This window comes from Lissotriton helveticus, chromosome 9, assembly GCF_964261635.1.
Source record: "Lissotriton helveticus chromosome 9, aLisHel1.1, whole genome shotgun sequence".
Taxonomy (NCBI): domain Eukaryota; kingdom Metazoa; phylum Chordata; class Amphibia; order Caudata; family Salamandridae; genus Lissotriton; species Lissotriton helveticus.
In genome coordinates, this window is record NC_136070.1 from 319,491,740 (window position 1) to 319,563,828 (window position 72,089).

General features: G+C 41.6%; 1 long non-coding RNA gene across 1 annotated transcript; it reads left to right on the forward strand.

Moving 5' to 3' along the window:
- The first annotated feature begins 32,927 nt into the window (after positions 1 to 32,927).
- LOC144782736 (uncharacterized) lies at positions 32,928 to 34,227 on the forward strand. Its single transcript, XR_013601233.1, has 5 exons — positions 32,928 to 33,087; positions 33,199 to 33,255; positions 33,344 to 33,461; positions 33,940 to 34,053; positions 34,141 to 34,227. It is a non-coding gene; the product is annotated as an uncharacterized LOC144782736 (long non-coding RNA).
- Positions 34,228 to 72,089: the final 37,862 nt, after the last annotated feature.

Genomic DNA, 72,089 nt, shown 5'->3' on the forward strand with positions numbered 1-72,089 from the left:
CCAAAAGAAATAGAGCTTGCCAGAGTGCTAAACATTCTAGCAATTTTTTTTGAAAGGGAAGGTAGTTCTGAAAAGAACTTTTTTTTTATATTTTTGTTGTTTTATATTTTTTTTTAATTTTTTGAACATTTTTTGTTTTTTTTGTATTTTTTGAACAATTTTATATTTTTTTTGGTTTTTTTGGGGGGGGGGGAAACAACAAAAAACAGGCGTTGAAAAGGGCTCAACAGGAGCAAAAAAAAATTACTGGGGGCGGTTAGGGCAATCATGGTGTTCATACGCCAGGTTGAGTGCATTGATGCTCATGTTGCCACAAGCTAATAATGCACGACAGTGCATACATAAGTGAATCATGTGCCCAAAATTTTCTTGAATATTTGGCACAGTTTCCCGTGCCTCTTCTGGTGTTAGAGAAATCGGTATTGTTGGTCTGGCCACAGGAGTTGGTCTTGGATTGTCCTGCATATCCCTTATTTCCGCCCGGCTGTAATTTAGTGGATGCTTCCTTGTCATGTGCCTGTGCATTGTGTGATTTCCATAGCTATATGTTTTGTCCGTCCCTCTGGACAATTGTTCTTTGCATATGCGGCAGGTGACATACCTCGCATTGACTTTTTTTTGGCCAGGAGGGATCGAATAAAACTGCCAGATGAAACTGGCTTTCTTTCTGGAAACCCGGGGCAACTCTTCTAAGAACTGTGGTTCTTCTCCCTCCTCATCCATTTCTTCATCTTCCTCCTCAGTGTTGGTAATGACCTGGGGAGGTGGTCCTCTCTTCCCATGAGGAGGTGGAGGTGGTGGTGGGGGTGCACCAGCTGAAGCAACCAATGAAGCCATTTTCCAACAAGCAAAATAGGTCTTCCTCTCACAATGATGAAAGTCAGAGTGAGGAAAGAAGGAGGGGTTTTCATCATTTGGGAAAAACAATACTTCTCAACCAATGAAAAGTGTTATTTTTAGGTCACCTGACCTAGCCTTACATCATTATGAAACCAAAAGTGAAATGAACCAATGAAAAGTTTTATTAACAAGTCACATGACCTCTCACGCTCATGTTACGCGCTGCGGAACGCGCCCCGGTTAGCTTCCGGGTTTGCTGAGCTTCGCGCCTCGGTCCGCGCCCCGGGACACTTCCGGGTGCGCTAACGCGGTACGTCACAAGACGCATTACGCGGCAACGCGATACGTCGCGCTTTCGCGACGCGCCCCGGTTAGCTTCCGGGTCGCTGAGCTTCGCGCCTCGGTCCGCGCCCCGGGGCACTTCCGGGTGCGCTAACGCAGTACGTCATAAGACGCATTACGCGGCAACGCGATACCGTCACTAAGTTGATTTTTTACCGGTTCGCGGACCGGGTCGCGGCATCAAATTGAGCTAACGGGAAGCTTCCCGGTTCGCGGACCGGGAGCGAAACAAAAAAAATATTTAAAAAAAATTATTAATAAACATATAAAATATATTTTTGGATTTAAATAAGAATACATTTTACAGCTTTTGATATTTGCTATTAAAAAACCATTGAAATTCACTGAAAAAACCATAGGTTATAAACCATATATAGTTAGGAATTTGCATTTACAAAACCTTGAAAATTCACTGAAAAAACCATAGGTTAGAGACCATATATAGCTAGCTGGACATTTTATTGACATAAAACCAATGAAATTCCATATATAGTTAGTTGCACTAACTATATATCGCGCACCCGCAATCCACTGCTGATGATGTCACATATTACATCATTCATGACATGGTCAGTGACATCACTGATGACATCACTGATGACATCTCAAATGACATCACTGATGACATCACTGATGACATCTCAAATGACATATTAGTGAATAATTGTGTGTTTTTTTATATTGGTGTACAGTTTGCCATGCCCATCCAGGGCTTTATTTTGCACTCAAGTTGTGTTGCATTATTATTTGTGACATTCAAAGATGGCGCTTATTTTCATGCTGTTTCCTTACCCGCCCCATAGGCTAGTCCTATGTCTATGATTTTGACCCGGATGCGGGAACATATGGTGGACGCCTCTGCCGGTTCGGTAAACTTCGAGGAAGGTTCCGACCGAAACGCGTCAGTGTGCTGTGTTACAAATAAATTTGTGTAATTACACCCCTGTGAGTGCTTCCTTCGTCCTGCGGATGATTGCCGCGTTGGGAGGCTGAGCGGTACTGGTTTTGCGAGTGCACCCTCGCAACGGGAGCACCCGCCTGGGAGTGCGACGCTTTGGTGCTTTTAGAGCTTCAATGGATGTTCGCGTGGCACCGTGAGCAGCGAGCAAGATGCATTGGGACTAGCGGAGTCGGTGTGTCAAGATTTCCCGACGCTGCCTTGGAATCCCGGTAAGACGCGAGGCTTAGCGTTCTTACGCATTGACTTTTCTTGCAACTGCACACAAGGCGAGGGGGCGGGGACATTATCACAGTCCCACACAGCAGTAACATGTTTTGTGAGTCGGAGCGGCATGAGGCGGCTAGCAACATGTTCAAAGGCAAAGACAATAAGGACAAGCGCAAATCCACACGGAATATGGAAAGTAATCCTAAGAATGATGACGTGACCATGAAATGCAAAACGCTTGAAAGGCTGTATGAGCGAGAAATTCGCAAGTGGTGGGAGGGCACATCGTTACAAAGTTACATCGATGTGAACCGCGTCCCACGTGGTCTTAGGATTTATACAGTACCGGCGTACGAGTCTCCGGATCCTCTGCTCCTTGATGCCTGGGCAGAGCACACCGCGGAGTCCTGTAAAGGAAGCCTGAGACTGTTAGTCAAATTCGCGTGGAGCGATAGGGATAAGGCGCTTGTGGACATAAAAGCAATGGAGGAGGATTTATCCAAAGAAGAAGACCAAGTAAAAATAACAGAACTTAAGGATCAAATGAAAACGCGATTGAAGGCGTATGAAGAGAAAATTAAGCTGCGGAAGGAGAGCAAATTCGATAGGGATGAAGAAGACTATGCCCTTGGTAGGGTGCTAACATTCGCAAAAAAATACGATGCACCCCGTAAGGAATTACTTAAAAAAACGTCATCTGCCCCTGCAACTCAATTGGAGGTGCCTGTCACTTCTGAATCATCAGCTGCAGAGAATGGATCCTCAGAAGATGAGTTAGCGGGACGCCTGCGTTCTGGGCGTGTCCGTACTCCTTTTCGCGAGGAATTCAAATTAATCCGGCAGACCAGGCGAGGTGGGGGAGCAGGCAAACCCCCGGAAAAAGGAGCTGCAGGAAAACAAGGCGGGGGCAAAGGAGGCGCAAAAAGATCGACCTCACCACCGATGACACGCAGTCGGAGGGGGTTCAACAGACGGAAGTAATTCTGGAAGAAAGTCACACGATTGTAAATCTCACGGATAAAATCCTGACAGCAGCTGAGGAGTCTGTGTTACTGTTAGGTTTGAACTTTTGTCCGCGGAAACATCTCGAATTTGCACAGACTCGGATCGATCTCTATAAGTTTACCCGCAAGCTTAAACTCCACAAGTATTTTAAGACCAAAGTACAATCTACAATTCAAAAGAAGACAACTAGGGAACCGTTGTCCACTGACATTCTTGCCACCAGAGATCTTGATACAATTATGGCACTGGAGGATTTATTTGATGGGAGAGAGGGTTATACTGAGTTGAGTGAGTCACAACAAGTCCAAGTAACAGGAGTGACACAAGTAGGTGAACCAACGCCCTTCAAACCAGTGTCAAGTTTCAACCCCCAATTAACTTATGATGCCATCGATGTCTTTTCCGATGCGGTCATAAAAGACCTGACTACATTTCGTAGGAAACTTCATTTCAGGAAGACTGGGGAGGTGGGTAATTTCTCAAGTGTACAAAATTTGGCCCTTAAATCTTTAAGCCAGGATAAGAACATAATATATAAACCTGCAGATAAGGGCGGGAACATTGTTCTGCAAACCAAGGAGAATTACAACAAGGAAGCAATCAGACAATTGGATTGTAAATCCACATACCAGAGAATAACCACTAAAGAATACCAGACCAGTGTGAATGATTATCATACACTTATCAGTAAATGGCACAATGACAGTTTCCTTGAAATGGAAGAATACATGTTCCTGCGACGCCTCAATCCGATTATACCGACATTTTACCACCTCCCCAAGGTGCACAAGAACCCTACTGCACCCCCGGGGAGACCAATTGTCGCTTCGCAGGGGAGTCTTACGGAACATTTATCTATGTTTGTGGACTATTTCTTATTACCTTTTGTTCTGTCTTTGAAATCACATATTCGAGACACCTCTGATTTTTTGGAGAAAGTGAAACTTATTGAGTGGAAAGAGGGCTACACCTTAATGGTGTTAGATATAACAAGCCTATACACCTCCATTAAGCATGCAGATGGCCTGGTGGCCATTAAGTATTATCTGGACCAGAGACCATTGAAATTTAGGAAGCATAGCCAAATGCTACTGGAATTTGTTCAGTTTTGCCTCACGAATAACATTTTTCTTTTTCAGACTGAATTGTTTCGTCAGCTGTCTGGGACAGCGATGGGTACCTGCTTCGCCCCCAGCTACGCGAACTTGTTCGTGGGCTGGTGGGAGGAGCAGGTAGCCTGGGGGGCAGATAATGCACTCTGGTCTCAAAACTTAATCAGTTGGTATCGTTTCATTGACGATCTGTTTATCGTCTGGGACGGTACAATTGAGAGTGCCAAACAATACATGGGGAGGTTGAATGACAACAGTGTTCACCTTGAATTTTCAGGGGAAGTGAGCAAAATCTCTGTGAACTACCTAGACGTGACTGTTTACGTTGAGGGCGGGACACTAAAGAGCAAACTCTTCAGAAAACCAACTGCGGGCAACAGTGTTTTGAGAGCGACCAGTAGCCACCCTGACAGTCTAATTAAAAGTATCCCCTATGGGGAATTATTGAGGATAAAACGAAACTGCACTGAAGATCATGAATTCCAATTAGCTGCCACAGAGTGTGTTGCGCGCTTCAGGAGGAGGGGGTATGGTGACCAAATCCTGGAGGACGCGTTTAAGAGAGCTAATTCCACTGAGAGGAACGATTTGTTCAAGAGCAAAAAGCCCACTAAGAGTGATGGGAAATTCAGGCTTATTACCACCTTTTCACAAGATGCCGCTTTTCTCAAAAAAACCATTAAGAAAAGTTGGCATATTTTGCAGACTGACCAGCTCATTAAAAATGATCTTCCCACCAACCCCCAGATAACCTTCCGCAAGGCACGTTCTATCAAGAACGATTTAGTTCAGAGTCACTTAGTTGAGTCCCCTAAAGTCACTGCCTTTGGTGAAATCTGTGGTTTTTCCCCTTGTGGGAAGTGCAAGGCGTGCAAATTTAGTAGAAGAGTCAGGTCGTACACTATCCCTCATACAGGGATTCAACGTAGGATAAGCAAGTTTATAACCTGCTCTACATCATACTGCGTTTATTGTCTCACCTGTCCGTGTGGACTTAGGTATATAGGCAGTACTGTTAATCCCCTGAAGATGCGCATTTTAGAGCACATGCGCGCCATTGCGAATTTCGATGAGGCGTACCCGGTGGCACGCCACTTCGATAAAGTACATAAGCGCAACAGGGATCTCCTGAGCTTCTTTGGACTTGACCATGTACCAGTGAACCCAAGAGGAGGAGACAGGCTTGTTCGACTCCGTAGATTGGAATCACGGTACATAATTGACCTCCAAACTAAGATGCCCCTAGGGATGAATATACATGAGGAATTATCATCACATCTGGGGGAATGAGGGTACAGTGTAAATAGTAGGGTGGCACTACTGTGTCTCTCTTTTTGATTATGCATATTGGATTTTCTTTATGTTTAGGATGAAATTTATGTATTCACCTAGGATCTACTGACTATGCATTATTTACACTGTGATGAGCTGACCTGTGGATTTATTTATGAGAAATGTTATGAATTATCTCTCTCTCTTTTTTACTTGGAACTAGAAGTGTATTGAATTTTCATTTCTTGACATTATCACTTTGATATTTTTGATTGAGTCCCACTCAATTGTCTTTGCCTTGGTCATGATTGTTAGGAGTGTGGGTCCTGTTGGATCTACACTGCACTATTCGCCCATCTAGGGCTTGATCGATGGAGCATAAACTTATGTACTTAAAGTGTGCGGGGTGTAGGAGTGTATACAGCATGCGTTGGAAGGACTATTATATTTATAACAATTTTTTCCTTCCTTATGTTATATTGTTTATTAATTCAACTTTATTCACTATATTTGAATAATATTAGTGAATAATTGTGTGTTTTTTTATATTGGTGTACAGTTTGCCATGCCCATCCAGGGCTTTATTTTGCACTCAAGTTGTGTTGCATTATTATTTGTGACATTCAAAGATGGCGCTTATTTTCATGCTGTTTCCTTACCCGCCCCATAGGCTAGTCCTATGTCTATGATTTTGACCCGGATGCGGGAACATATGGTGGACGCCTCTGCCGGTTCGGTAAACTTCGAGGAAGGTTCCGACCGAAACGCGTCAGTGTGCTGTGTTACAAATAAATTTGTGTAATTACACCCCTGTGAGTGCTTCCTTCGTCCTGCGGATGATTGCCGCGTTGGGAGGCTGAGCGGTACTGGTTTTGCGAGTGCACCCTCGCAACGGGAGCACCCGCCTGGGAGTGCGACGCTTTGGTGCTTTTAGAGCTTCAATATATATATATATATATATATATATATATATATATATATATATTCACTGAAAAAACCATAGGTTATAGACCATATATAGTTAGGAATTAGCATTTACAAAACCTTGAAAATTCACTGAAAAAACCATAGGTTATAGACCACATATAGTTAGAAATTAGCATTTACAAAACCTTATTTTACTCACACAAAACCATTGAAATTCGCATATATAGTTAGTTGCACTAACTATATATCGCGCACCCGCAATCCACTGCTGATCATGTCACATAATACATCATTCATGACATGGTCAGTGATATCACTGATGACATCACTGATGACATCACTGATGACATCACTGATGACATCTCAAATGACATCACTGATGACATCACTGATGACATCTCAAAAGACATCACTGATGTCATCACTGATGACATCTCATTTGACATTACTGATCACATCACTGATGACATCATTCATGTGATAATACGATGAACCTCTTCAGACTCTAATATAACCTTAGATACACTCAGTGTAAACAGACACTCACAGACTGTCACTCATCCATGGAGTTACTCACACACCTAGTCAGTCATGCAAAGAATCAATCACACCTCCATTTCCTCAACTATACAGTTATACACACCTTACTTATTCAAACATATACTAACCCATATTTACTCTCTTATACAATCCCTGATACAAGTTCACAATGATCCATACAGCCACTCACACATTCACTGGCTCTTATGCACAGTTATTTATATATGTCAACTCTCACATGTACTGTGTTTTACATATGTACTTACTTTGACATGTAGCACTGAGATATCCATTCACTCACCAATACACTCATGCACACAGTCAACCGCCCATACAGCTGTTTCCACATGCACTTTTGAACCCATACATCTAGTGAATCAACTGCTCACACATCTATGCACAGAGTCATACACCTCCCAGCCACCCACACACACACTCAGTCTCCCATACAAATACTTGGGCAACCAATCAATAACCCATATAGTTACTCATATAGCTACTGATCAACACATGTAGCAGTTTACAGAACAACAGACATAATGATGCACAAATTAAGACAGTTTAGTCACTCCAGAAACAGGGAAAGGGGTATCACAGATATTTTGAGTTAGGGGTCGTGGCCGAGGGTGGGCTCCAAACCTAAATAAATCCTAATCCCAAGCAGATGGCACCTCTGTTACCCCAAGTCCATTAAAGGTTAGACAATGAGCAACTGCAGCCAATGGGTGGTCATCTATAAGTTTTCAAGGTGTACTGAGTCGGACAGTTACTGATCTATGGGCAGTCAATTTGGTGTCCAAATGGGATCACATGGAGTTTGCATACCTGCTTCAGACTATTTTCTACCAACACCTAACGACTTGAGAAGATATCAGGCTATGTTAAAAGGGGCGCAGGCCCTATTAGGAAAGAATGCCATTTGTTTGGTCCCAGCCCAGGAACAGAACAGAGGATTCTACTCCATCCTCTTTTTGGTGCAAAAACCCTTAGCCGACCTTTGCCCCATCTTTCCAGTTCCTCAGAGGTATCTTTGGTTCATAGTGGGCCTCCCGCTTTTTTAATTCCAAGTACTTCCATTTGGACTAATGTCGATTCCATGAGGTGTTCCATAGTTTTTGGCTTAGTTGGTGGGTATTCTTCATTCTTGTGGTATTCATGCGTATCCATATCTTGATGACTGGTTAATCAAGTCTCCTACTTTGTCTAAGTTGGAGAAATAGGTGCAGAAAATGTTCAAACATCTTCAAGATTATGGGTTTAGCCACAATACCGAGAAGTCTCACCTACAACCAGTTCAGCCACTACAGTTCATCTGGGCCGTTTTTTGTATGTACAAAGGGGAAGCACTCCTCTCTCACAATAGAGACCAAAGACTGGTTTCTCATCTGCAGGGCTTATTACGACAACCTCAGGCCGCAGCAAGGCTTTGGCCTGCGAGTCAGAGGGAGCTGGCTTCGGCTTTATCTATAATCCCCTGGAGCTGCCTTCATCTGTATCCTTTGATGCATTGTGTGCGTCCCATTGGAATCCTCTCTCTCAGAATTATGAGCTTCTGATTTCTGTCACACTACAAATTCGGCAGGATCTCCATTGACGGTTCTATCCAGTAAATCTGGCCAGAGGATATGATTTGTGTCAGTCCACACCTACTGTGATATCTACAGATGCCAGCAAACTGGGGTGGGTGACAATGTTGAGGTCCTACAGAGCTCAGAACAGGTAGACAAGGCAGGATGCTCAGTCTTCCTCCAATTAGAGAGAGTTAGGCTTGGGTAACGTTTCTTTCTCAGATCCATCATCAGGCTGTATGCATTCAATCAGACAACCAAGTAGTGGTGCCAATCAATTGCCAGGGGGTAATGGTTCTTTCACACTATCCCGTTTGCAGGGAGACTTGTACAAGGGCAAAGTGCAATCTCCAGTCTCTCAAAGTAGTATTTCTTCCGGTTAGAGAGAATAAGCCTGCAGATCGGCTGAGCAGGAAATTCCCCTCTGCAGTATCAATCTGATTGTTACACACAGTCTTTCAGGAAATCTGTCTCAGGTTCAGACAACTATGGGTGGATATATTTGTGACCAATGACAATGCTCTGCTGCCTCACTTCGGCTTTCTGGTTCCAAGAAGGGAAGCCTGAGCAATAGACACATCATTCTCAGTGAGGTGGCCTTAGAGTGCACTTTATTGTTTTCCACTGATCCCTTTGATTACTCAGGTGTTACAAAAGATTTGAGAGGATCAAGCCCAGGTCCTCTTGGTTGTAATAAAGTTAGTTCGGGCCCATGGTTCCAAGTATTGATATAACTGGTTATGTCCTAACCATGGTTTTTCCTCTACAGCCATTGCTATTGAGTCAATCACAGTTGTCTACATCACCGCTCACACATCTGAATCTGGGGGTTTGGCAGCTGAATGTGAAATCTTGTTAGCTAAAGGATGTTCTTTGGAAGCAGCAAATACTCTTCAGTATTACCATAGGCCTGCTACACAAAGTCTTAAAGTCAGCAGTGGCAGAATTTTGAGAGAAGGCGCCTAGGAAAAGGCATGCAGGCTTCTCTGTGTGATCCTGTTAGGATGTTGGATTTGATGCAGGGTGGTTTTAGATTAGGGTTGACAGTTCCCACTACCCGTGCTCAGTGAGCAGAAATTCAGGCTTTTAGGGGTGAAGTTAAGATAGGGGTGGCCTGTTAGCTTCATGCCTATTAAGGAGCTTTTTCCTACAACATCCTTCTGTACATTTCCCTGTTCTCCTTCAGATCTTCCTATTGTTCTGCAAGCTCACACTATCCCCCTGTTTGACCAATTACAAACGCAGATCTCAAGTTATTAACACAAAAAGGGTTTTAATTCACCATATGTTCAGGGCATTGGATAGAAGAACGTAGTGCATTACTTTCAGTTTCCCTTTTTATTCGTATTTTTCCATATAAGGTGGTCCTACATTCACATGCCTTTATTTTTGCCTAAGTTCCCATCATCCTTTCATTGCTGCCAGTATATTGCCCTTTCTGTGCTTTTTCTGGAGCCCTCCTCAGTGGAGGAAGAGGCTCTTCATACACTACATTTGCAAATGGCACTTTCTATTTATTTAGTCAGAACAGCTACATTTAGAAAGGTAGATGCTCTATTTGTCACCTTTTATTTACCTAATAGGAGTTCCTATCCTTCTACATAAACCCTGTCTAGATGGATCAAGTCTACCATAGCTTTGTGTTATGAACTGTCTCAAACTCCCTTCCATCTGTGATTGAAGGTAGATGGACTAGTGGGTTGTTAGCCTCTTGGTGTGAAAGGGCCTTTTCGAGAGACATTTGCTGTGCTGCTATGTTGTAAAGCTGTCACACTTTCCTTTCTCATTACAGTGTTCAGTTGGGAGAAGGATTTTCTTTTTGAGGATTGTGTCTCATCAGCTGTTTCAGACATGTGAATTACCGCAGTGTTGTTAATAATTACTTTTATTAAAGAGTTTGGTTTGCATCTTCATTTGCTCTCTTGGTATTGTTTTGATAATCAATCCACTTCTGCTTGGGCATTCTCTCAGGGAGGGACCTGGCTTGGCAATTCGGGCTGGACTGTTCCCATGGGGCACGGGGTCAAGATTGATTTGCATATGGCTGGGTTCAAACTGGAAAGGCATGGTGAGCAAAAAAACGATGGATTTAGGCCCAGATCTCTGTACTGAGGTGAATGTATGACATTGTTCTGCATTCTGTCTATCGCCTGTTGTTTTTGCATTTGTCACCCCGAGTGGGACGGGTATGCTCAGACGTGAGTCCCATGCTCTCCATGCCACTGGAATCAAGCTATCCAGGCTGATGAGGGCTGAAAGCCCGAAACCGGTCCTTGGATGCTTGTGTCCAGTCCAGGGAGGACCTGGCTTGGCAATTCGGGCTGGACTGTTCCCATGGGGCACAGGGTCAAGACTGATTTGCATATGGCTGGGTTCAAACTGGAAAGGCATGGTGAGCAAAAAAACGATGGATTTAGGCCCAGATCTCTGTACTGGGGTGAATGTATGACATTGTTCTGCATTCTGTCCATCGCCTGTTGTTTTTGCATTTGTCACCCCGAGTGGGACGAGTATGCTCAGACGTGAGTCCCGTGCTCTCCATGCCACTGGAATCAAGCTATCCAGGCTGATGAGGGCTGAAAGCCTGAAACCGGTCCTTGGATGCTTGTTTCCAGTCCAGGGAGGACCTGGCTTGGCAATTTGGGCTAGACTGTTCCCATGGGGCACAGGGTCAAGACTGATTTGCATATGGCTGGGTTCAAACTGGAAAGGCATGGTGAGCAAAAAACAATGGATTTAGGCCCAGATCTCTGTACTGAGGTGAATGTATGACATTGTTCTGCATTCTGTCCATCGCCTGTTGTTTTTGCATTTGTCACCACGAGTGGGACGGGTATGCTCAGACGTGAGTCCCGTGCTCTCCATGCCACTGGAATCAAGCTATCCAGGCTGATGAGGGCTGAAAGCCCGAAACCGGTCCTTGGATGCTTGTTTCCAGTCCAGGGAGGACCTGGCTTGGCAATTCGGGCTGGACTGTTCCCATGGGGCACAGGGTCAAGACTGATTTGCATATGACTGGGTTCAAACTGGAAAGGCATGGTGAGCAAAAAAACGATGGATTTAGGCCCAGATCTCTGTACTGGGGTGAATGTATGACATTGTTCTGCATTCTGTCTATCGCCTGTTGTTTTTGCATTTGTCACCCCGAGTGGGACGGGTATGCTCAGACGTGAGTCCCGTGCTCTCCATGCCACTGGAATCAAGCTATCCAGGCTGATGAGGGCTGAAAGCCCGAAACCGGTCCTTGGATGCTTGTGTCCAGTCCAGGGAGGACCTGGCTTAGCAATTCAGGCTGGACTGTTCCATGGGGCACAGGGTCAAGACTGATTTCATTCATTCATTCATTCATTAAATTCTTTATTTCGGCTAATATGCCATAAAAGATAGTGCATACATTACATTGCATTTCATTAATAGTTAAAAACATATTATCACTTGAATACATAAAACACAAAATATAAAATACAATACAAGTTGGATGGTAATTTGAGCAGAAACATGCATTCATAAGGGGATAAAAATGGGCCATACAGTTACAATTGTTGCCCTACTTTTTTCCTTTGATAAAAGATAGAGAGCAAAAATCTACTAACACTGAATGTTATTTGTTGAGATGTATTTGTTAGTAGGATTCTTAGAGCCTGAGAGCATGACCTCAAGCCCAAAAGTAAGCATATTGGTTTAATCCACCTCCTTCTAGCTTGAGCATATAAGGGGCAGAAAAAAAGGATATGCTGTTCATTTTCGGTCTGGTTTTGGTCACACATTGGGCAGAGTTCGTCCATTTCTGGGGATGCTATGTCGCGATTTCTAGCCCAACGTGCCAGAGTAGTTTTGATCAATAGATTACCATAACGAAACTTTAAAAATAAAGTTTTGGCAAGTGGCGGCTCAATCTCATACATAAACATCTCATAAAGCGGTTCATCCTTAAAGTTTAGGAACTTTGCAACCAGGGTACCACTGGTTGCAATATTTACAGTCCTACTTAACATAAAACTCCAAAAGGCTCTTTTAAGGATTAATTTGGGATTAGCAGGTAATTGCTCAGGATTCTCCCAAAAATGTTTCAATCCTATATTATTCAACCATATCTTGATGTGCCTTAGCCATGGAGTGGTACTCTGGCTGTCAAGAATCATAATTTCTTTTAACCCATCTCGGTAATCTTGGAGTTCGGGTACCTGCCATAGTCTCACCCACAGCATTAGAGGTCGAATCAAAACTTGGTGATCAGTCCTTTTGAGGTTTAAATCGAGCTCCAGGGGAACTAACGGGGTGCCTCTAGGGACCCTTACCAAACTACGCATAAAATTGTTATCTAAGATACTAAAGGATTCCCTGGACCCGGGACCCCATATTTCAGCACCATAAAGTACAGATGCTTGAACCTTAAATTTAAATAATTCCATCACTGGGGATACCGCTTTACTAGTGCTCTTACTTTGCTCCCTAAGTATTGGTTTGACATTTTGCTTGTAGGTTAATTTACTTTTGTCAATTTGGGCTTTCCAAGTAAAGTTTGAATCCAAAGTCACCCCTAAATAAGAGAAATGTGGCACTGATTCAAGCGTGACTCCTTTGAGTGTTAGACAGCCCTTATCTGGTTTAATAGGATTTAGGGCCATACATTTGGTCTTCTTGCCATTGATCTCCAATCCCTTTTGGCTGCAATATTCATCAAAGGTATTTAATAATGTCTGCAACCCGTTTTTTGTTTGGGAGATTAGGATGGTATCATCGGCAAATAGCAGGGATGTCACCTTTTCACCATTCAATTTTGGAGAATCATTTTTACATCTCTCTAAGGAAGAGGGGATGTCGTTTACAAAAATGGAAAATAGCGTCGGGGCCAGGACACAACCCTGGCGTACTCCTCTTTCAATGGGTATTTTTTGAGTTAATTCGCCATTTGGTCCCCATCTGACTCTCGCGAAGTTCCCATTATGTAACTCTTTTATCAGGGCGACAAGATTTGATGGCAAGCCTGCTGCACTCAAGGTAGCCCATAGGAGACTGCGCGGCACCAAATCGAATGCAGCCCTTAAATCTACAAAGGCTACATATAAATGGCACCTCTTAATCACTACGTACTTCCAGTAGAGGCAGCAAAATCTAAAAATTTGGTCTATTGTACTGACCTTGGATCTAAAACCGGCTTGGAATTTGGTTAAAAAGGATTTTTCATCTAGCCAATTACTCACTCGTATTAAAATGTGTCGTGAGTATATTTTCTGTAAAATGTCCATTAGACTTATTGGCCGATAATTACATGGGTCCATCCTATCTCCTTTTTTAAAAATTAAAACAATTTCTGCTCCCTTCCAACTTTCTGGAAATTCTAAAGTGCAAGAAAATGTATTGCACAAGTAATTAATATAAGGTGCCCACACTTCAAGGTTGTGCTTGTACAAATCCCCTGGGATTTTATCCAAACCTGGAGCTTTCCCGGATTTAATTTGAGATATTGCCAGCTCTGTTTCTCCTATAGTGAAAACCAGATGTTCAGTTGGGGATACAGGATTTTCTACACTAATGTTCATGTGTGGATCATCGTATTTTTTATATAAGTTCGTAAAATGTGTGACCCATGTTAGCTCATCCAAGAAAACATCTTTGGTTACCCTACCTACGTGATTCCCATTAGCAACCAGCCTCCAAAAGGCCACATTATCACGTGACTTGGCGGCTAGCAGCAATTCAGCCCATTTATCTTCCTCCCAAGCTATCTTTGCAGCCCTTTGGACAGACTTGTAAGCGCTCCTTGCTTTTTGTACGTCTATTGGGAATTTGGTCTTAATTGCCAATAGTAATTCCTTCTTTGACTCTCTACAGAGTCTGTCATACCATGGCTTACTATGGGACAGATTCTGAGTCTTCTGCTTGGTTTTTTTAGGCATCTTAGTAACTAATAACTTCAGATCAGCAAAACAATTTTGGTGGATTTGGAGAAATGAAGTGATACCATCTTTATCGCCTGTTCTTTCCAAGTATGGACCAAAGGTAACTGCCAAGAGCGAGTATATTTCACTTAAAATATCACTGTGATCCAATATAAATGGCCATTTTAGGGACCTTCTATTATTACTGATATGGATCTCCCCGGATTAGCAGCTTCATCTTCCTCAGATGTAGAATGTTGGACCATGTCATTCAACAGATGGGCATCCAGCGTCAGGTTTAAGGGAAAATGATCACTTTCATACCGTTCCATTACTTTGAGGTCTATTAGATGAGGCCAAAGGGGAGTAGAGGCGATCACAAAATCAAGATTGCTTTTATAATTATTCCTAGTGAATGTTGGTTTTTTTAGGCTGTCGGAGGGTAACCGTCCGTTACATGCCCTAAGGGAGTGTTCCGTACATAGATTAATAAGTTGTAAGCCCAAAGTTGTACATTTAACCTGTTTTACATTCTCCAGGATGGGGATTTTGTTTGCTTGGTCTTCATCATCAAAGATTTCACTAAGGCCCAAGACTGGCTCAAAATTACAATTTAAATCGCCAGCCAAGATGACGAAGTCCTCCCTAGGATCCAATCTACTCAAAAAACAATCTAAATTGGCAATGGTCGGTGATTCTTTTGAGGAGGGTGAAGGCCTATTATAAACATTTATAAGAAATACATTCTTCCCATTGCAAGCTGTAATCTTTAAGGCCAGTATATCTACAGAGTTAGTGGTTATCTCCTCAATATTTGCCCTTATATTTATTTTCACCCATATCAAGAGTCCCCCTGACGGCCTACCACTTCTAGAGGGTATCGCACCAATCCCAAAAGTCTTGTAACCTACCCTATGCGGTGTCTCTACAGCCCAAGTTTCCTGAAGGAGGCAGAAGTCACAGGACTCTATAAAGGTGGCCCACTCCGGATCCCTTAAGTTTTTATCAACTCCGGCTATATTCCAGCAGATCATTTTTATCGGAATTTCACGGGTGACTAGTCCTTCAGGAAAAGTCCTAGGCGTCACTGCCTGAGGATTTGGGATGACAACGTGTGGTAGAGTAACATTTCCATTTTCAGTTTCGCCCACACAGAAGGGAGCTGTATTAACCAATACATCATTCACATCATCAAAAGACACAGTATTAGCCAATGCATTCTGAGTGATAATACTCACATCGTTACCATTCAGTATATCTAACCCCGCACCCCCCAGCATCTCATGGCATCAATCACAGTCGTCAAAACCGCTAAAGATGTCATATCTATTGGAGGTTTCTAGCGGAGTAAATGGTTTCAGATTATCCATTCTGCCCCTCTGGATGTTTTTAGCCGGTACATAGTTCCATCCCATTAAATCTGGTACTATCATGGGGCAAGACTGATTTGCATATGGCTGGGTTCAAACTGGAAAGGCATGGTGAGCAAAAAAGGATGGATTTAGGCCCAGATCTCTGTACTGGGGTGAATGTATGACATTGTTCTGCATTCTGTCCATCGCCTGTTGTTTTTGCATGTTGTAAAGCTGTCACAGTTTCTTTCTCATTACAGTGTTGAGTTGGGAGAAGGATTTTCTTTTTGAGGATTGTGTCTCATCAGCTGTTTCAGACATGTGAATTACAGCAGAGTTGTTAATTAGTACTTTTATTAAAGAGTTTGGTTTGCATCTTAATTTGCTCTCTTGGTATTGCTTTGATAATCAATCCACTTCTGCTTGGGTATTCTCTCACAGGTAAGGACTGTAGTGGGGAAAATTGCCAAGGAGGTAACGCTCCGGTTTCTTGCTGGTATTACTCTGAGTCCAAGTCTTCCCCGATACAGTCCTGTATTCCCATCCTCCCTGCCGAAGATGTGAATCATTATCTATTTTTTTTTCTCCAGGGAAAATTTGCAAGATGTACAGGATGTGAGTAATAGATCCTCCCTTTTCCACAGCCTGATAAGTAGTGGCAGCCATGTTGAGAGCTAGGGAAGAGGTTCTGCAGGATAGAGATGGAATCTCGCTGGTAGGGAGTGTATCAGGGAAGACTTGAGCTCAGAGTAATGAAGATTATCGGTTCATAACAGGGGCAGTAGTTACAGGTACGTGATTGGGGATTACGTCCTCTTGATGTGACTTGCAGCCATGTTTTGTGTCGACAACCTCTTGCTCCCTTTTCTTTTTTTTCTTTTATTTGCGAGTCGTAAGGTAATTTTGCAGGCAAATCCATTATGGGGCATCCTTAGAGTGAATGTTTACCGAAAGTGTGCATTATGTTTCACAAAGTGACTCCCATTTTTATAGCATGATCTGCAAGGGAAAATCTCTGTCAAATCACAGTTGTTCACTTATTCACACTCAATGCACTAATATATATTTTAGTTCATTTTACTTAAAGTTAAAACATATGGTTTTATGTATAATCTCAAAAGAGAGTTGTGGGTTAAACCACCGTCTAATCTCTGGCAGAAATTTGGTTTCATTGTTTCCAGCATTGCTGGAATTGGAAAACCTTTACTCCAGGATCCCGTAATTTGAGGGTCGAGGTGCTGTAACAAAAAGGTAGCAGAGTCGCGAGGGGTGGAGTCATAAAAAGAAGTCTGACACTCCACTGATACATTTATGTTTTTAACAACTCTGCAACAAAGAAATTAGTAACAAGGAGAAACGTGAGATTAAAGTCCCTCTTGCTTAATTCGTAGCAAAGGCACCATTTTAAAATAACCTCGGGAGTTAAGGCATAGTCTGCAGAGAGCTTTGTGTGCCCAGTATATCTCAGGGAATAATATTAATGGTAAGATAACCTTGGTAGTTAATGCACGTGCTGAAGAGATCATTATTTTTGCTAGTCACAGTCTGACTCATAAAGTAGCATGGAGGGTTTATGTGTTTCCACCAAAATGTATTGTAACATGTAGATGACAGAGTCTATGCTATTTAGATAGCTAAGTGGTTTACAACTTATGACACAAGATTCTTTCCTTACTTCCAGTTCATGAATTTCAATCAGCGGCACCAAAGACGAGCATACAAACTGCAAGTCATGGGTTTAGAACCTTATTGTGTTTTCTCAATATTTTCTTATTTATAAGGTCCTAAAAGTGGTTTCTTTGGATAGTAATGAAATATTATTAGTACAGACAACTACAAGCATTGTGTTTTGTTTTAAACCCTGATTTTGTGTTTCTCCTGGCAATGCTCTCTAAACATATACGGCCAGATTCATCAAGCTAAATTGCGCTCGCAAAGGGCCAGATTCTGAGAATCTGGCCCTTTGAGAGCGCAATTTTAGCATTTGGGATTCATCATCCCAAATGCAAAAATTGCTATTAGCGAAATCGCATATTTGCGAGGAATTGCATTTAAGGAATCTCTATTTGAGATTCCTTAAGTGCAATTCATTAACCATTTTTAAACTGCGAATTCGCAATTTTTGGTCGCTATTTACCACGAAGTCTGACTTCGTGGTAAATGGTGAAAAAATAGAAAAAAGCACTTTAGTGCATTTTTCTCAATTGCATGTTACACACACACATGTCCTTTGGACATGTGTGTGCGCAACACCTGTGTAAATTTGCATTTCAGGGGTGCTACAGGGTGTCCTTTGGACACCCTTGGCACCCTTGAATTCGCATCCTTATTTGCGATTAGCTAATTGCTAATCGCAAATAAGGAATAACTCCCCATTCATTCCTATGGGCCTTTAGGGGAGTTATTCCTTATTTGCGATTAGCAATTAGCTAATCGCAAATAAGGAAGCTGGGAATCCCGTTTTGCGAGTCTGTAATAGCGATTCCTTATGAATCGCTATTATAGACTCGCAAAACGGGTCTTTGATGAATCTAGCTGATAATCCCTACCAGTAAAGAGGATGTGTGACTCCTATACCTTGAACTCCTCATTGCCTTATGTAACAACCTGTACATTGATTTGCATGCTTGAATGTTATATTGACAAAGTATATTGTGCATCATGTAAAATGCCCTGATACCCTTTATTGGGATGAGTAGCACTAAAAAAGAATTACATAAACAAATTAGTAAGTGTTGTTTAAACTGTTAGTCATGTAAATACTCATACAGACTGAGACATTTCAGAGTCAACAACTTGCATCAAAATCGTAGTTTCTTTTGAGGACTTATTACGGCCCTAATTACAAGACTGGGAGTCCAAGGACAGCTAAATTGATGGCTCAGTGGTCTAGCCACCGCCGAACCGGTGCTCCAACCACCCCATTACAAGAAGGGCAGTCAGCATGCCATTGCAGCACATATGCCGCCAGGGATCCACCAATTCCTGGCACTAGCACAGCAGTGTAGAGGCTGCAATATACTTGGCAGGACCACCACGGTCCTGCCAAGCATATTACAAGTTTCCTCTCAGCCACAGTTTTCATGACAGTTCCTCCTCCATGGAAACTGTGGCAAAGAGGAAACAAAGAGGGCCCTACAGGGCTGCCTTATGCCTCTGGACCCTGGGGTGAATGCAGGGGGGCAAAAAAAGGAGCCCTCCCTGTATGCATGCACCACAGTTCCTGTACGTGCATGGACTTTACCAGTCCATGCCATGCTGGGAATGCCGAAAACAGCCTGTCATATATGGGAAAACTCTGAATCTTGCAGGCAGCCCGACCACAGGTTTGGATGTGTGGGAGCGGGCCACTGGCATGGTGGTCCGCTCCTGCACCACCAAACTCGTAATCAGGCCCCTAGTGATAACAAGATGTGTGCCTTTGTTTCCTCCATTGCAGTGGCATCTAGGTGTAAGTCTCCAGATACCTCCCAGCCAGGATGATACCCGAATTAAAGGAAGAATGATGGACCTTTCTTTTGGGCCCAGCTGAAATCTAAAATAAGAAAGCCCTCTTACAGTCTGCATGTTGCTGTCCCAAACAGAAATCAGGAATGTGCGAGCGATGCTGAATTGTGTTGGCAAATTAAACGGAGACAGAATCAGCATATACTTTACTGGGGCCATATGGATCCCCAACCTGGCTTAATAATACCTGCCAGGTTTGGAATCTGGCTGGATCCCCGTTCTTTCTAGCACTGGTTTCCATTAGATATTTCAATTCCATTTACAAAGTTTTTTGTGGGAATGTTGATGAGTAGTACAACATTCAGGGAAACCTAATAATGTATTCCTCAACTTCAATAATATGTGTAAAATGTTCCATTATCAAATTCACAAGCATGTTTACATTTTGGCATGTTCAAATTCTTAAAAATTAGACAAAGTTATAAGTGAACTAACATTTTATTTTGTGGGTCCTATTTGACCTATTGATAACTTCATAGTGGCTTTTTCTGGTTTTGTAATAATTTAGTTATATTGATATAATGATGGTTTGATTTGCAAATCGGTATTTTATTCACTTTTTTTCTCACCTAGGTGTTAAACATTTATTCGTCTTACAGAGACAAGTAAGCAACTTAAACCCTGAAAACTCAGCCTCATCTTGTTGGGCACATTTTTGTCCCTCTCAATCATTAAGTAAAATTTAGATCTTTGGCCATTTCTAGCTTTATATATAGCCAGATCTAGTGAGTTGGACAATTCCCATTAAAGCCCAACAAGAGGATTTAGGGACTTATTTAAAGTATAGTCAGCGGTACTGAAATCTGCTTTTAGAGTGATGTACTCAGCTGCCCTTGTTGAATATAGCCCCCAATAGTAAGAGAGCTCGGTCAGACAGATGAAGGTCTCTGCATTCAGCAGAGCTAATGCCACAGTAGTTGCACCGAAGGCACGTATGCTTGCTGTATGGCCACCATGTTCAATGCACCCACACTGTATTTTTTGTGAGGAGTCATTACTCTTACTTTCTGTTGAGTCTTCCAAGATTTCCCTGGATTTTGAGAAGTTTACTGTCAATTGGACAGGTGGTCTGAGTGACTTTTTCCATCTGACCAATGGTAGTCAGGCCATCAGCCAAATGTTTCTGACAGTGGAGCCAGCATGGACTCTGTTACTGGAAACACAGTGGTTTCTACCCACTCCATAGAAAAGGGAGGAGCGCAAGTTTGGCAGCTGCTGTACTTTACCAAATCTTTGGTGCATCACCCTGACTGCAAAACTCTATCTATCTTTATCTTTCTTATATGATGTATACGTTCTCTCAATCTGATTAATTTATATGTTTTGTTTTATTTTTCTCACATAACTCCACTGTAATCTCTCAACAATGCTTGAAATGTGTTGCACTCTCTCGCTAATTCTTTATATTTCAGGGTTTTGCAATTTAAATTCAGGGGTCAAAATTGGACATTCAAATTTGGACATTTGAATGTCCAAAATTGGACATTCAAAGGCCAGAATGACAACCAGGAGTTGAGCTGCAAAAATTATAATTCAGACATGACCAAGGCATCAGCTTTTTAAGCTCCCCAAAATTGATGCCAGAAACCATTAGACAAAGAGACAAGAAGGCATTGTACTAATGATTTGCACTGGCGCTAGCAGTGTAAAAAGATGTCATACAGCGCACAGCAACAGCAGGATTTACTTTCCAGGGCAAAATGTTTGGGTAAAATACTTTGTGAATATTCACCGGCTGCAACAATCACACCTTAGTAACTCCCCGAGGATGAGAGGTGCAGTGAAAATAATACTCGCACTTGGGTTTTTATTGAGTTGCTCCTGAGAGTATTTCTCTTTAACTGTGGTTTTAGTTCTGCTGGTAGATCTAAAATAAACACACCGGTAAGCCTATGTTTATTAAAGATTTCATCCTCTGTTTGATGAAAGAGCTATCTTGAGACTGAAAAGCCTTGCCTCTCTCTTTCGCCTCCTCTGCAGTCTAACCTGTATCCTCCTCCTACTACCATCACACACAGAGCAGCCTTTGTGAAGAATGCTGTTACATTCGGGAGCTATTACTGAGATTGGTGATAAATTGCCCATTCAAAAGTACCATTCTGCAACAAGTCACTATTTGCAAATCCTTCATATATTTAAATAGTGATTCGCTATTAAGAAATTGATAATAATGAATCACTATTTGTAGTCCGAAAAAAGCCATGGCCTGTGCAGGTAAGAGCGGTGAGGCCAGGTTGGGGGGGATTCGACAATCGACCACGAGGGAAAATTTAAAAAAATATATATTTTCCCTCATCGTCGTAGTCTGTTGAAATCCTCCCCCACCGGGCCCCACTGCCCCACTGCTCTTACCTGCACGGCCTGCGGCTTTATTTGGTTATTTGGGTGTTCACAGAAAAACAAACAAAAAGCATTTTCTACATATGAAAAGGGAATTTTAGCAGTCAATAATCCATTTGTAATTGGTTACCGGATTGCTAACTCTTCATACTCCTAGTTTTTGGGCATTCGTGCACCAGTCTGAAGAACCCTGCAAGTAGAAACTGCCAAGCCTTCACGCACAATTCCAACTTCTTCAGGACACAGAGTAAAAGAGAAACCAGGGAACTGAATTTGTATTGGAAATTTCAGATGCTCATCCCATAGAATAAAGTGTCAAAAAGCTATTTATGAAAGTCTGCCTCAGTATTGCAGTAAATTGCTGTGTATTCAACAAGGTCAATGATTTGTCCACCGACCTCTGGTCCTTTGGGTGCCCTAAGGAGGGTACTTTGAGAAGAAAAAAAACATTTTTGTGTCGTGTGATTCCCTTTCATTTAAACAGTGTAGGAAATGGCGAGGGAATGGTTATCCAAAAGCAACCTTTTTTTTATTTGAGATATTCTGGATTATTACTTAAGACTTTGTAGCCAAATAGGGTACATGATAATCATTCATCCAAAGACTATTTATATCCAGTTTTCTTTTTCTCCACACTGAAAAAAGTTACCTGTTTACAAACTTGATTAGAGCCATGACTTATTTATTTCCTTTAATTGTAATACACATTTGATATGGTGTTTGTTTTTATCTCCTAATGTACCTTGAGAAAGTTTTGTGGATTTGGTCAACATTAATAAAGGGTGAGACATTAATAAAGGGTGAGACAAGGATACGTTTAAGAAGGCTTTGTTTGGCTTCTAGTTCTTATGACCAGGTTTTATTGTGAGCTTAGATATTGCAAATATAGAAGTCTTTAGCAGTAGTGGTCGATGGAGGGAGTGCTGCCGGGCGGTGAAGTGGGGTAGGGGAGGGGCAGGGTGGGGGTAGTAAACTAAGGAATAAAACAAATTTAATTGCGCGCACTGCATCCAATTTGGCGATGTAGTGCGCACAATGAAATTCATTTTATTTATTTATATGTTTACTTACCAGTATTTGGCCGTATTTCGTAGTTAACTACCCCCCACCCTGACCTTCTCCCGCCCCACGTCACCGCCCGACAGCACTCCCACCACCGACCGCTACTGGTCTTTAGTTACTCTCAGCCTACCAAAAATCCTACTTCTACTTGGCCTTTCACTGTGTTCTTCCTGTTGTATGTAGAACATCTTGCATATATTTCCAGCTTAATGTACCTTGTGTCACCTGCCTTTTTCCACCTATTTCTTACTCATTTATTTATTTATAGTGTTTTATAAAGCACATATATGAACATCACGGTTTCAGAGCTCTGTACAAAGAGAGTGCTGATTGGCATTCCCATACATTAAGAATACCTGATGCTTATGATACGTTGTCCATAGAGTTCTAAGAGCAAGGTACAAACAATCAGAAACAATCTACAGAAAATGTAATGACATTTTTACTAAGTTCTCTTACGTGACAGTTTTTTTTAGTAATAAGGCGCTCACTTCCTTCTTGAAGTGCCAGAGCAAGGTAATTGATCAAGTAGTGGTGGTAGTGTGTTCCATATTCTTGCGGCAGTTCTGGAGAACGAGCGACTGTTTTTACTTTTTTTAATCTGGCTGGATGTGGTTTGAGGGATTTTGAGCTTCTGGAGACCCTTCTGCCTCATGATAGTTTGATCCTATTTGCCAAGTATTTAGGACCGGAATTGTGTAGAGCTTTGAGTGTTATGCATGTGACCTTCAGTTGTATCCTAGCTTCAACGGGGAGCCAGTTGAGGGCTCTGAATGAAGGGGCGATAAGATCACAATGACCTGTGCCTGTAGGAGTCTTGCTGCTGCATTTAATGTCATTTTCACTGGGGCTAAGCAGGCTTTTGGCAGGCCTATGAGTGTAGCATTCCCATAGTCCAGTTTATAAATAACAAGAGATTGCACTGCTGTTTTGAGGTCCCCTGGTGGTATGAAACGTTTTAGTTTTCTTAGAAGGTTCAGATGTAGGTTAGCGTTTCTGGCAGCAGTTTGTATGTGATCTTGCATGTTAAGATTAGAATCTAGTGTAATGCCTAGAGATTTTACTGAGTCGCAGATGGTCAATCAATCAATACATTTGTAGAGCGCACAACTCTCAAGGCGCTGGGGGGGTGCAGCTACTACTCAAACAGCCAGGTCTTGAGGAGTCTCCTGAAGGCCAGCAAGTCCTGGGTATGTCGTAGGTGGATGGGGAGGGTGATCCAGGTTTTTGCGGCGAGGTGAGAGAATGATCTGCCGCTGACGGTCGCTCAATGGATGCGGGGGACGGTGGCGAGGGCGAGGTCAGCAGAGCGGAACTGGCATTTCGGGGTGTAGAAGGTGAGCCGTTCATTGAGGTATGCTGGTCCGATGTTATGGAGAGCTTTGTGAGGTTGGGTGAGGAGCTTGAAGGTGATCCTCTTGTTGATGGGGAGCCAGTGTAGGTCTTTCAAGTGGGCTTTGATGTGGCTTGGGATGTGAAGGATGAGGCGTGCTGAGGTTTTCTGTATGCGTTGTAGTCATTTCTAGAGTTTTGATGTTCCTGCATAGAGAGCGTTGCCGTAGTCCAGTCTGCTGCTGACGAGGGCCTGGGTGACTGTCCTTCTGGTACCTCTTGGGGATCAATCTGTAGATTGCGTGCATGGTTAGTGGGCGTCGGTGCAGCTCCCAGTGCGGCCGGCCACCATGAGTCATCCCAGGCGGAGGGGGTGGATCTGATGATGAGCACCTCCGTCTTGTCCAAGTTCAGTTTCAGGCGACTGATCATCATCCATTCGGTGATGGCCTTCATTCCTTCATGGAGGTTGGATTTGGCAGTGATGGGGGCCTTGGTGAGGGAGAGGATCAGCTGGGTGTTGTCAGCGTATGAGACGATGTTGAGGTTGTGCGATCTGGCGATATTGGCGAGCATGCCATGTAGATGTTGAAGAGTGTCGGGCTGAGGGATAATCCTTGGGGTACGCTGCAGATGATCTTGGTGTCTTTAGAGCGGAAATGGGGAGGTGGACACTCTGGGTTCTTCCGGTGAGGAAGGAGGTGGTCCAGTCCAGTGCTCTGTCGTGGATCCCTGCTTGTGGAGGCGTGTGCGGAGGGTGTGGTGGCAGACAGTGTCGAAGGCGGCCGAGAGATCCAGGAGGATGAGGGCCGCGGTTTCTCCGTTGTCCATCATGGCCCTCATGTCATTGGTTGTGGCGTTGAGGGCTGTTTCGGTGCTGTGGTTGCTGCGAATCCGGATTGGGACGGGTCCAGGATGTTGTTCTTTTCGAGGAAGGAGGTCAGTTGCTTGTTGACGATCTTCTAGATGACTTTCATCAGGAACGGAAGGAGGGAGATGAGCCGGAAGTTCTTGAGGTCCTTGGGGTATGTGAGACCAAAGCTGGGGTTTTTGGAATCTAATGGGTGGGGAGAAAAGAAGGAATTCATGTATTTAGTATTAGGTAGTTGTGATCTAGCCAGACCTCTGTTTTCCTCAGGGTATCACCCAGTCTCTGGATATCCTCTTAAGAGGAGATTTTGATGTAGAGTTGAGTATTGTCTACATGCATGTGGTGTGCGGTTTTTGATTGTTAAAAGACTGTTGGTGAAATTATAGATCCTTGCAGAACACCCCAGTCAATGTCCTCTATATTGGATTGGGTGTCTTCAATTTTGACTCTTAGTTGTCTGTTCTGAAAGGAGGTGAACCAGTAAAGGATGACTCCTGCAATTCCCATTCTGAGTTGAAGTGTTTCTCTGAGATTTTTCTTGTTGACTGGGTCAAATGCCACTGATAAATCCAAAAGAATTCGGAGACACTATTTGTTTTGGTCTAGTGTTGTTTGTATATCGTTGAAGGATGTTTAGAACGGCAACCTCAGTGTTGTGTCCAGGTCTGAAACCTGATTAGTGTTTTTCTAATAGGTCGAAATTCTTGATATGTTCACAAAGCTGAATGTGGGCACATTTTTCTTCCTCCTTAGCCAGGAACAACTAAGGGCTACAGGTTGGAAGGTAAATCTTTTTTTGGTCAGAGCCCAGTTTTTAGTAGGGGAGAAACTTGGCCCATCTTCAGACATTCTGAGAGGGATCCTTGTTTGAGAGTTGTGTCCACAAATTTCATCCATAAGGGAGTGACAGATTGGAGGGTCTCTTTCAGTAGGTGGGAGGGAATTGGATCATTTAAATATGTGGTAGGTTTCATCAACTGTATGGTTTTTTGGATTTCCCTCTTTTTTCCTTGGGGCAGTTGGGGTGGATTCCCCAGGTAGGGGATTAGTTTGGTTAGAAATAGAGTTGCTTATAGTAGCAATTTTGTTTTTAAAGAAAGTTGAGAAAGTATTGCAGATGTCTGTCGAGTTGTTTACAGTTGTGAGTTCTGCGAATTTTCCTGATTATTGTTTTATAATTTTAAAGAGTTTTTCTGGACCTATCCTTCACTCTCTCTATTTGATATCTGATCGCTGTTGTTTAGGCCTTCCAGATAGCGCTTTTATATGAGATGCTGTGCGTTTGCAGCTGTTCGAAATGGCGAGGGAATGGTCATCCAAAAGATGGGTATTGTTTGGATCCTTCCTCCATAGTCATCCCAGATGTCTTAGTTGTCTTCTTTCCTTGTTTATGTTTTGGTTGAACCACGGTACTGAAGGTTTTATCTTTTGCCCTTTTAAATGTAATTGAGCAACTGTCTGAACTATCTTGGGTATGCTGCAGTTGTAGAGATGTAATCAGTCTTGAGCCGATGTTTGGTCGGTCCGATGTACCAAGGAGGTTTGGCACAGATCTGTCAGTTTTGTTTACACTGCTGTAATCCTTCACCCACATTTTTCCTCTTCTCGTTTAACCTTTGATTTTAGTTTCATAAGCGGTTATTTGGAAGGAAATTAGGTGATGGTCTGACCACTCTGTAGGGGCAATGTCTAGAATGTTTTCAGATCCTGGTTTAGCGATAATGAGGTAATGCGTGGAACCTTTGTTGTGGGTCGGTCCCTTGCATGCTTGAATCATGTTGAGTTCCCGAAGCACGTTACTGTCATTGTGGGGTCTTTGTCATTGTTCCAATGTAGGTTAAAATCTCCCAACAATATTGTTTTAGGGAGTGAGGTGGAATTGACTGTGATAATTTCCATGAGTTGCTCACGGAAGACAGTGTTGTCACTCAGTGGATGGTATAACAGGAGTGTTTTTGCTTTTAGTTTATTTTCTAGCTTGATTTTGACTCCCATGAGTTTAAACAATGAAGTATTTTCCAACGAGAGTGAGTTTAAAGTAAGGTAAGGTAGTTTCTCTAAATTATGGTTAGTCCTCCCCCTTGCTTTAAAATGCAGTCGAGGAATAAAATGACAGAATTCAGGGGGGTGAGAAGGTTCAGTGTTGGAGCTGCTGTCGGATTTAGCCAGGTTTCAGTTAGAACGAGAATATCCAGACCAGGCACTTTAATCACATCTGCTATATTGGTTGCATGTTTTGCAGCTGATCTGCAATTATGCAGCATGCATTTCAGGTTTGTCACTGTTTTGTGAACTACTGTGGTAGACACAGTGTTCATAGCAATTGAGATCAGGTTGTTGTGATTGACTTGTAGAGGGTTGTGTCTCCAGCTTTTGTAGTTGGATATCTTGATGATAGGTGTGCTGGATGTTGTGTCAAGGGAGTTTTTTTTTGCCTTGATAGTATATTAGAAGATTGTTATCTCTTCTTCTCAGAGGTGATTGTTTGTTCTTCTCGCCAGTGAAGCTTTTTGTCTCGGGGAGTACTGAGTCTGCGGATGTCGAAAAGTTTTCTACTAGATAGGTAGTCGGTCCAGTTGGTGTTGGGTGTGTGCCAATTCTTTATTGTTAGTAGAACTGTGGTGACTTTCTTCTTTACCTATTTATTGTCTTTCCTGAGTAGCTGCAGGTTATCATTGATTTGGTATACTGCAGGGTTGCGTGTTGGGCAATGATGAATTATGTTATCATTCTGTGTGAATTTTTGTGAACCTGTCTTTAATTTTATATCTAACATCTGGTCTTTGTCTGGGTGATGTTTGTTTGGGCGATGTTTATTTGGGCACTGGCCCATTTCCTGTTGTCGGTTATTTTCTCCTAAGACTGAGAGGGCTGTTTCTAAAAGGTTCTGGTAGGAGTTTCTGTAAAGATGTGTGCATTGCAGGTCTACAGTAGCCAGGTGTAGTTCTCTGGGAAGTGTTCAAATTTTCAAGGTGATGGATAGGAGTCAGAGTCCGAGTATGCAATTGGTAACAGGGATGTTTTGCTGAGGCTACTACTTGCTTTTTCAGGTTTATAAAAAGGGAGTCAAATGCTTGCAGGCCATTGTCTGCTGCTTGGATAAGAATGTTATCATTTTTGTAAATTGATATGGTAGCTTTCGCTTATAGTGAGGGGGTGGGAGATATGATGAGTTTGAGACCATACGGGATGATCTGTGTGGCTCTGACTTCTTTGTAGTTAAAGGATGTAAGGTATGGGGGGCATATTCAATGTTACCTGCAGGAAATAAAGCACCCATATTAGGAGGTGGGCTCTAAAGGTAAGATTGGGGCAAGTGTCAGTTTTATGCGATGGATGCTGGTTCAGCAAACTTGGAAGGATAAAGTTATGTGTCCATTTTGCTTAAGCGGCCCACTGACCTTTTTGAATTTACTTAAAATTGCTCTAGTTTCACAATTAGTAGAAGAGTATTGTTGCTACTGACCTTCAGATCAACTCAGATCCTGCATATTAAGGGTCTCCTGCAATTAATTTATAACTTATGATGTGATAATATACCCATGTGTTATGAAATAGGGACATTTTTGGCTGCTTTTCACGATTAGTTAATTTAGAAAAAAGGCTTGCTGCCTTAAGGATATGGAATGGGTTTATGGAGGTTGTATGTTTTAGTTATATTCCCACATAAAAACTGGTTTTGTGAGTCAAGGTCAATTTTCTTAATGTTAATAGTACATGCACTTTGAACTTTGTTGTCTAATTTTGCAAAAAGGAAAAAACACCTTCTATACATTCATAAATTATTATTTTTAGTATAATTGTTTTTTAATGTTTGTCGTATCTAAAGTTGTATGATATAGAGAGGACAGTTCAATTTTAGTATCTCATTTATTATTAAGAAACAGTTCTTTGCACTTGGTGATTCATTTTATCTAATGTTTATCTTGGTTGCTTGTCCAAGAGATATAAATACTCGCATCAATGAAACAATTGTTCTAGCTTTCACACAAAAGGACTGTATTTTGCATAAATATAATGTTTACCATGTACGGAAATAATATGGAACAAATGTTCCCATGGTAGGGGTTTACGGTTTGTTGTTTTATCATGAAATAGGAGCGATTTTAAATGTTTTTAGACATTGAACGGCCAGGGTTAAAATTAATACTTGGTGATTTTTGATACTTGTCTGTGGGTGGGTAAAATGTATTAGTATATTAGTAACAAAACAAAAATATTTTGTTGGAAAATTATACGTTTTCAAATAAGATTTGTGTTTTTTGTATTATGTGTGCATATGAATTGTTTGTATTTCCCTTTTAGGCATGATATCAAACTGTTAATAAACAAACAAATACTGCTTTGAGTGTGCATAATGCATTCTGCCATTTCGCTGTGCATCTTGTGTGGAAAATCAAATTGGTCTTAACTGCTTCTTTTCAGTTGGAGTTCTATATGAGGGTTTCAGGATTGCTCCTTAGAATATTGTGTTTACATTTTTTTGATCCATTTTTGGATGTCAGGAGGGTAGTTGATTTTGAATGAGTGTATTCCTCAAGGGGATAAAGAGGCAGTATCTGAATTGTAGTGGCTTGACATCTTTCTTTATTATTCAGGCCAATGCTGGATGCTCTTAAAAAAAAGAAAAGGGCCAAAGATTTACCATCATTGAGCGACAAATAGAAGCAGGTCAGTGGATCCAACGCCCTAAAATGTTTAAACTTGCCATCTGCAGGGTCACCCTGCTCCCTGCAGTGTTTTATGGGTCCTTGAAATAGGAAGGGTGATAAAAAGGTGTTTGCCTATTTCAACATGGCCACCACCGATGGATACCTTAACTAGATTGTATGAGGGAGTACATTCCTCTCCAGTTGCAGCTCGGACAGGTAAGCGGAGTGAGGCGGTAAAGCAGGCGGCGGCGGGTTGGGGTAGTGGAATTCAACATACGACAGGATAGTGAGAAGTAAATAAATAAATAAAACCACTTACCTTGTTCTCGCCGCATCACTGAGAGCCTTCTGTGGATACCAAAATGAGTAAGTGCCTTCTGTGAATACCAAAATGAGTAAATGCCTTCTGTGAATACCAAAACTGTAGTAAGTTTAGGGTTTTGTCTTAAGTTAGTTATGTGCATCGGGCCCTATCTGATTTTCTGGACATGTGAATGAATCAGCAGGGAGGAATGACATGGAACCTTTGGTAATGTGAACCAGGGACAGAAAAAATAATGGTGTTGAAAGTTCACTGGTCTCAGGTGTTACATTTGAAGTGACACTTTGAAGGAGGTTTTATACAGACATATATATCCAAAGAAGAAACTCCTTTATATGCAATAGATTATATGCTTAAGACGTCCTGAACTCCCTAGAGATGAAGGGTGAAGTTTCTTTCATTTTCCTAAATTGTGGATCCTTCCCAACTGTTGTGATATGATATACTTGAAGTTTGAGCTAGCAATTACAATTCTGCATCGATAATCAAACTAGGGTTTTAACACATTGAAATGTTTAAATAGGTTATAAATTGACAGTGAAACATTCTTATTCTACTCGTAATCTTATCAACATGGAGGCGAATCATCAGCTGCTTTCATAGTCAGAGCCTTAAAGGGTTCACAAAAATTATGAAATGTTTCAATAGCACATTGCCAGTTTTAGAGAAAGATTTGACTCTATGCATGCTGAGCCCTTTACAATTTAATTGGAAGAAAAAATATGGTTTTCACACAAAAAGGTATATAAGAATCTGTCTACTTGGTATTCTCCTCCCCTTCAATCTAACCAACATGCTACTCACAGTTAAAATAGACCATTTAGATGTGGAGGATGTGTTCCACTTCTTCTGCTCTATCAATGTACTCCGTTCCATTAGCTGCTTCGTGAATCTCTTATATTATGGAAGAATAAGAGTGGTACTCTCATTTTCATTCTGGTTTGATTGATAAGAGTTGTCAGCATGCATGTGGCTAAATGAGGTCTATCTGTAGATTATTAGGATCTTCATGAGCATTCTTAAAATTCTTACAAAACCTCATACAGTTAGCACTGAGAATGAGGTCAGTGTTTGTGTTGGGGGTGTGATATTTTTGACTTGTACCATTTTGGGTGAAGATGATGTGATATTTGCATTTTCTGCCCCATTGCGTTTCTTATATACACGTCTGAGTGCACATGTATAACATATAGTTTGACATTAAAACATGTGTGATAGCACATAGTAAAGGTGCAACAGAATGAATATGGTAATTCTAGCATTGTATATAATTCATCATGAGGCATTTTCTTTTCAAAATAATCAGAAAGGTGCATTTACCGTTGGTATAGACGTGTATTAGACAGAGAGAAATCTTTGGCTTACTGGGAGACTGAAAGATCGCCCATGCTGAGTTGCAAACATCCTTAGTGAAATTCATTGTCTCTTTGAAGCCAGCTCCTTATCAGTTCGGGGAATACCAAAACTAAGACTGATACGTGAATCGTATAAGAGAGCGAGGTACTATGATCGCCAGCATCTCCTCACAGGCACAAAAGACAAACGAGATGCCAGTTTGGTATTCGTGACACGGCACTCTATGCTAAATAATCAGATACGCCAAATCCTATATTCAAACTGGCATATCCTTAATGTTAATAAAACAGGCAAAGAAATCATAAATAAACCTCTTTTTGCCTATAAGAAAAACAAAAACATCAAGGATATAGTTGTCAGATCCAGGATGCCAACTATGAAGGTTAAGAGTCAAAGAAGCATAGTCACTGGGGCTCCAGTGACTGGAAATTACAAATGTGGAATTTGTCAAATCTGTCCACAAGCGATTGAGACTGCACAATTTGTCTTCAACAACATAACTATCCCCTTGTTACATATGACAAATTGCAAAACCACAAACATTGTCTATCTGTTAGTTTGTCCATGCAATAAGGGGTATGTCGGTGAATCTTCACGTTCCGTATGTACTAGAGTCACGGAACATAAATCAGCAATCCGCACGCGAAAAATGAATGCTCCCTTAGTCTCTCACTACCTAGACAAGGGCCATAAACCTGAAGAAATTCAATGGATAATCCTGGAAAAAATTGTAACTAAATCGGGTATCAACATGGATAAAATTCGTCGAAAACGTGAGGTTTTTTGGATATTTACTCTGGACACCTTTAAATCGGGCCTGAATTCCGAAATCCCTTGGCAGCAAGCGATTTTGTAATCATAAAATCAGGATATGATTATAAAAAATATAGACATGTTTGTCTCTGTTAAGGTGGTAATGGTCAGGCCATCTGGGGCTATGCTTATGGTGCCATACATAAGCTAGTGTACTGAGAGGAAAATTATATAAAAATAAGATAATCACGTCTAGTACCAAGTAAACATCAACTATTAGGTTGATAGCCTATAAGATTGATTTTCTTTGCACAACTTATTTAGTGTTATGAATAGGAGTACCACATGCATTCTTGAAGCTCCTTTTTGATAATACATGCTATATAACTATAATTGCTCCAGATCTTAACCTTAAGTCGTTATTAAAATATTGGGCAATTTTAAACTACACCCATAAATCTTAGATCGATTCAGGTATAGACAAAGAATTAAATGTGTATTTTCGCCTTTAAAAAAAAAACCGTAAGTACCTCGCAAATACTTACTGTTTATTCTATATGCACATTAAAAGCTGTGAACGGAAGTCTTTTTTCCTCCGCTCGTGCAGTACCGAAAACATTAACTAGGTCCTTTAGATAGTCTATCGTTTATATCAACTATACCCCTGCGAGCATAGAGATGATGACAAGCATCTAGAGACCCATGTATGTCATCAGGATGCGCCGAGATAATAGGTTACAGCTGGCGTGCCTTAAGTAGCAGGGTAAAAAAAGCGGGCTTACTTATAAAAAGCTAGAATTCGAACATCTTGCTTCTATTGCCGCCATAGGAGGGAACAGACGAGTAGAACCCCCGTGTTGACACGCTTTATCCAAAGACCGAAGGTATGTTTCTAAAAAATGATTAAAACGACTGTGGTCGGATAACATCACCGTTTTAGAAAAGGGTTTCACAGTCATCAATATATTCTTTCCTATTCCATCCTTATGCTGCAGGTTGCCTGACGTACATTATTGTTTCTCCGGCGTATCTATTTCCATAATCACGCCAAGGTAACTTTAATAAAAATGTAACTACTGAAGTGCTTTAAAAATTAACGTTAATTATGGTGCAACAATGCTGGTTCATCTGTCTTTTTAGACTAAGTAAACAGAAAAGGAAATAGATGCCGGTACCCTGTGCTTCCGGTCTACAGCGCTTATAAACGTTTTTTATGTGAAGTGACGATTATAGATAAATATTCGACAGTGTGTTTAAGGTAGGAATCTTCTAAGTAAAGTTTTCCCAGAAAATGATTTACCGTAGTATCTTTGGAGCCGTAATGTGTATGGACTATTTATAGCTTTGACCAATATCGTATTGCCCATACCGGGACAGCCTTAGTGTATGTATTGCCCTTTGACAACAATGCACTTGAAGAGCATAAATACTTAGCAAAGGAAGCCTTGTTGCCTTCTAGAATCTACAGTTTATATATAATTATTAAACCACATCGGTACGTTAACATTAGAGATAATCTCTTGAACGGACAACAAATGACAGAGTAAGGGGCCCTGTGATACAGTAATACTGCGGCAAGGAAGGCTTTCAGTCTCAATTTTTTAATTATTTGCATATAATGACTAGACTGTAGTTGTCACCTATTGTTGCAGAGTTTTTTGTGAATAGACCGCAACTAACACTGATAAGGGCTTTTAGATATATAAATATCATCCCGTTTGTTTCCACCTGAACAGAGCCAGGTAACTTCATCAAAGTCTTCAAGAAATCACGAAATAAGACTGGATTTAATACCCTTGTGCCACATATGAAATCAATTATTCCGAAGGGTATTTACTTGAACTTATCAGGTAAATTTATGCATTAGGTCATTATTTGTCAAAACACTACACCGTAAACATCGAGTGGCGTAATAAGAGTACACGTCTATCTTTCAGTATGCCATAATCTGATGCCACCCAAATAAACCTGCTCACACAGGAACCAGATTTGCCGTGTTGCTTTCACGAAGCAGCATTGTCTCCATGTAAGTAATAATGACTGCTTCTCTCTCTCACTTGGTAGCGGTAGTTATGTTTTGACATAACTTATACTCTATCTATAACTAGAGTACTTCACTGCCTTCTTTTTTTCTTTAAAACTTTTTTAATTATTTTTTGGAACTGTTGGTTAATGACCCCTTTTTGCAATAGGAATACACTTTGCTTAGAGTTGACGGATAGATTGTAAGGAAATATATTTTTTTGAGGCAAGAGTCAAAATATATGACAGACTTGTTAAATAGGAATGTCAGTTAGATATAAAATAGTAAGAATAATGTCACAATGGGCTAAAATGAATAAAAAGATGGTTTTTTATGTATGTTCGTGATTGGTTGCACTGAAAAATAAATAACGGATATATATGTACCTATACGTGAAAAGTTATAGACCCTTTAATAACTGTGCAGCGTTCATTATAAATTATTGAAATAAATTTGGATTTATGTGCATTTTACTTATATGAAAAAAAAATTATATTTGTTTTGTCTGTTTAGGTTCGTATCACATTTGTGTATATATGTTATGTACGAATGACGGTCACCTGACGAAGGCCCTTTGGCCGAAACGCGCGTAGTTCCATTCAACCGCATTGTTCCATTCAACCGCATTGCCTTCATCGAATTTTCCAACGATTGGTTATATCGTATATCACCCCCCCTTTTTTTCTGTTTTTTGATGATAGTGTGTTCATGTATTTGCTTTGTCTACACTGATTGTTTTTGCACTACTTTATTTGTAAACAATTCTCATCCATAGAATTTAATTGTCATGTATGTCTGAAAATATTTTTAAAGGAAAATATGAAATGAATAAGCAAAAATGAAAAAAATAAGTAAATGATTGCAATAAAAAGATTTAATAATTTTGAATATATCAGTGTTTCAGCATACATTTATTCAGTTGCTGTACAGTGGATATTATTGCATGTTGGTCAAGGGTCTATATATATCTTCAGAGTTTGCTACACCCTTTTTCTCTACACAGTTTGTATTCCCTACGAGTAGCTAACTCAGTACATTGTAGGGGCCCCCCTTTTTCCATTATATTTTTGACTTGTACCATTTTGGGTGAAGATGATGTGATATTTGCATTTTCTGCCCCATTGCGTTTCTTATATACACGTCTGAGTGCACATGTATAACATATAGTTTGACATTAAAACATGTGTGATAGCACATAGTAAAGGTGCAACAGAATGAATATGGTAATTCTAGCATTGTATATAATTCATCATGAGGCATTTTCTTTTCAAAATAATCAGAAAGGTGCATTTACCGTTGGTATAGACGTGTATTAGACAGAGAGAAATCTTTGGCTTACTGGGAGACTGAAAGATCGCCCATGCTGAGTTGCAAACATCCTTAGTGAAATTCATTGTCTCTTTGAAGCCAGCTCCTTATCAGTTCGGGGAATACCAAAACTAAGACAGTTAGCCAGAGAGAGACCTCCTCAAAGAACAGAACAACAGAATTGGTATTCAGCTAAGGTAATGTATGTTGACTTGAGGCCACCTAAAAAACTCCAATGAGTGATTTTGATACTAACACAGCTTCACTACAGGTTACAAGTGAGGAGTTGGTTACCAAAGATGGGTTTCATCAGTTAAAGAAAGGTTTTACTGAAAAAGCATCACAATGTTGAAATACTTTTTAATACTTTGCTTCTTTATTACTTTCATTGCTTTATTTTGTTTGTTTTTATATTACATCTATACCCATTATCTGCATTAGGTTAAGATATTAATTTCAATAAATACTTCAAAATATACACATAGAGCTCACTAACAAGCAAATAATTATGTATTCTCACAGCAGAGATAATTGCCTAGAAAACACCATCCTCATGGAATGTGCAAGTGGCTAGTGGCTTACTGCCCAATAGATTCCACACCTTGAGGTGGCTAAATTCTTCTGAGACAGAGATTTGGTGATAGGATTATAAGGAGTTTAAAACTTGGCTGTATTTTGCAAAACTACAAAACACATATCAAAGATGTCCCCCATATGCGCCTTCCAGCAAAAAGTCACAAGTGATTTAAACACCACATTAGGATTTGATATTCCTCTGGGTCCATATTAATTCTGCTTATACAAATCATGAACATTTTCCAGTTACAGATACAAATTTGTTCTAGCAGTTGTGTTGGCAAACATCCGCACAGAAAGCAAGTTCTTGTGTGCTTACCTTTGAAGCCTTTAAATCTGGCTTGTGGATCACACTTTGTATAAAGACCATAAAGTATGGTATTGACTAGTGATCAAAAAGTGACATCATCCACAAGACACATGCATATCATTTCACTCTTGTTAGGGAGTGCTTTGAAGAAAGATCTCACTGATGGTGTTATTGTTATCCTCTTCAGGGTCTTCAAGTGGCTGCTTGGCTCAAATGTTTTAGAATATGACCTGCCTCTCCCACTCTCCTGCTTATCTGGCTTAGCTGAGTTATCCTTCTCAATTAGGATCCTTCTACCTACCTCCCCAAGCCTCAGTTTGTAAGTTTATGTTGGAGGTATATGTGCCCCTTGCCCCCTTTTTGCCCTCACTTCCTTCACTTCTTAAAGCATCCTACCACCCCCTTTCAGGGCATTGTTTTTTTGATTATCTTTTCTTATACCCCACGTTCTTCTTTTCCTTTTGCTTGGAAGGATTCTTTAGTGCAAATTACATCTGCCCTGCTTGAATGCTCCAGCCTGCCCATGTGCTGAATGTTCTTCTCCCGAGTTCTCAGCCCTCTGGGTTGACTGAAGGCCAGCGTCATCCCCTAAACTGTACTGCCTCTGCCACCAGCAGCACGGAAGGAGGTTCTCACTTCAGCGTGCCTTCCGTGCTGTACTTCTGATGCCGCTCGCATCCAAGCTCCCATACCGCTGCTGACAGTACTGCTGACTTCACCAGTCAACTGCCCACGCAATTTCACTGGGTGTGCTGTTTTTTTGCATCAGGGATGCATCTCCAAAATCTGTCAGCTTAGGTTGCAGCCTTGACCTTTGTGCTTTCGGATGTCCCCCCCCATCGGAGAACCGTCGCAAGCCCTCCCTTAAATTTGCTACTCACTCATTATCACCCACACAGGTACGTCCTCGCCAAGACCGTGGAGCGTGTCCTGCGGCCTGCCTCTAGCCGGCCACCATGTTCCCCCTTCCAAGTATCCGCCATGTTCCCACTTCAAAGTGTGATAAAAATCGGAGCACCCCAGTTAAGGGTTATGCCCTGAGTGCAAGGAGCAATTCAAGGAGACACATGATGCAACTTTCCCCAGAAAGTGCAGGCAGTGAAAATGGTGAAGGTGCTTCTACGGCTAGTATATTGAACATGCTGGTAGTGATCAGATTCCAACCTCTGGTAGAAGTGGATGGAGCAGACAGGTCCGTCAAGGTGGGAGCAGTAGAAGAGGAGGTTACATGTTTGACTAAAGAAGCTGAGACCAACATGGTAGATGGTGGAGGTGTAAGGAACTTTGACATTCCCTCAATTGCCTCTAGAGGCCCTTCCTTAATAAACCATACTCCTTGACAATCAGAACAACTAAATGCACCCACAACAATGGAGGGTATGCTGATATCCTTAACATCGAAAATCAGGAAAGATTCACAGTATCAGAGGTGAATCTGAAAGAGATTCAAGAAGCTTGTAGTGTCTTGGAAAAGAAGTTGGATGCCTTAGCCTACAGAAAGCAGATCCTCGAGGAAGAAGTCAGGGAGCTTAAAAACTCAGTTGTCAAAAATGAAAAAGAAAATACACCGATGCAACCGAAAGAGAATTGAATCTCAGAAAGATTAAAGCTCATAAAAAACAATTCCACCAAAAATAACTTAAGGTTTCTAAATAAGGGGCAGAAGGGGAAGACCTGAGATCTTTTGCGTGGACTTACTGGCAATCCCTTTGGGAGACACTATAACAGATTTTGCAAGGGATATACAGAGAAAACACCGTGACCCCATAGGAGAAATACCATTAGAGAGAAACCTCGGAAAAGCCTAGTGAATTTTAAGACATACTCGATTAAGAAACATATTTTATCAAAAGCTCTGCAATCAAAATCTTTAATGGCAAAAGGCTTCAGTTTTGAAATAAGTTCAGATGTATCTCAAGTGACCTTAGAGAGACAATTAAAGCTGGGTAAACGAATAGTTGAATTAAAAAAAGATAGGGGCCACAGTTCAACTAAAATGTCAGCTTTCTTAAAAGTAATGTATGATAACAGAATGTATAATTTGATAAATTGTCGAGAGGTTGATGAGTTGATTACTAAGTTTAAATAATGAAAGACAGCAACAGTTCTGGATTGGAGAAAATGTTGCTTTAAAATATATTACAGAGTCCTTCCCTAACATTCGAATTTGCTACTAAGATGTTTTTATTTTAATTTTTTAGTACTATGTCACTCTATACAGTGTTAGGAAAATAGATGTTGCAGAAACTTTTGTGTGCTCGCATCTCTGCCTTCCACTATATTTGCCATAGAGAGCTTAGTCTTCCTTACCTAGCTGATGGCATTAGCGCATTAAAGACCCAGGTCCGAGGTCACTGACTTACAGGTCACAGGTGGGGGGACACGTAGCCAGCAAACAAATGCGTGAACAGGAAATTTCTGATCAATCCCACAGATAGGCACAATGGTTCAGTAAGATTGGCCCCAATAAAGCACACCTGCGCGGAGGGGTATGATCATTCCCAAAACACCATATAGTCAGCTGCCACGTGAAGTTAGGATCACTTAGCCGTCAATAGAAGTCAACATACCACATGCTGCATTCATCTGAGGGAGACGAACATTGAAATCCCAGTGTGGAGTTCATAACGTGTGACTTTGTCAAGAAAGATGCAATTTCATTTTTATATGCAAATGTATCATTATTCATTTTGACATTGACTGTCTCAATAATAACAAAGGTTCTACAAGACGAGCATTTACCAATTCAATCAGGTGCTTCTCCTATCCCTTACAGCTACGAACTTGCCAGAAGTCTCAGGAAAGATTTGATTCATGTCCCGAGAGAGCTTTACCATTGATTTAAGCACTTCCAAAGCTAAAGCTTTTGCTTTTTGGCCCAGGAGTGCAGAGATCTCTTCAAGTTGTTTTTCCACAGGATGGAATTTCCATTAATTCCAATAGTGATACATTGCCAAAGTATAACATTTGGTTGCTTTTATTATTGTGGTGACACCCTGATAAAGTTAGTAGGCCTGCCTTATATCTAATGACACCCCCTTATAGTGTGATGCTGCCTCCAGTATGGGTAGGATGCGGGGAGCAAGGTGGCGATTATTGTACCTTAACGAAGCTCCGTGCCATCACCCAGGCCCCTTCATTGTCCAGCACTTATTCCGAGTGGACAGACCCCAAAAAGAAAAAGATAATCGACATGAGCAGAGACAGAGGGAATCCCCTCCGCTTGATAACAGACACCGCCATCCCTATTGACAGTGGAGAGCTGACCGTCTTGAAGTGTGTGGCTGGTGCCAAACAAGGCAACTTGTTCGGCGCCTGGCCTGCCTGAGCATAACAGGCACTGGCCGCTGCGCAACATCCCTGAGCGGCTGAGGGGCGGCTGCAGTGACCTACTAGGAGAAAGTACACGGACAGTTGAGGGATGGACTTTTACTCAGGAAGCTATGGCCCTCACCAGCATACGAGCAAGCCATGAGACAACAGCAGCACTGCGATTGATGCGGCTCACAATGAGATTGTCACTGGTGGGATTCATGGGACTGGGGCTATTGACCTGCACGAAGGGATCGTTAGAGGGGAGTGGCCCCTACACATGGAGGCCTAAGGACTGATGGAACAGAGGAACTCACCTACAGAGCTATACTCTACTCCCACGATGAGAACTTGAGGAGAAAGGAATGGACCCCCTGGTACTGGGGAAGGGAGATGTGGCCTGAAGGCCAGGAAAGCTATGGTTCCTTCTGTCGGGTGACCATACTCAATCAATCCACAGAAGCCACAGTGAAGGAGTAACGCCGGAACCTTCAATAAGTGGGCCACAAGCAACCATACATTAACATGCCTGACCCCGTGAAGGGGATCTGACTCACACTTGTCTGCTTTACTGGCCAGTGCATGTGGTCTGCCCCGCATAATATGGTGAAACCCAAAAATGACACACCGTCATGCTTGACAGGTAGTGCAACTGCCCTTCCTGCCCCCCCTGCCAGCATGTACACCCTGGCACACATGAGCCCTACCCTGGAAGAACACACCAATAAGCTCAACATGATCCTACAAGCCCTAAAGGACTACAGAATGTCCTTTGAGCTGAAGATCAATGTGGTGTCATTGGATGTGGGCCACCTTTGTGCAGATCATCAAAAAGGAGTTGATAACACTAAATCTTTTCTTACGGCCCTGCGTCCTATAAATGAGGAACTACAGACATAAATGAAGACACTGCAGAGGGAGGTACACAGCCTAAAGAATCGAGCAGAGGAAGCAGAAACACTCTCCTGCCACAACAATATCCAGATCATTAGACTTTCTGGAAAGGCTGAGGTGCCATGCATGGGACTATTCCTGGAGAAATGGATTCTATACCTAATCCACTGCCAGGCTCTCCTCCTCAACCGGTGCTGGAGCAACTCCTCAGTTACAGAGATCATGATCTGATCCTACAACACAAATGTTCTGAAGGTACTTGCCAATTTAGTGGTACGCGGTAATGATATTCCCTGATTAAACACTAGACAAGGTAGAACACTTCTGGTGCTCGTAGTCAGGAGTCAAGAAGCAGTTGCGTCAATTGGGGCTAGGGTTTGCAGTCTTCTACCCCTACCCAAAACTGAGAGTGGCTGTATACAGCACAATACACTCCCTCGCCACTCTGTTGGTGGCTTGGTTATGCTTACAGTCAAAAGAATTGGAGCTACTGCGTGGGGATTGCATTGACACCTAGGGGTGGGTCAGATGGAAATACAGATACAGGAGACCCAAGAGATCTAAAAGCAGACTCACAAAGGAACAAGTGGCAGCCGAGCAGGCGTGGACAGTGGCACAGGTGATGGGACTGAACAACTCCACAACAGAGATTGAGGAATCAGACTGGGACAACACAGATGGACACTGAGTATCCTGAAAATGATGTGGAGGTTAGGCTGACCCTGACCCCTAGATTGGTGGACACAAACATTTAATGCTCAGGAGAACTGTGTCTAAAAGGTGGGAGGGGCCTACTCCCAAGAGAATGGTGACCTTCCCTACAGCGAGGGGTAGGCTAGATGTGGGTGCGTCAGAGGCAGAACAGACTTAACTTGCTGCCTTATTGTGTGGAACAACCCCAACCAATGGGAGGCAAGAGTGTTGTGTAGTTTCCATCCTATGGTAGGAACTGCGCATTTGCAGCCAGAATAACCATTGGGATGGTGCCAGACTGATTCCACGCACCCCCTCAGGATATGTCATCCTATAGAGGCCAGCTAGCTCACAGTGCCACCATAAGCACCCCTATCTCTTGGCAGGTAGCAAACGGTTCTGGCAGCCACTGAACATGGCAACCCTGATCCCCAGAAATTGTGGGAACAGATCTAGAACCCTTTTGCTCAGTCACCCATGCTCTCATTTTCTCAGAGAAATATACAAAAAATTCTGCCTTCTGGACTAATACCAATCAGGATTCTACGCAGGGCACAGAACCAAATCGGTTCTTACACACATAGGGGACGATGTGCTTAAAATGCTTAATCAAAACAGATTAATCCTCCTTGTCCTTTCTTTGGCATTCGTAATAGTTAGAAAGGACAACTTACTAGACTTACTGGAGCATAGAATGGGCTTATCAGGGTCTGTCCTAAACTGGTTTCTCTAACATAGGACTCGAAGATTCAGGGTTAACCAGTCGCTATCCAAAAGCCACTCAGTCACACAGCCCTCAAATGCTTGCCCCAAGTTATTGATTCAATGTGATCAATGGGAGTAATTCTCGACAAGAGCCTTAACATACAGAAGCACATAAGTGCTGTCATTAAATGTGTGAACCTCTAAATGAACATCTTAAGAAAACTAAAACCCTTCCTCCTCCCCAATAACTTCAAATCTGCAGTGCAAACCCTAGTAATTTCTAGGTTAGACTATAGCAGTGCAACCCCCTACGGTCTGCCCAGATCCACAACAACTCCTTTAAGGGCCTCCCATAACTCTGCTGCAAGACTCATCACAAGATCAAAATGAAACAACCATATCACCCCTGACTTAAAATCCCTCAATTGGCTACCTTATGAATCAAGAATTGAGTTAAAAATCTCCTGCATTACCCATAAAGCCCCATTCTTCAATACCCCGAGATACCTTTCTCAGAAGATGGAACTTTCTGGTGGCTGCAGATCCTCCAGATGCTCCGGCACTTTCCTGCTGAAACCATAGAGATTCTATTGAAAGAAAACCAACAACCAAGCTTTCTCTGGAAGCGCCAAGAGAATTTAGAACTCACTTCCCCCTGAAACCAGAAAGAATCCCTCAACTATTTCTTTCAAGAAAGAAGTTAAAGTACTACTCATGAACACATTTATGCCCTAGATCCTAGGATCTCCTCTCCCCATACCTCTCTTGACTCGTCAACTACTCTCATGATTACTGCTTACTGTTATGGTTTTGGTTATTGTTTTTCCTATTGTTATTGTGTTTGTACTATCATACCCATTTGTATCTATATATTATGGTGACCACTCCATTATCTGGGGTGCCTTATTTGTGTCTATGTCTCTGCTTTCTGAACATCTGTAAAGCGCTCTGATACCCGCAAGGGCCATGTTTGCCATAAAACAATGCAAGGCTTAGAGAGAGATAAAGATGTATTAATCAAAATCATGTCATGGAACATATATGGCCTTTGTACAAAAGTAAGGCAGAGAAGGATCTTGCAATATTTACAAGTCTCCCAAGAACACATTTTTATACTCCAAGAGACCCAATTAATGCATAAAAAGTGTAAACCTTTTCGAATCACAAAAATTGAGTCAGCAAGTGATTTCCATGGATCAAGTGGGGTGCACAAAGGGAGTAGCTATAGATGTTAGAAAGAATACCCATGCACCAATTACGGTGTATGAATGAAATATGAAATGAGCTGTTAAAAATAATATATCAGAGCTAGGTATGTGGGACATCTGGAGAAGGAAATAGGGGGGAAAACTGAATACACTTTCCAGAATAAGAAACTATAGCATGTCCCCAGGATTGATTATTTTCTGATAAATACTGTGCTAACAGAGGAACTCCACAATGCTAATCATACACCAGCACATCTACCAGATCACTCAGCCATGTTATTAGAGCTCATGGTCCCACAGAAGTAGCAGCAGAGCAGATGGCCACTGAAATAGAGTTTACTAATGGATAACAACGTGGTGGAGAACCTACTCGTAGATACACTAGAGGTTTGTAGACATAAGGAAGGCTCTGACCCCTAAACATTGTGTGTGATGCCTATGAAGCTTGTATTTGGGGGAAAAATAAGCAGCATGACACGGAAACAGGGTTTATAGGGATGAATGTAGGCAGATTGAGAAGGAAAGTGGAAAGCAAGATGAACAACTGAAAGTAAAAAATAATACAAATGAACAAATCAAAAGACTGAATGTTGAACTGCAATAAAACAGAAACAAAATTGAATTATTGATGGTAGAAAGAATAGGGAAGAAGTGGGGAGCCAGTAAACTGACTAACGTTGAATATGGTGAGAAGAGTGACATGCTACTAACCTGGAAGACAAAAACAAAGCTTACAAGAAATCTCCATCCTCGAAGGAAGCAACGATTACCCTAATCCTCAAACCTGATAAAAACTAAGAGCATTGTGAATCAAATAGACCAATATCCCTACTAAATAATGATTATAAAACGTTAACAAACATTCTAGCTAAAAGAATAAACAGGGTTATGGGATATTTGGTACTTGAAATCAAAAGGGTTTTATGACAGCGAGACACATCCACAAACAAACTCATGGGTTGATTGGTGCAATTTACATCGCCTCAACATACAAAATGAACTTAGCAGTTGTAGCAGAAGATGCCATGAAAGCATTTGACCAGGTAAATTAGGAACACCTGCGAGCGGTACTAGGCCATAACAACTATGGAGGAAAATTTAGTAGAACAATACAACAGATATATAAACTGCAATAATTCTAGTTAATGAGATTGTAATACCGCCACACTGCAAAAGCAAATTGGAAGATGCGGTTTTGCAGCTTCTTAGCACAATTCCATCTTTGAATTCAGGAAAGGTTGCAAGAATCCTACATCCTGCATCTTGATGAGGCAGGATTCCTGTAAATCTTTGCAAGCGGTCTGCGAACTAGTACATCTTTCACAGTGCAAGGAATTGGTTGGGTAGCAGCGTATACTCTTTGAATGATTTGAATGATCTCTCGTGTCCCACCAGTAGCAACCTTTTACAGGACTTGGCCGCTTTAAATATCATTTTACATAATTCTGGTCCCACTCACAAAGCAGGGAACCTTGTGGACCCTATCTTCTCTAATTTAGAAACCATCATATGTGAGGCTCCTTCACCTATTATATGGTCCGACCACTATATGGTGACTTTCTCTGTTACCATTGGTTGACCACCTAACACCCTCTCCAATCCTACAGAATCTAGACCATCCAGAAACTGGAACAAACTGGACTTTAAGAAACTCTACTCCTGTCTTGAGAACTCTAGACCTTTCACGGAAGTCACTAGTATTGAAGCAGCAGATACTGTAAATGCCTGACTTGCACATGCTGCCGATGCATGCTTACCACCGCGCATGCAAAAGCACAATCCTCACCACCCGCCTGCGCCCTGGTTTACAGCCACTTTGAAAAAAGAAAAAACCATCTGCAAAAACCTCGAGCGCAAATGGCGTACAAAATATGATCTGTGCTCCAAGCTAATCTATAAAGATGCATTAACTAAATATCACTCCTTATGCAAAACTGCAAAAATTGAGCATGTCAACCTAACTATTCTTGAGGCACAAAATCGTCCTAAAGCACTGTTTAAGGTAGTACAAAAGCTCTCGGGCGCACTATGTCAGCCCACACCACCATGTCTAGATACTGCACAATGCAACTCTCTGGCTGAATTTTTTATCGCCAAAATTGATACCATTTATTCTGATTTTGAGAAACTTGCCCCTCTCCCTTCTTTGTCCCTCCTACCAGCTCCAATCTCATTCTCTGATCAAGTGACTTTAGAGGATAGGTCCCTTACCCCTGCACAGCAGACCCGTCCTACAGTATCTAACCTTACGATCTCCCATGACTCAGGGATCCCACAGGATACCTCCCCCCCTGTTTCACAGCGGATGGACACATGGGATCCTCTTAACATCAATACCCTCTCTGATATTATCAGTAAAATTAAATCCGGTTCCCCTTTGGATCCTTTTCCCCCACAAATATTAAAAATGTTGGACAATTCGTCCCTTGAACTAATTATGGATCTCCTTAATTCCTCCCTTAGAGAAGCCATAGTACCCTCTGCATGGAAACATGCGATGATAGTGCCTCTATTAAAAAAGGCCAATGCTGATCGTAGTATTCCATCTAACTTCCGTCCAATTTCACTTCTTCCGGTTTTTTCAAAAATTTGGGAAAAACACATCAATTCTCAACTCTCAACCCATGTTGAATCTAAGGGAATTTTACATCCTTCCCAATCTGGTTTCAGGTCTGGTTTCTCGACGGAATCTACTCTGTTGGGGGTTTCTGAAAACATCCGAGGCCGAGTGGATGGGGGGGAAACCGTGGCACTTATTTTACTTGATCTAAGTGCCACATTTGACACGGTTTCCCACCCCATTCTTTTTTTTTTTTTTTTTTTTTAATCTTTTTTTCTTTTTTTTTTGTCCTCATATTCGCCCTTGGTGACCATGTAATGACGAAGGAGTGTTGAAGATGACTGAGGCACTGACCCAGATAAACTGGGGGGGATTTAAATGGTACCTAGGAGCGTATCCCACAATGCCACGCCTCCAACTTTATCCCCATCCAATGGTACCGACAGGGTTAGTAAACTGCTATGTACAACCCACTTTATAGCTGGAGTCGCATATATAGGGTATGTAAAGCAAAAAAAACGAAAAAGGGATCAGGAAAACAAATGATCCATCCAAGCAGCATAATCATGGGACTTGAGGGAAAAAAAAGAAAAAAAAAAAAAACTCAATATTCTGGCCTGTTACCAGTTCAGAAGTAGCCAAAATCTCCTTTTATGTTGGTTGCCTCCTCTAGCCAGATCTAGTTTAGACATCTGTAACATTGCTGCTCGCCAATCTATATAAAGAGGAGGAATCTTGTCTTTCCATCGTTTACAAATTTCTCTTCTAGCTAATAGACAACTGTAAAAGACCAGCTTTTTACTTATACCTTCGATCCCGGGTATAATACCAAAGAAAACTAACGTGGGGCAGAGACTTACTTGTAGATCAATTGCTAGTGAAAGGGAGGCACAAATTTTATTCCAAAAAGATGTTATATAGGGACACTCCAAGAACATGTGTGTATCTGATGCTGCTACCAAACCGCATCTGGGGCATGCGACCTGAGCATTATTGGAGAATTTTGATAGACGTAGTGGTGAGTAGTACGCTCTATGCAGTGTCAACAGATGGTTCCGACGAAGCCAGGAAGGCTTTACAATTTCACCTAGAGTCTTGAACGATTTAAGCCATAGGCCCTCTACATCAGTATTTGGTATATATGTTTCCCAAAGGGATTGGGGTAACAGGAATTCGCCATCAATCTCATCTAGTATAAGGTTATACCAAAATGTTATCTCTTTTTTAAATGGGGGTCTGTCCATCATATAGGATACTAGGTTATGGTCAGCTCCTAATTTATGCCTACCCCTTCCAAGGCTGTAAGCTCGGGACCAACTCTGGATTTGAAGGTATTTGAAGCGTGAAAAGCGAATTCCTATTATTGAGCTCAAGGTCTCCCATGGAAGTAATACTCCATCAACGAACAAGTCCCCCCATGCTAAGATCCCGGCCTCTCTGACTGGGAGGGCTAAGCTGTCCAAAAGCCAGGATGGGGCACCTGGCGAGTCCCATAACGGACGAAAGTTTGTTGGCCCAATTCTTTCCCCTTTGAGAAGTGCTACAAATAGTTTTCCGCTCCCTACGTTATTGGGGGTCTTTAAAAGCATCCTAATGTGAGAAAATTGAAACGCCCACCCATATATCTGGAGGTCTGGTGCTGCGAGGCCTCCTTTTTGTCGACGCCGTCTGATCTTCTTCCAAGATAACCTGGGCGTACGGCTATTCCAAATAAATCTATTTAATTCCGTTTGAAGTTTGGCAGTCGAGGATGGATCAAAAAAAGAGGAATAGTGTTAAACAAAAACATAATCTTGGGTAAGATGGTCATTTTGACCAGATTCGATCTACCAATCAGGGAAATCGGAAGGGCTGACCATGATCTCAACAACCTTCGGGCTTCCTTAGCCACACGGGCAAAATTTAACGGAGCGATCTTATTGATATCCGTATAGATATTTAACCCGAGATATCTAAGGGTGGCACTTGGTTGTACTCCTATGACCGGAGCAGATTGATTCCAGACCATGATGTCGGTTTTTGATGCATTTACTTCGTAACCAGATATTGCCCCAAACTCTTGTGCAATAGATATAACCGTAGGGAAGGCTGAGCTTAATTCTGATGAAAAAATGAGAACGTCGTCCGCATAAAGTGCGACTTTCCGCTCCCAACCTTCAAAAATAAAAGGTTTTATATTAATATTGTCCCGAATTAGTTGAGCAAAAGGCTCGATATATAAATCAAATAAAAGTGGTGAGAGGGGACACCCTTGACGGGTTCCTCGTGTAATATCAAATGGCTCCGTAAGTTCTCCGTTAACCAGTAATGAAGCAGAAGGATTTTTATATAGTAATTTTACGGCTCGTCTAAAATTATCTCCCAGATTGAACTTTTTTAACACTTCTTCTAAATACACCCAGCTTACCCTGTCAAAGGCTTTGGTGGCATCAAGAGTAAAAACTGCTAAAGGAAGTGATGCTGAAGTAGCCATATCTATTGCACCGATGAGATCATACGTCAGTTCATACAATTGCCTCTCCTTCACAAAGCCTTTCTGATCCATATGCAAGATGTTATTTGCTAGACCACCCAATCTATTCGCAAGTACGGCTGCAAAGATCTTATAGTCCGTACTAAGAATTGAAATTGGTCTATATGACCCACAGTTAGATTCGGGCTTACCAGGCTTTAAGATCAGGGTTATAGAGGCCCTATCCCAAGATACAGGAGGTAAGGCACCTTCTAATAAGATGTTATTAAACAAATCTGTTAAGTAGGGGAGAATAGTTGGACATATTACTTTGTATATTTCCGATGGTAACCCATCTGGTCCTGCTGCTTTGCCTTTTTTACTTTTCGAGATGGCTAAACTCACTTCCTCCGATGTAATAGGGCCATCTAGTATTCCCATTTGTTCAAGGTCCAGAGCCGGTAAAACTATCTTGGATAACCAGTCCCTTGCTTGAGTGGGTTGTACGTCAGTGTCTTCTTGATAAATCTCACTAAAGAAACTTCTAAAAGCACCACTAATTCCTTCATCTGTGGAATATAGTATACCATCTTTACTAATGGAGCTAATATTATTTCGGGCCCTATCCGACTTTGACTTGCAGGCAAGAAGCTTACCGGCACCTTCCCCATATTCAAAGTGGGCCAGTCTACTCGCCTCCCATCTTTCTAAGACCCGTGCGCTCAAAACTGAGGAAAGGTCTCCCTTTAGAGCTGTTAGTCTCTCTTGTATCCCATCAAGCGTGGACCCTATTGAGGCTGGATTCGTGAGAATCTCTTCTTGAAGTCTTGCTATCTCAAATTCAAGTGAGGCAACTTGTTCCCTGTAGATCTTATTTTTATGTGCTGAAATATTTGTTAGGTAGCCCCTTAGAGTTGCTTTAAATGCGTCCCATGTTATTCCAGGTGGCGCAGACCCCTGGTTAAACTCCCAAAAGAATTTAACTTCCTGGTTTAATGCCTCAGAGATGTCCGAAGAAGAAAGTATTCATCTGTCAAACGACCAAAATTTTAACGCGGGCCTAGATGGAACCTCAAGCTCAAGCAAAATGGCAGTATGGTCTGAGAGATGGAAAGGAAGATGAGCAATTGATTTTACGTATTTAACTAAAGAATGATTAATCAAAATGAAGTCTATCCGAGACTGGTGATGAAATTTATGATTTTTAAAAGTGACCCCCTTTTGGGACCCATGTAGAGTTCTCCATATATCAATATAGTTTAATATTTTCATATTATTTAATAGAAACGTCCTTGTCTTGGATAAAATAATAGCCCTGTTGGTGGAAGACTTATCTAATAGTGGATCTAGAACTATATTAAAGTCCCCTGCTAAGATGACCGGCTCTGCAAATGCATATAGTTCTGTAAAAAGAGATGTCAATACAGATAGATCGTCTTGATTTGGGCCATAGTAACCTACTATGGTGAATGGTGAACCCGAAATAATAACAGAAGCAATTGCCCAACGACCATATGGGTCTACCTGTTTAGCGACTAGCCTAGCCTTGATAGATTTTTTAAAAAGAATGGCCACCCCCCTAATATGTGAGGTTTGGGACGTTATAACTCCAAAATCTATCCATCTATTCTTGCTCAAGAGGCTTTGCATTTCTGTTTCTGCTAAATGTGTCTCCTGGAGCACTAATACCTGTGCAACCGAGTCACGTAAATATTGCATGATGTTGTTTCTTCTCGGTAGAGTGCGAAGACCGTTAGTGTTCCAGGACAAAATACGTACATTATGCATTACAGCAAGAGAAAACAAATATCAGATAGCTCGAAAAGCAATACTGCCAAACTCCAAAGAGACAACTAAGCAATGATCGACTCCTTTCATTTTTTTTTTGTGAGTGTGCTGCAAAGGACGTTTAAGAGGACTTTTTTTTGCTTTTCCCCTCCCCCTACCCCCCCAGCCACCCCATGCCCCCGACCCACGGGAAACCCCCACACAATCTATCTGGCAACCCAGAGAGATAGCACTCCGCTGTGGACCCCTGCACATGTCAACCCTCTGTGAATTATCGGAGGAAATAGAAAAGAGGAATGCAAAAACACAGGGGCGTGGAAGAGAAAAAAGAACCCTAAATAAAGATTACAAAGGTACTATGATGTCCTAAACTAAAACCCGCCCGTGAGAAAAAGATTTTTCTTTTTTTCCCCTTTTTTTTTTTCCCTTCCCTTTCCTCTCCCCCCCTTGTTCCCATTCTTATCAATGCCCTTAGATCATCTGGCATCTCCTGCCCAGCCCTCAACTGGTTTGTTAGTTTTCTATCTGATCGTACCTTCTAAGTCTTCTCTTCCTCATCAGTCTCTCAAACTCATACATCGGCGTATGGTGTTCCGCAAGGCTCCATCTTGAGCCCCTTGCTCTTCAATTTGTATGTCAGACCTCTGGCTGCTAATGCGGAGCAAGCCGGGCTCACCATTTACTCGTACGCCGATGATACCCAGGTCATCTACTCTCTTTCCACGGGTTCTCACTCCTCTTCCTCCTCCCTCTGTGTAGGTCTCAGTAACATTGCAGCTTGGATGTACGATAACAAACTGAAACTGAACGGGGGGAAAACTGAGCTTCTTTTGTTTGGCCACAACACCACCTTATGGGGACCCCAACACTGGCCCTCTCAAATGGGCACGCTACCCATTCCATCTAAAACAGCATGCAACCTCGGCGTCATTTTTGATGACCAGTTATCCATGAAGAACCATGTGGTTAAAACTTCCTCCACCTGTATCACCATCATTAAGTGGTTGTGTAAGATCATCTGGATGCTCCCCCAGGATACTCAGAAAACCGTGGTCCAGGCCTTAATCACCTCTAGACTGGACTACGGGAACATTTTGCTCCTGGGAGCCTGTAAAGAGGTGATTCGCAAATTACAGACTGTCCAGAATATGGCGGTGCGACTGCTCTGTAATCTCCCCAACTCTTCCCCTACCTCCAGTTCTCTGCGCACTCTGCACTGGCTCCGCATTGAAAGCCGTACTAAATTCAAGGCCCTTTGCTTCATGCACAGAATAAACGCTGGCCTGGCCCCACCATATCTCAACTCCTTGGTACAACATTACTCTCCCCTATTCACTCTGTGATCATCTAACCAGCACTTGTTTTCGGTTCCCAGAATTAAAAGATCCAGAATGGGTGGCCGCTCTTTCGCCTGGCTGGCCCCCTCACTCTGGAACTCCCTTCCTCTACGGTTGCGAACTGAACCCTGCTACCTTAAGTTTCGCAGACAAGTAAAAACTTGGTTATTTGACATGTAACAGTCTTCCCTTTTGACTCCCCCCGTTTCATTTGGTTTCATTTGGTTTTCAGCGCCGGGAAACCTACGGGTAGCTGAGCGCTTTATAAATTTAAATATAATATAATAATAATACTCTGCAAAGACAGAGCTGCGTAATAACTTAGACAGAAGAACACCTAAACCTCCACTTAGTCTTATGGCTGAAAAAAGTTTGTGATAATACAATTCCATAGTAGGTGTCCTCGCACATTTTCCTACCCAAGTGGTTAATTCGTTGCCTTTTCCCAAAGCAGACTTCTTCCTTACTGAACGTAGCCGCATAAATCTACAACCACTCCATTTTCGCTTGTCCCTGTTCTACTTTATAACTGCAGCCTCCTTCCCTTGAAACTCAGGTCAAAACGAGGATCGATTGAAACTTCTTCCATTTCACTTGCACCCAATCCATCAGGATCTGTTGCAATTTTAATCAATATGAAATATTTTGTTTGCCCATCCCTATTTGAAGGTAGCACTCGCCACCTGCAAATACACTGTTTTGCTGCTTAAATGTTATTTTTTATTCTGACGCTTTAACCACTTGAAAGTCACTTTTTTCAATTACTTCGTGTGCACTTTGCAGTTTATCGATTAAATGTCCTTGCTGCTGCATAATTATGCTATCTATCCTGCGATGATAATGTGATTTTAATGTACAATTTAACAGCATGATTTGTTTCCAGGTAGGGGATCCATTTTTAACAGTGTCTCCTGGAAAGTCATTGGTAAACATCTATGTTTTCATGAATAAAAAGTGGTCTAGTAAGCGGAGTGTTTTGCTCAAGGCCTCTTTTGGGTAATGATCGAGAGTTAGAATAATTAAGGTGTGAATTTTTACCATCGTTATCTTGTTTAGAAAGGGTCCACATCTAAAAAATTAGGTCAAAAATATGCATTTACATTTTTAGATTTTTCCTTACAATTTTATCTATAAAATCTACGCTTGGCTGTGCTTTTTAAAAACTGGCCATCGCACACACGTGGGCTCAACTGGTGAATATCGTGGACTTTACAGAAATCTATGGTTTAATTTGACCTCTCAAACTTCATAACTTTGTCGTGGGAGTATCAGCAGTTCACAGTGATTCACGCCCATAGCTCTGGAGCTTGAGACTAGCATCTTCCTGTGCCCTTTCTCTTTTTTTAGCTACAAGTGCATTGCCTCACAAACAAAAGTTTGTGCACCCTTCCTATGTATTTCTGTGATTACATAAGCTATCAGTGTCTCCCAAGTTCCCATGTCTATTTTTCTGTGTGAACACCATCGTATGGTAAGTAATCATCTTGTAAATCGTGTTTGAGATAATCTGTGTTTGTAAACAAAGAGTAATTCACTTTTCAACTAACTTAACCTGTATGCAAGACTAGTTAAGGTTAATATAGGAATTCTTGTAAATAATGTATTTTTATGCAGATTGTGTTTCTCTTCTTTAATTCTTGTCCTCGTTTGTTCTTGTTGAACTATTTGGCATGACACCTGAACTTGTACCAAGGGGACAACAGTCAAATTCCTACCACAAACAGTTATTTGTTTTGGAGTTTGATTTCACAATATAAATGACAATGATTCCTATAGGGCTCAGATGCTATCACCAAATTGTAGCTACTTTGACCATACGTCTGTTTTCCCTGGTGATAGACACCCCTTAATGAGAGGCCTTTTCATTACCAATTAATTGAGGGTTATGAAAATAATACTGAGCACAACATCCAAATGTAGAAATGCAGTTGAGCATCAAGCATTCTGGGACCATATTATGTATGCAAAGCATTTTCCTGGTTAGCGCTAACTAGGAAAATGCACCACATTATGGTGAATGCGATGCGCCCAGGGCAGCCGCAAAGTGGCTGCTTTGAAATCGCTCTATTTTTTCACAGGGCAGGTGGCAACCTGCCTGCACTTTTAGAGGGGATTAGAGATCCCCTTGCAGACCGGTGCACTGGCTGACTGGACCTACCAGCGAGGGGATGTTTGGGAATCCATGAGACTCCCTTTAACCTACCAGAGGGCTGCAAATAGGGGGCACACTGACAGTGGTAAACTGCCAGTGCGCCTCCTGAGAGCTTCTTTGACATGCAAATGAGGGAACGCCCTCTGTATATGCACCAGGGCTTTCAGTATTACAGAAGGGAACACACAAGCATCTGTGGTCCCTTCTGTATACCAAAGTGCCCCAGAGGCGGGCTGAGCGTGCACAAATGACCATTGTACCCTGGGGCACTTCTATAATATGGGCCCTGATGTCCATTCAAAGGACACCATTGCCTCTATTTCCCAGATGTGATGCTGACACTGCAAGGCCCCATCACAGTTTATATCCGACCATAAAGCAGTGTGTTGGCGATCAGCACAGGATGAATAAGGAAGAGGTTCATGCTTGTGGGATATTTGCCGATACTTAAATACTTTTCAGGTTGGAGTTCCATTTTTTTAGAATTTCGATGTGTTTCTTACACCAAGGGGAGGAAGAGGGATGTTAAAACCATCTTCAGCAAATTAGTCACACAACTGACACTGTTACTGGGCTGTTGCTAAGGTGGTTGTTAAGTTGGCAACTAATGTGAAGGCTCATGACTTGGGGATGGGAACAGAAGGAAGCATTAGGAGCAAAATGAGGCTAAGGTGTTGGGGACTAAAGGACAGGAGACAAAGCACCAGGTCTACACACAACTACCACTGCAGGAAGAAGGAAGAGTGATCTAGGACACTTAATTAAAGAGAGCTCATGCTTTGCTGAGGGAGGGAACGAAGAAGGTCAATCCCAATGCTGTCTTACGCTTCGTTATTGATAAATGTCAAAGGTCTACAATGGTTTTCAGTCACTGAGACTGAAGCAATGCTTTGCAGTGTATGACTGATGCCATAAAAAAGTCGCAAGCAGTTTGCCACCAATTCTCCAGAGATCACAGCATCATAAATCACCTGCAATACTGACATCGTATTGTTCATGACACCTCCAAAATCAGCATGCCCAGCACCTTGCTGCTGGCCTCATACACCTGCCCAATACTTAATATTGCCATATTCACAAGGAGAAGGTCAGCATCAATGCCTAGTAACAATTGAGCGTGTGGGTACTAGTGAGTGGGTCCCATAGAGGAGAGAGAGTGAAATCTTCACCTGGCATATTGGGCCCCCAAGTTCCCAGATGTTGGCTGATGAAAAGCCACTAACATGCTGTGCGGACATTTGTAATGATGTTATGAATTAATCTTACCATATGATGGTATTCAGCTCAGGCTTCTGAGTGTGTGCACAGTGTAACCTCTCCATCCATTTGGCTCATTGTTTCCTGTGAAACATTGAACTTTGAACATATGACCAATTCCCTCCTTGGAATGTCACTACATTTATTGGTGTATGTAACTCCGATATGAGGTGTCACAAAACATTGTTAACATGAAATACTGAAAACATTTGTGAGAACAACAGATGGCTAAAGCTGTTGGTGCACAGGATTCTCCCTGTGGAAGCAGTTTCCCAATTAACAATTCTATCAGTTTTAGTTTCAGAGATATTGACAGTTTGATATCATGCCTTAAAAAAAGGCAATACAAACAGTTCAAATACACATGTAATACAAAAAAGGTCATATTACAACATATACTTTTACAACAGAAAAATTGATACTAAAGTACTTTACCCACCTACATAATAGCATTTAAAATCAACAAATATTCGATTTTCCCTCTACCAGATAAATATCTGAAAAACATAAAATCTCTCCTGTTTCCTATCCATATTTGATCAATTGACCTTGATCCCCTTGCCGGAGGAATAATATTTTTTCAATCTTATTTCGAAACAGGATTCATATTATCTTAGTGCAAAATAGAATCCACTAAGATGCTGACTAGATCACTAGTATTATGAATACCATTATTGTTATCTCTTTCAGAAAGTCAGCAAGATAGACACTGGACAAACACTTCACCATGTCCAGAAACCATTTCCTATATTCATGAATAATCAATGATAATGCAGGAAGAATTATAATTCTACAATCATCACAGACCATGGGCATTTAGTCAAAACAGACAATAAGCTTGTCTATACTAAAAACGATCACTTATCAATGGGCAAAAATGCTATTACACACGTGCAAAATAATGAAAAAAGGTGCAAGATGTATGCTCTATTATACAAAATACTGTTAAATTCCCCTTCTTATATAAAAAAACATAACTCCCAATATACTCATTGCATATTCCTAATGAAGCAGAATTTTCCTACTGCATAACACAAAGGTACATTGCTACATCTGCAAATGATTTGAATTAGATCCTTTGTATGATGGATCTGTGTCAATCTAAATGTCAGTAGCAACAATGTTCTGCTACTTGCAAAAAAACAGGAGCAAGTTATAAGTGAGTGCAGAAAGGTCAATGGTACCCTTAGGCAGAAGGGACACTGTTACCTGCCCCAATCTAACCTTCAGTGCCCACCTTCTTATATGGGTACCCTTTATATCCCACAGATAAGGGGGAATATGCCCCCAATATCATACATCCTCTAGATGAAACAGATTATCTCTTTTACACACATCTTCTAAGTTGCTCCTCCTAGAGCTTATCCTTTACTACATGCTTTACAGTTTGCTTCTGCTGTACAACTACGGATACTTTAACATCCAGTAGGTTAGCTACCCACCTGTTGGCATACTTTTCCTGAAAGCAGGATTTTATAATTTGCCTTAAGGAACCCACTTCCACTCTAAAAAGATAGAGTTAATAGTTAAGGAGCCATTGCTTATAAATAGTACATTAATGAAGCCCAATTCTATCCTCCGTGCACTATTTACAGTCCCTCTATGTAGGCCCAGCCATTTCTTCCAAACATTCATTTCTATGGATTGCATCCTTCTTATGTATTTTACAGGTAGTATCACACACCCATACAGCAGTGGACAAACAATTTAAGCATTATATGTCTCTCTGAGCACTTTGGCGGATTTATAGCCTAATGCATCATCCATCCTATATAATGCCCTTACGATGGCCTTAACCCTCTCCACCTGGATATCAATATGTGGTGTAAAATTAAGATTGTATCTAAAAAGAAGGCCAAGATAGTGATATTCCTTTACCTCTTTTACTGGGTCACCCTTTAGCCACCACTCAGAACTTCTCTTCTGAATCCGCCCTTTCCTAAAAACCGTTGACTTAGTAGTTGCTGTATTTATGTTTTTTAAATTTGACTTGCTATAGTCAGCGAATGCATCCATTTGTCTCTGTAGACTGGTCGGTGACAGATCCAGCAAAACTGTAGCATTGGCATATAACATTACTGAAATTACCTCATTGCCATGTTTTGGTGGCAATGATCGAACCATGCTTAATCCTACCACTGTGTCTGCTATGTATATGGAAAACATACACGCCTACCTCAGTCCATTAGGGGTATACATTTTTCTTGTTAGTTTTCCATTTCGCTCCAATTTCACCCTGGTCCATGAAACGTTGTGAACTTTAATCATCAGTTATAATAGGCACGGTGGACACTCTAATTTCCTCATCTTCTCCCAGAGTAGGAGAATAGTATTTATTGTGTCAAACATTGTTGCTAAATCAATGTATGCCATATACATTGTTTGCTTTATCTTAAAGGCATATTTTTCAGCTAAAATATTTAATATAAGACAGCCATTCGTTGTTGAATCGCCTTCACGAAACCCAATTCTAACTCTAGGACGAATATTAGAATTGCATACCCAGTCCTCTAGCAACCCTTGGAGGTGTTTTGCATATGTCTTACTGGGACTATCGAGTAGCGTGAACATATAGTAATTAGACGGTGGGCCCGCTTCCCTTTTTTAAAAAGTGGGACCCTTATGCTGCCTTTCCAGGTTATTGGAATACCCTGTCCGTTTATTATTGCACCAAATACCAGTACTAGAACTTGGGCCCACAAATTTGAGTTACGTTTAATTATATTAGAGGAGATGCCTTTTATAATGGTTTCAATGACAGCTACTGATGGAATCTAGTTGATAACTTATTCCACTGATCTGAATTCCCAGCCTGCCCACTCCCTACTCCTTCCTTCTCTGCTTCTATAATTGTATACAATTCCAAGAAATAGCTTACCCAAGTTTCTTCCGGTACCAGTGATGCTACAATACTTTTGCTCACTGCCAGCATTCTGTTTACTATGGTCCAAAAGCCCTTCGTATTTCCCACTCTCAATGAGGCTATTGCTTTAGTCCGTATATTCTCATTATCTTCCCAGGCAAAGCTTCTGAGGTCTTTCCTATAAATTGTCCTGTAGCCTTGAATTACATGATCCCTATTTGCCTCGTCTCCCTTATAAGCCTCCCTTATGTTCTTATTTAATACTACCGTAGCCTGTTTTTTGGCTCAGTTCACCAGATCCTTCCACCCCTTACCACTCCTTATGTCTTCTACTGTCATTTTGCTTACGGAGACAATTAAAATCTCATACTCCTGTACCACTAGCTGTGGCGACAAAGAAGATTGCACTTCCTTCAATTTATTTTGTGTGTAACATTTCAGATTACCAGTCTATATTAATCTGCAATTGGTCGAGTTATATGTTGTACGACTATTTTGCAACTGATCTCTAAAGCGAACATCCCTTTGCAGTGTAAGAATTAAAGGTTTATGATCACTGCCAGTTAAGCCACCTACTACAAGGTCCATAACTAAGCCAAAACGTTCGGTAGAGATCATAACATAATCTATTGATATAGACATTTTTCCATTATTGAAGGGGCCCTGAGCAGGCTGGCCCCCTACACATCTGCCATTCAGAATAGTTAGATTTAAGCTGTCAATCAACAGTCCATTTCCTCCCTCTCCCACCACCCTGGTGATGCTCCAAATGCTGATACCGGATACTCAGGATATTTTATTTCTCCTTTTTGAAACTCATCCTTTGATGTATTAAATGGGATTTTAGCATTAAAATGTTCAGTCAGCAAGAAAGGAGCGTTTGGAAATTTTTAACTCACCCTATCCACTAGGGCTGCAAACTCCTTCAACTGGTTATCCAATATTTTGCTCGGAGGGAAGAAACAGTTTTTTAATATGAAATCAGGGCAGCCCCTTGCCTACCTTTTACCCGGTTTATCAGGTAATATACCACTCACTGAGACTGCTATGAAATTAGTGCATTCCTAAACGCTCCCCTCAATCCCATAATTTACACCAATCATTACAGCAAGCCCTCCCGTGGGCTGGCCAAACGTGCCCCTACATGCACTAGTGTTAAAAACGTCATATTCGCTCATCACCACCTTGTGCTCTTCCCAGGTCTCTGGCAATACAATCATTATAGCATTTCTATCTTCAATAACCACCTGTAAATATTATAGATTCCTTTTCAGACCCACACTGTTCCATGACACCAAAATAGCCCTTATATCATCAGGATCTTAAAAATGGGGGTCTAGAAAACACATTTTTATCATTTAATGCCCACAATCCACTCTCATGCATTATCGTCTTGCTTTGCTGCTTTTTCCCTGTTTGAAAAATTCTGCCTTTCCTTTTTCAGAGTTCACTATTTTGATATTATTGTACTCCACAGACTTTCAGGCCCCTGACCCCCCAGGAAGGAGACGTACTTAGATTGATGCAATACTACCCCCACCAACCCCCTGGGTTCTATCAATACAGGGAGATAGGGCCTATTAATAAATGAGTTGTATATATCAAACACATACCTACAGAGCTCATCCACTGAGTCCATAACCTCATCAGCCCCGATCCTGGAATAAAAGTAAGCCCAGGCACATGGCCATGATTCTACCACATCACTTGCCTTTGGGTGAAACACCTAGAAAATATCCTGCCAGAAATTTTTGACAATCGTGAGATAGACGCAAAATGTGATAAAATGTATGACCTGCTAAAACACATTTCATATCTGCAAAAATGTCTACCAATTGCAAAACCCACTCTACTGCCTCATTGGGATCAACTAATGAATCTTCACCCCATCTTTGTTCCACTTCTAGTCTAAAAAGCTCAGCTTCCACAGTAAAAAGAGAGTCAGCCTTGCACTGCCCTTGTACCCATCTATACAGGCCTAGCTGTTCCATTTCATCACACGGGGCACTAATCACACCCGCCGATGAAGGTATTACCCAAACCTAGGCACACACAGAGCCTACTTTTGCAGCTGTTTGCCAACAAGGGACTCTTCTTATGGCACCACTGTTGGGAATCTGATCCTTCTTGCTGTTTCCTTTTTCAACCTATAGGGTTCACCATTTCTCTTTCTAATACCTATTTTACTAATAGGTTCTAACTTCTTACTTTTTTACACATTTTTTTTTAAATTATTTTTATTGGACAAGTAACACTCTTTAGATAAACATCATACTGACATCATATAGTTGCTTAAGTTTACATATGTTCCCTGTGTACCATGTTACATCATACAATGTCCTTCACAGTTTTGCTGCTGTCGACAATGCTGTCCCACAGGGCATCGCTCTGATGTTTAGTCTAAGGAGGCTTGTACGTGGCTTTTTTGCATACTTTTAAATATTGGAAAAACCTTCTTATCCTGTATTTGAGCTAGACGTTCTTCCCTCATGCTTGTGCCCACTTGGCTTGGAACATCTTGTTTTCTGAGGAAAGGTTCAAGCTGAGATAGGTCTCCCATAATATCTATTATTTTGCATTCATTTTCTACACTCCCTGTTTGGACTTCTGTTTCCCTACTACTGCATATACACAAGCTTTTGACACTCACAGCATCACTCTCTCCAACTGCTCTCGAAGGTAATTAAGTATCACTGATAGAATATCAAAATATGATCAGACTATACCCTGTCTTTTCTAATAAACATAAAATTGATTACAAAACACGTTCCAGGCTTATCAAAACGTTAGGGAGATACACATACTACGATGGGCTTTACTAAGCGGGTTCAGTACCAAATCAGATGATATTTGATAACACAGAAGCTATATGACTTGGGGCCAGATATAGGTAGCCAAATACCGGTCGGTAACGGCCGATTTCGGCCGTTACCGACCGGTATTTGGCTTTTGAGATGTAGGGGGATTGCAACATGCCATTTCGGTAATTTTACCGATTCGGTAAATATACCGGTCGGTAAATTTACCGACCGGTATTTTTACAGAATCGGTAAAATTGAGATGTAGGTGGGACTCTTCTGAGTCCCACAAGCCCTACAAATTCGGTATTTTACCATCAAATTCAATTTGATGGTAAAATACCAATTCAGGTGTGCATGCACATGTGTGCATGCACACCTGTGCCATATGACAGGCAGACCTGCCCTTAGGGCAGGTATGCCTGCCACATGGCCCCCGAACCTTTTTTGGGGGTGCTAGAGGGTGTCAAAGTGACACCCCCTGCACCCTTGTCAAAATCGGTATTTACCGATTCGGTAAATACCGACCGGTAATGCCCCATTCATTCCTATGGGCTTCAAAGCCCATAGGAATGAATGGAGCATTACCGGTCGGTATTTACCGAATCGGTAAATACAGATATTTACCGATTCGGTAAATGGAACATCTGGATGTTCCTACATACCCCCCCTTCTTATTTACCGATTCTTAATTACCGAATCGGTAAAATTCGGTAATTAAGAATCGGTAAATAAGTTCTACCTACATCTGGCCCTTGGTGTATTAGAAAACATCTCAAATTAATTTTTTGACCTTTTGGGTGCCTCAGGCAATAATCCTGATTCTTTAAAAGGCGAAATGTCCAGTAATGTGTAGGCCTTACTATAGAGCCCTGTAAATCCTGAGTTTCTGCTACAGTAGTACACATAAGATGATCACTCTTGGATACATTTTCCTCCATCTTATTCTGTTCCTGAAGTAGCTCAATGGAGTTCTGCAATACTTCCCCAGCTTCTATTAGGTCAATTTATGTATCATCACCAACTTGTGGCCACTCCTTCATTGCTGTCTATACTCTCTATACTATGTTGGAGCAGGAGGTCTCTTCTATGCTGTTTTAATTCTAGTTCCCTGTAGAGCTCCCAAATGAGTTGCCTTGTTTCTTAATGGGTTAGATTTCGTTTTCTGGCATAGTCTCAAATAGAGTATTCAACCAAATCTAAGTTTCCTTGCCACCATGGTGTAGACCGCTGGTAGGGGCTCTCTTTAGTCCTTAGGAACACTAGATCACTGTTGTTGTTCCTTACTCTGGATAACTGCTTTCAGCCCCACCTCACCTTCTCCCGGTTCCTGGCTCTGTCTTTATTCAACAGGGGATGGGCACGAGCACACCACACAAATTTTACAGTGGTCCAATTATCACACTAGGTCACCAAAATTATCAGTGGTCAACACCTTCGTTGTCCTGCTCAGGACTCCTCACCTCGCCCTTCTCCGCGCTGATTAGCCTTGATCAGTCTCCAGCCATACTCCATGTGAGGAGACGAAATACTTAAACACACTAATATGTGCCATTCACTGCTGGTTAAGTTTGTTCCAGCAGTGACATTTAATGTCTGCGGCCATATATTTCTTTCTACTGGACTCCACCTCAAGGCTACAGAAAACGGGTCTCTATCCAGGTCACTAGCAAGGACCCACAACCAGGAGACTGCAGCCAAGTTGGATGCCTGCACCAGTATGTCATGGCCAGCAAACCAACAAATAAAAGAGCACCAGGAGCCAGGACGCACAAAGACATAGAGTCACCACAAGAAACCACTTGTGCCCCTCTTGTAAAGCTGCAGCCCACATCCACGTCCACTTACTTTCCACCTCAGAAGGAGTCCTGCCTCTCAGCAGAAAATGGCGTTAATACGGAATCAGTACTAACAGTTGTATTGCTTAGCCCACTTGCGTAATCAGAACTTACGCACACCACTTACTCACACAGAAACGCCAACACTCCTCTGGAGGTGAAAAATGAGCTTTATTAATATTGTAGGCAAAGGCAATAAGTCACTGAAACTAATAAATTCTTAGGCACCGAGTGAAAGGCAATAAACAATGAATACACCACACTATATACATAAATATGAATCAGTGAATACAGGTATATAAACAGTTAATGTACAAAGCACCTCACCAGATTCATTTGCAGCACCGGAGACTTCAACATCCCTGGGCCAAGCACTGAACACCACGTCGGGAACCCGTAGACCGGGGCTCAGGGAGTAATCTCTTTGGGCACCAAAGTTGTCCCTTGAAGCGCCTGGAGTCCAAGTGCTTTTCTTCCCTTGAGGTGGCCAATCAACTTCACCAAAGATGGCCATGTTAATGACAATAGAGCCCCCAAAAAGAGGCTTAAGGGCTTTGCAATTGAAAGTGCGAGGGTTAGTGCGGCATGCAGACCCCCATAGGAACAAGCTGCACCGACTGCTTTCACGCCTATTAGAACCATGGCCCTGGAGCCTCGCCTGCACTCCCTGCCCCATCGCTCTTCAAGAACCCAATGCACGGACCTCAAATTTCAGGCTCACTCTATGGTCTGCTATGTTCACAATCCAGACCAGGGATCGTGACCAAAGTCGGGAATCAGGAGCCTAGGGCTGGGTACGGAAGACGCCTGACAGCTTACTCGCTGCAATTCACCAGAGTTTGTGTTGAGCAGCATGTGACATCCACACATCAGAGCCAAACGGCATCCAACTGAAAAAAACTATAATAATCCTATCATTGTATTAAAATAGAAGAAACAAATTGTATTGTTTTGTTTTTACTTCCTTTATATTGCAAAATTCTTAAAGTTGACAAGAGTTGGCCTAATTGAGCATCAATTGTAATTTCAGATTTTTGTAATGTGCAGGGCGCACTATCATGATTTCTCTGCATGTGCCCAGAGGGGCTTCAAATGTGACAGGATTTCATGAAGTGTAGAAAACTGAGTTAGCTCTCCAGTCCTGCTTGCACTGTATTTACTAAAGTTTTTTTATTATTATATGTGCCTAATGGTCATATGGAAGAAAGCACAGCTTATTCAATTGAAGGCCATTGCATTTGGCTGAATGGAGGTATTGTGTATATTTTTGAAAATGGTGCTTTTGTTTTCTTTTGTAGGGAACAACAAAGGATTATTCAATAGATGTAGAGCAAGTCATTTTACCACATGCTGAGTTTTCTGTTTTATTATTGGATAGCTCAATGTAGATTTTACATCAAGCCATGGTGACTGTACGGTTTCTCTCTAAAACATAGAAAATTCTCCATTGGGATAGGAGCCAAGTTCCTTTCTGGTCCCTTTAGAGAGCAGATTCCACATCACTCTGTTTATTGATATTACTTAGAAATATTTGTTATGTTTCTTCTCTCCTGCTAAACCGAGGAGCCCCTATGACTCGTGATTTACTTTGTGCTAGACTGGCTTTGAAGCTGCTTATTGATTTGATTAGGGCTCAGTTTATACTGCAAATGCTGGTTTACATTTATTTTCATTTTGAGTATTTTGAATTGATTAACCATTATGTATTTGCCTTTCTGTAATGAATCTTACATTTTACAACAACAATTCAGTCCTGAACTCTGTATTACAGTTTTTCACATTATATCACATGGTTATACAAAAACATTGATTCAGCAGGTATTATTCCAATGTTTCTTTATTCATGAATTCTTTTTCACAACAAGATAAAACTGTAGGTGATGGTCTGCAAATACAATGCAAGTTACACACTACCACCTTAACAAGTTGGAATGGGATAACACCAATCATCTTATGCCAGACCTTGGCTAAGAATATCAACCAAACAGAAGATGGGTCATTAGAAATATAGCAACTTACCTAGAAAGAGATTCTACCTTTTCAAGGTTCTTTCAGCATTGTTTAGAGAAGAATGGACTATACGTTAGACAGGACCACAATAGAAGGCCAACATACTTTCTCTTGCTCTGAAAAAGTCAGAAAAGACGAAACGCATTGGATACAGTATTATATTGTTGTGAAGAATAATTTACGAATAAAGAAAAGTTAGAACAATACCTGCTGAATCAATGTTTTTGTATAAACATGTGCTATACCATGAAAAACGGTAGTACAGAGTGCTGGACTGAATTGTTGTTGTGATATTTGGAGCGTTTTTTAACACTAGGAGCTTTAAGGGTATTGAGCCTCAGGTCCTATGCACCAAAGGAGCGAATGTAACACATGACCTTACTATAGCAATTAGTGCAGTCCCAAATTGCCTCATACCTTGTGCATTTGTTCTTTGAATCTTACATTTTAATAAACCTTTATGTTGTGTACTTTGAACCTCAACTCATGTAGGTTTTCCAGTGTGGATTTTTCGATGTGATTTCTCTGAGTTTACATTAAGACTTCTTAGACTCACACACAGATCAGGTCTGTCAATCAGCCCTTTAAAAGTTACAAATCACCGATAGTTTTTGTTAGCAGAGGATGGTTTCAACAGATTGAGGAACATTTGCAGTGAATAATGTGCAAATCTTAACTGAAAATTTGCACTTCCCTAAATTGTTAGAGTTCAGGAAATCCTTCCCTTAGGTCCCAGAATTGTGTGGATGACACTTTTGCATTTATTGAAGATTTAATTAGGTGAGTATAAATATGGCCTGTCTTGAGTGAGTGTGTGTGTGTGTTCACAAAGTGGTGCAAATTGCATTGAGGTATTGTTGTGTTTTGTCTTTCATGTTGCACCCCAAACACATCTTAGTTGAAGCCTGCATTGCATTATAATTGCTGCAATTGTTTTGAGTTGTGCTTTATAATAAAATATTACCAGCATTTGTAAAGCGAACAGCTACCTCCGGAGAGGTGTCCCGGCGCTGGGGGCCGTCGGGAAGAGTAAGCGAGCTTTTGCCCAGAGTCACATGGTGCTGGGCTAACCTGCCGTCAGCGATCGAACTGTGAACCCTGTGGTCTGGAGTCAGGCACCGTGGCCGCTACGCCACACCTCTTTGATAATTTTGTGTTTTAGGGCCATATGTATCATACTACCGTTTTGCGAATTCCATATAGCGAATTTTAAGGAATCGCTATTTGGAATTCGCAAAACGGTATGTATGTACAAAATCGCTATTGAATAGCGATTCTTTACCATTCCTAATTTGAGATTAGCAAATTGCTAATCGCAAATTACCCATTCATTTCTATGGGCCAGGAGGCCCATAGGAATGAAGGTGCAATTTGCGATTAGCAATTTGCGATTAGCAATTAGCTAATCGCAAATTAGGAATTTCTTCAAGGGTGCAGGGGTGTTTCAAGAACACCCTGCTGCACCCCTGAAAAAGACATTTGGGGGCATATGGCGCACATACATGCCCTAAGGGCATGTATGGGCGTCATATGGCACCTTTTGTTTCTTGGAAAAAAGCTTTTTGAAAAGAATTCGCAAATTACCACCAACTAGAAGTTGGTGGTAATTTGCGAATCCTTAATGGCATTTTTTGAATATTTTTGTTTGTTTGATACATTGCATTTAAGGAATCGCAAAATTTGCGATTCCTTAAGTCCAATCGCAAAATAAGGAATTGCAAATTGTGCTATTCCTTATTTTGCATCAAACATGTTTGATACTATCCATTTGTCAAATTAGCATTCGCAAAGGCCGAAATTCGCAGAATTTCGGCCTTTGCGAATGCTAATTAGCTTGATACATACGGCCCTAAATGTGGTTTTAGTTTTTGGGTTATCGGTCTTGAAGTAAGCCAAGATCTCAAGATACAAAATTTAAGTTATCTGCTGATGGCGTGCATTGGCATGTCAAAAATATATTTCTTCTATGAGTCCTTGATGATCTGATTGTGTTTGAACAGATTACGGTTGTTTTGTTGATTTATTTGTGCATGGGAAATAGACACAATGACTCAGATATAGATTGCTGCTGGTCAGAGATTGCGGTGTGTCTGAATGTGTTTTTAGTGTATTCCTTAGTTTGTAGTGTGTTTGATTTGTTTAGTGTATTCCAGTAGGCAGACAAAGCTACCTTTTTTTTTAATTGAAGGTTTGCTTTTCAAGTCTCATTTTGAAATCATATTGTAATTTATTGTTAGCTTGTGTTGATAATACATATACTCTCAAATTAACTTTAATAAAATGGCTGTGCTTTTATGAAGTCTAAAATCCTTGATTTCAAAGGAGATAAGATTTCACCTGAAGGTTCACCTGCTCATTTTATGATACTAAAGTCAGGACTTGATACTTTTCCATGGCTTAAGCAATGGTATAAGATTATGTCTCATGATAAACATACAATTTCCTGAAAAGATTCAAGGGTGTGTTTATTCACAGTTCCTGCAAACAAGGAGTTTCCTCCTAATTTAAGGCACACAGTGAAAGAAGAGGTCTGGTATTTTACAGGAAAGGAAATGTGATTAACAAAAAGTGAAGAGCCAGAACAAATCAAAGTGAAGCCTAATATGATATTTTCTGATACTTCTCAATGCAGGCTTACTCATGAAGTAGAGGAAGGAATGGCACATGTCATTAATAAAATGAATAAGCAAGGCCTTTTGAAAGAAGTGCTAGAAAGCCCTTGAAACTCTCTCATCGTGAGAATTAGAACAAAACAAGCAGAAAAAGAAGAATATAGTCCCATGCTGTCCCATGGTACCGAATCCTGATGTCATTTTGTCCCAAAACACTTTGTATGAGCAGACCATTTGTGTGGTTGAAAATACAATTCTGCTGATGCCTGATACAGAAAATTCCTATGATGGAGCCACTTATTGTGACCATGACTGTATCAATGTGACAGTTTTGGATACTAAGCCAAGACTAACATTCAAGATGTACCACTCAAATTCTATGATTTGGTTTTATTTGTAGATAGTTCTTGTCTGAGAGACCATCAAGTTATTCTGAGTGCAGCATATGCGGTTACCATGATTGCATACATTGTTGAAGCATTCCATTTGTGTAATGTAACATCTGCACAAGTAACAGAATTAATCACCATCACAAGAACATGCAACATGGCCTTTGGATTGAGAGTTACAATGTACACAGATAGCCAATATGGTTTTGGAGAGGTCCATGATTTTATACATATATGGTAAAAAAAAGTGTTTCTTTACATCCTCTTTCACCCACTTAGGAATGGGTCATGAATTCTGAACTTGTAGTAGTCACTTCAGTTATCTAAGGAAGTTGCAAATTTGAAATGTGCAGCACATAAGATTGGAGATGACATGGTTACACTTGGCAACTGATATGTTGATGTAGTTGCAAAATACTGTGCTCTTATGTTCGGTACATTGGAGTCAAATGAAGATTATAATTCTGAAAAAAGATATTGTAAATTATTTCTTATCTACAACTATCCAAATATTAAGGGAGTTGAAAACTGCACAATAATGTGCTAAAGAATAATATAATAAAACATAAAAAGTGAATGACAGCAAATTGTGTCATGGCTTAGAATAGCAAGTGAAGGACACCTGATGATAAATGTATTTTACGAAGTTGAACCAAATGACTAGGCATATTCATGGTCCTGCTCACGTTGGATGTTTTGGTATGTTACGCAGTTAAAAATAATTTTGGTTTAATCCTCATTTCAGAACTGAAGCTTGAGATTTTTGCCAGCATTGTGTTACTTGTCAACTAAACAATGGCAAAAAGAGTTAAGGGACTTTAAGTCACATTGGGCAGTCTGAGGGACCATTTACTAGACTGCAAATTGAAATGGATAGTGTTACATTTTTGTGATTGTTTGTAAGCATAGGCCTATCCAACTAAGAGATAAAATATTCTGACTGTAGCCAAGCTCTTGTTGAGGGAATTAATCCATGGATGTGGTTTGCCAGCTTCGTTAGAGTCAGATTCGGGAGCTCACTTTGAGTGAAAGTTTTGTTGACTGCATTGAAAGTCCAACAGCAATTCCATTGCATGATTGATCAGAACTACTCAAAGTTTTTGAGATAGTTAATTGTGTTCTAAATCCAACGTGGCCAAGATACATAATTTGACATCACTGAAGTAGCCATATGCTTTACCCTGAGATCTCACAAGTGTTTGAACCACCTCTAATAAAGTGACAGGTCTCTCTCCTCATGAAATAATTCTGGGAAGAGTATGCAAGTTCCTGGTTTCTCTTTTTCTGCCCTTGTGAACCTATCTGATCACCTTTTTCAGGATTATTGTAAAGGTTCAGGTGATGTGGCACACTCTATCTCCCATCACGTGAATTTAAATACTCCATTGGCAACTCAGAAGCCCTGCAAAAAATACTGGAGTCAGATGACTTGTTTGTTGTGAAAACGCATGTGAGTTAGAGCTGCTTTAATACAAGTTGAAAATACAAAGTGATGGATGGAATGCTGGAAGTAATCTCAGCCAATGGCAATTGCTAAGGCCACACCCCACTCCATTTGTTTTGCCTATAATGTCACCTCAGTTTGGACACAGCAATATGGAAATCCGTCTTGAACGTGCTCCTCAAGGGAACAGGCCAGACCGAGTTGCCAGGCCAGGCCCTCCTTGAAATGCATGGCAGTTTGGGCTAGACTGTTACCCTGAGGAGCAGGGCCAATAATAATTTGCATATGACTGGGTCCAAACTGAAGTGGCAGTGTGGGTGAAAAACAATGGATTGGGATGCGAGCGCAAGTGATTGTCAGAGACTAACATTAATTCTAGCTTTCCATCCAATAACTTGTTCCTTTTTCATTTGAAACCCTAAGTGCACACGGTATGGCTGGAGGTGGGTCCTGGCTTCAGGTGTGCACAAGCCACTCTGTATAGTGTAGTAAAAAGAAGTGCACTGAGCAAAAATGTCAAATGAATTCCCAAATTGTATACAGAGGTAAAACCAAGTAATTCAAATGCTCTTTTTATTCTAATGTGGGCGAGCAGTTATGCTTATCAGAGGGTAGTGCTAAGAATTTGTTATACTCCAAAGAAGCAATAAAGGAAACACACACTCAAGAATAAATCCAAGACCAATATATAAAAACAATATCAATGTTTATAGAATTTTTAAGACCAAAAACACAGTTCTAGGGTAGGTACATTTGGAGTTACGATTTTTCAAAGTTCGGAAAATATATCACATGTATGCGCAATTATGCACCATAAGGAGTCCTAGGGAAAAAGCAGAGAAATGCACTGAAAATCAGGCAATGCTTTCATGAAGTTCACCTTCTTGTTTTATTTGGATGTCGGACCAGGTCCAAAATCCAGCAGGAGAATTTCTGGAGCATCCTTGATCGGATGGGAGGAGGGTGCTGAGGATCTTGGAAACTGGTGCGCAAAGAAGATGGGCCACTTGAAAACACACTGCACAGGTGGACTTACAGGAAAGTCTGAGGGTGCTCCTTCAAAGGAGGAGGTTGTAAAAGCCTGGGCACTATAGGAGCACAGCAGGTTAGTCAATGCTGGGGCTGGTGGGGAAAAATGCAGAGGGAACAGGTCAGCCAGGAGTTGTGCGTCGTGGGGTCCTCTTGGTCAGGAGCAGGCAAATTTGAGAGGCGATCTCGGGACAGCTGTGCCACTCAGGAAGTAGATCTTAGATGTCTCAATGTCCCTAAATGGGTGCTTGCTTCTGGTGCTTTGTAAGACTGGAGTGGACTCTTCTTCTTGATGTTTATCGTAGGGGGGCCGGTACCACTGGTGTTGGTACGCCACGGCTCCGGTAAATCCTGGTGTCTCTAAACTTGGTGAGGAGACAGATCTGACACTCTGCATCTGTTGTACATCTACTTGCTTTGGTGTTGTATCAAAGTAGTTGGGGAGCAGCAAAATGACAAACTGGACTTCACTGGATCGGTGCCTGCAGTGTGCGGGGGAGTGATACCTTCACTTCAAGGGAGTTTCTTGGTGATTTCTTGAATTCTGGAGGTGCTCCTGGGTTCTTGGAGTCCTCTCAGCTTCAGGACGACACCGCAGCAGAGTCCTGGTAGCAGCAGGCAGGGTGTGGAGCCTTTGTCTTCTGCAGCAGGGCTTCTGTTTTCGAGCAGCAGGTCTTGTTTGTCTTGATCTTCTATTGTCTGTCGAATCTGATGTTCAGGTCTCATGTGCCACCTAAATTTAAGTGTGTTGCGAGGGAAGACAGTTAGTAGCCATAGGTCTACCTAATGTTAGGGTGTCTACACCCTCTAATGTCTACTTCCTGTGGGAAGAGGCACTGCCCTAGTCCTTATAAGTTGGTTTTCCACCATCTCAAGATGGTAGAACTTCAGGAGAGGGGTTCACATCACCTGCCCGCCCTAGGGGTGGTGCAGGCTAAGTGGGGACCCTCCTTCTAATCTAACTAATTTACCCACCTTCCATCCTGCCAAAAGTGGAGCCGGGAAGGGGGTTTGGCTTCCCCTACTATCTGGAGGTTCCTGGGTTGGATTTCAAAGGTGGCATCGTCTTTGAAGCTTCCCACCCAGGATGGGCTTCCTGTCCTGGAGGAGCTTTGAAACACCTCCACCATGAGCAGGCTTTGTTTCTGTCCTCTGAGACTGTTGGCTCTCATCCCATGATGTCAGAAACATGTCTGGTAGTGACAGACTGGCGAAAACAAGCCAGGATCCACACCATTGCTTAGTAGGTTTTCAGGGGACCCTCTAAAAAGGTCTCCTGTGTGCCTTTATTAATAAATCCATCCTTGGCATCAGTGGAGATTTATTAAGATAAGATGTTTGCTACCAAATCAGTGAAGCCATCATAGAGCTTGGAAAGTTACATTGACAAGCATCCACTCCATGTACGCTTGATGGCTTACCTGTTCATTTACAACATCCCAGAATAGACTGGACATTGTAGGGGCATATCTGCTCATGCTGATATGCCCAAACATAGGATCCTGCCTTCCCGCCTCAGGGCTTAAAGCCTGCATTAGAGGTGGCTTATCTATATCTTAAGCAGTGTATGGGAGGCATGGCACACAGGGCTGTATGTCATGTCAACTCTTCAGATGTTCTTGCATCAAGATATGCAGCCTGCAATGGCAGAGTGCATAGCCTTGGTAAGGTGTTCCGGGTGCTGGCACAAACATTACTGCAGTCCCAGGGAACTATCTTCAGTACCCCTGCTCTAGGTACCAGAGGTACCTTTTGCTAGGGAATCATAGGTCTCGCCAAAGTTGTGCCAATCGTGGTACAGTGTTTCGGGAAAGAGATCTGGAACTGAAAACCTGATTAGCAGGGACCCAGTGCACTTTCAGTTTGAAATCACATCAGGCAAAAAGTGTGGGCTTCCCATGCAAAAAGAGGCACTTTCCTACACAGTGCCACTGGAACCTAGATAAACCTGGCTCAAGAGTCCAAACAAGGGTGAAACCAGTCCTGGGTTACTTGTGTTCTGGTTATTTATAGGTACTGGCTTGGCAGTTTGGGCTGGACTGTTCCCCTAAGGGGCAGGGTCAAGACTGATTTGCATAAGGCTGTGTCCAAACTGAGGTGGCATGCTGAGCAAGAAACAATGAATTGGGAGGTGGTCAAAGTGATTGCCAGTGGCTGACATTAATTCTAGTATTCCATCTACCACCTTGTTGTTTTTGCAGTTGATGCCATAAGTACACTGTGTAGGCCCAGTCTGGGGTCCCAGGCTCACTGTACCTCTGGAACCAACCTACACTTGGCTGAAAAGCCATAACAAGAGCAAAACAAGTTCTGGGCTGCTTGTGTTCC